General features: G+C 45.2%; 3 protein-coding genes across 3 annotated transcripts; 2 read left to right on the top strand and 1 right to left on the bottom strand.

Annotated features, from left to right (window-relative positions):
* The first annotated feature begins 14,937 nt into the window (after positions 1-14,937).
* On the top strand, positions 14,938-16,953 carry LOC112918105 (C-C motif chemokine 8). Its single transcript, XM_025996264.2, has 3 exons — positions 14,938-15,068; positions 15,863-15,980; positions 16,400-16,953. The coding sequence occupies exons 1-3, from the start codon at positions 14,993-14,995 to the stop codon at positions 16,503-16,505; spliced, it is 300 nt and encodes a 99-aa protein (XP_025852049.1). The 5' UTR covers positions 14,938-14,992; the 3' UTR covers positions 16,506-16,953.
* An 8,229-nt stretch (positions 16,954-25,182) lies between these two features.
* Positions 25,183-26,988, top strand: LOC112918104 (C-C motif chemokine 13). Its single transcript, XM_025996263.2, has 3 exons — positions 25,183-25,296; positions 25,851-25,965; positions 26,404-26,988. Exons 1-3 carry the CDS (start codon positions 25,221-25,223, stop codon positions 26,507-26,509), a joined length of 297 nt encoding a protein of 98 aa, XP_025852048.1. The 5' UTR covers positions 25,183-25,220; the 3' UTR covers positions 26,510-26,988.
* Positions 26,989-28,097: 1,109 nt separating this feature from the next.
* CCL1 (C-C motif chemokine ligand 1) lies at positions 28,098-30,908 on the bottom strand. Its single transcript, XM_025996262.2, has 3 exons — positions 30,774-30,908; positions 29,452-29,563; positions 28,098-28,334 (listed from the first exon to the last, which is right to left on the bottom strand). Exons 1-3 carry the CDS (start codon positions 30,847-30,849, stop codon positions 28,238-28,240), a joined length of 285 nt encoding a protein of 94 aa, XP_025852047.1. The 5' UTR covers positions 30,850-30,908; the 3' UTR covers positions 28,098-28,237.
* Positions 30,909-69,323: the final 38,415 nt, after the last annotated feature.

Raw genomic sequence — 69,323 nt, 5'->3', positions numbered from 1 at the left:
AAATGCTTTATTACATATACGTTGCACACACACACACACACACACATATGACCAGTATGAAGTCTTTAAAATTTCCTTTTTTGTATAGTTTTTAATTGCAGTTCGATTTGCCAACATATAGTATAACAACCAGTGCTCATACCCGTCAAGTGCCCCCCTCAGTGCTCATCACCCAGTCACCCCATCCCCCAGCCCACCTCCCCTTCCACCACCCCCTCTTTGTTTCCCTATATCACAAGGTATGAAATGCCAAGTTAGGAGTCTCTCCTGTTCTGTCACCCTCACTGATATTTCCCACTCATTTTCTCTCCTTTCCCCTTTATATTCCCTTTCACTATTTTTTATATTCCCCAAATGAATGAAACCATATAATATTTGTCTTTCTCCGATTGACTCACTTCACTCAGCATAATACCCTCCAGTTCCATCCACGTTGAAGTAAATGGTGGGTATTTGTTGTTTCTAATTGCTGAGTAATATTCCATTGTATACATAAACCACATCTTCTTTATCCATTCATCTTTCGATGGACACCGAGGCTCCTTCCACAGTTTGGCTATTGTGGACATTGCTGCTAGAAACATTGGGGTGCAGGTGTCCTGCCATTTCACTGCATCTGTATCTTTGGGGTAAGTCCCCAGCAGTGCAATTGCTGGGTCGTAGGGCAGGTCTATTTTTAACTCTTTGAGGAACCTCCACACAGTTTTCCAGAGTGGCTGCACCAGTTCACATTCCCACCAACAGTACAAGAGGGTTCCCCCTTCTCCACATCCTCTCCAACATTTGTTGTTTCCTGTCTTGTTAATTTTCCCCATTCTCACTGGTGTGAGGTGGTATCTCATTGTGGTTTTGATTTGTATTTCCCTGATGGCAAGTGATGCAGAGCATTTTCTCATGTGCTTGTTGGCCATGTCTATGTCTTCTTTGGTGAAATTTCTGTTCATGTTTTTTGCCCATTTCATGATTGGATTGTTTGTTTCTTTGCTGTTGAGTTTAACAAGTTCTTTATAGATCTTGGATACTAGCCCTTTATCTGATAGGTCATTTGCAAATATCTTCTTCCATTCTGTATATTGTCTTTTAGTTTTGTTGACTGTTTCTTTTGCTGTGCAGAAGCTTCTTATCTTGATGAAGTTCCAATAGTTCAATTTTGCTTTTGTTTCTCTTGCCTTCATATATGTATCTTGCAAGAAGTTGCCATGACCAAGTTCAAAAAGGGTGTTGCCTGTGTTCTCCTCTAGGATTTTGAAGGAGTCTTGTCTCACATTTAGATCTTTCATCCATTTTGAGTTTATCTTTTGTCTGGTGTAAGAGAGTGGTCCAGTTTCATTCTTCTTCATGTGGCTGTCCAATTTTCCCAGCACCATTTATTGAAGAGACTGTCCTTTTTCCAATGGATAGTCTTTCCCGCTTTGTCAAATATTAGTTGACCATACAGTAGAGGGCCCATTTCTGGGTTCTCTATTCTGTTCCATTGATCTATGTGTCTGTTTTTATGCCAGTACCACACTGTCTTGATGACCACAGCTTTGTAGTACAACTTGAAATCTGGCATTGTGATGCCCCCAGCTCTGTTTTTCTTTTTTAATATTTCCCTGACTATTCGGGGTCTTTTCTGATTCCACACAAATCTTAAGATGATTTGTTCCATCTCTCTGAAGAAAGTCCATAGTATTTTGATAGGGATTGCATTAAATGTGTAAATTGCCCTGGGTAGCATAGACATTTTCACAGTAAATTCTTCCAATCCATGAGCATGGAATATTTTTCCATCTCTTTGTGTCTTCCTCGATTTCTTTCAGAAGTGTTCTGTAGTTTTTAGGGTATAGATCCTTTACCTCTTTGGTTAGGTTTATTCCTAGGTATCTTATGCTTTTGGGTGCAACTGTAAATGGGATTGATTCCTTAATTTCTCTTTCTTCAGTTTCATTGTTAGTGTATAGAAATGCCACTGATTTCTGGACATTGATTTTGTATCCGGCCACACTACCGAATTGCTGTATGAGTTCTAGCAATCTTGGGGTGGAGTCTTTTGGGTTTTCTATGTAAAGTATCGTGTCATCTGCAAAGAGGGAGAGTTTGACTTCTTCTCTGCCAATTTGAATGCCTTTTATTTCTTTTCATTCTGATTGCTGAGACTAGGACTACTAGTACTATGTTGAATAGCACTGGTGAGAGTGGACATCCCTGTTGTGTTCCTGATCTTAGGGGAAAGGCTCCCAGTGCCTCCCCATGATATTGGCTGTGGGATTTTCATAGATGGCTTTTAAGATGCTGAGGAATGTTCTCTCTATCCCTATATTCTGAAGAGTTTTGATCAGGAATGGATGCTGTGTTTTGTCAAATGCTTTCTCCGCATCTATTGAGAGGACCCTATGGTTCTTGTTTTTTCTCTTGTTGATATGATCTATCACATTGATTGCTTTACGAATGTTGAACCAGCCTTGCATCCCAGGGATATATCCCACTTGGTCATGGTGAATAATCTTCTTAATGTACTGTTGGATCCTATTGGCTAGTATCTTGTTGAGAATTTTTGCATCTGTGTTCATCAGGGATATTGGCCTATAATTTTCCTTTTTGGTGGGGTCTTTGTCTGGTTTTGGAATTAAGGTGATGCTGGCCTCATAAAATGAGTATGGAAGTATTCCATCCCTTTCTATCTTTTGGAACAGCTTTAGTAGAATAGGTATTGTTTCTTCTTTAAACGTTTGATAGAATTCCCCTGGGAAGCCATCTGACTCTGGACTTTTGTGTCTATGAAGGTTTTTGATGACTGCTTCAATTTTCTCCCTTGTTACTGTCCTGTTTGGCTTTCTATTTCTTCCTGTTCCAGTTTTGGTAGTTTGTGGTTTTCCAGAAATGCATCCATTTCTTCTAGACTGCCTAATTTATTGGCGTATAGCTGCCCATAATATGTTTTTAAAATCGTTTGTATTTCCTTGGTATTGGTTGTGATCTCTCTCCTTTTTCATTCATAATTTTATTAATTTGAGTCTTTTCTCTTTTGTTTTTAATAAGTCTGGCTAATGGTTTATCTATCTTATTAATTCTTTCACAAAGAACCAACTCCTGGTTTTGTTGATCTGTTCTACAGTTCTTCTGGTCTCTATTTCATTGAGTTCTGGTCAAATCTTTGTTAACTCTCTTCTGCTTGGTGTAGGTTTTATTTGCTGTTCTTTCTCCAGTTCCTTTAGGTGCAAGGTTAGCTTGTGTATTTGAGTTTTTCCCAATTTTTTGAGGGATGCTTGTATTGCGATGTATTTCACTCTTAGGACTGCTTTTGCTGGATCCCAAAGATTTCAAATGGTTGTATCTTCATTTTCATTAGTCTCCATGAATTTTAAAAATTCTTCTCTAATTTCCTGGTTGACCCTTTCATCTTTTAGCAGGATGCTCTTTAACCTCCACGTGTTTGAGTTTCTTCCAAATTTCTTCTTGTGATTGAGTTCAACTTTCAAAATATTATGGTATCGGTTAAGACCTGATTTGTGGCGCAGTAGGTGGTCTATTCTGGAGAACGTTCTATGTGCACTTGAGAATGTGTATTCAGTTGCGTTTAGATGTAAAGTTCTGTAAATATCTGTGAAATCCATCTGGTCCAGTGTATCACTTAAAGCTCTTATTTCTTTGGAGATGTTGTGCTTAGAATATCTGTCATTTGCAGAAAGTGCCATGTTGAAGTCTCCCAGGATTAGTCTATTATTATCTAAGTATGTCTTTACTTTGGTTATTAATTGATTGATATAATTGGCAGCTCCCACATTACGGGCATAAATATTCATGATTGTTAGGTCCTCTTGTTGGATAGACACTTTAAGTATGATATAGTGTCCCTCTTCATCTCTTACTACAGTCTTTGGAATAAACTTTAACTAATCTGATATGAGGATTGCTACCCTAGCTTTCTTTTGAGGACCATTTGAGTGGTAAATGGTTCTCCAACCTTTCATTTTCAGGCTGTAGGTGTCATTAGGTCTAAAATGAGTCTCTTGTAGACAGCAAATAGATGGGTCTTGCGTTTTTATCCAATCTGAAACCCTGTGTCTTTTGATGAGATCATTAAACCCAATCACGTTCAGAGGTACTATTGAAAGATATGAATTTAGTGTCATCATGATACCTATTCAGTCCCTGTTTTTGTGGATTATTTATTTGGGCTTCCTCTTTCTTTTACAGAGTCCCTCTTAATATTTCTTGCAGAGCTGGTTTGGTGATCACATATTCTTTCAGTTTCTGCCTATCTTGGAAACTCTTTATCTCTCCTATTCTGAATGAGAGCCCTGCTGGATAAAGTATTCTTGGCTGCATGTTCTTCTCATTTAGGACCCTGAATATATCCTGCCAGCCCTTTCTGGCCTGCCAGGTCTCTGTGGAGAGGTCTGCTGTTAATCTAATGTTTTTTCCCATATAAGTTAGGGATCTCTTGTCTCTTGCTGCTTTAAGGATTTTCTCTTTATCTTTGGAATTTGCAAGTTTCACTATTAAATGTCGAGGTATTGAGCGGTTTTTATTGATTTTAGGGGGGAATCTCTCTATCTCCTGGATCTGAATGCCTGTTTCCCTCTCCAAATTAGGGAAGTTCTCAGCTATGATTTGTTCAAATATGCTTTCTGGTTCTCTGGCTCTTTCGGCACCCTCTGGAACCCCAATTACATGTAGATTTTTCCTTCTGAGGCTGTCATTTATTTCCCTTAACCTTTCCTCCTGGTCTTTTGTTTTTTTCTTTTTTCCTCAGCTTCCTTCCTTGCCATCAACTTGTCTTCTATGCCACTCACTATTTCTCCTACCTCATTAACCCTTGTTGTTAGGCCCTCCAGTTTGGATTGCATCTCATTTAATTCATTTTTATTTATTTTATTTTATTTTTTTAATTAATTTTTATTGGTGTTCAATTTACCAACTTACAGAAAAACACCCAGTGCTCATCCCGTCAAGTGTCCACCTCAGTGCCCGTCACCCATTCCCCTCCAACACCCGCCCTCCTCCCCTTCCACCACCCCTAGTTCGTTTCCCCGAGTTAGGAGTCTTTATGTTCTGTCTCCCTTCCTGATATTTCCCAACATTTCTTTTCCCTTCCTTTATATTCCCTTTCACTATTATTCATATTCCCCAAATGAATGAGAACATACACTGTTTGTCCTTCTCCGATTGACTTATTTCACTCAGCATAATACCCTCCAGTTCCATCCACGTTGAAGCAAATGGTGGGTATTTGTCGTTTCTAATTGCTGGGTAATTGACCTGATTAGATCTAAATTCTGCAGTCATGAAGTCTCTTGAATCCTTTATGCTTTTTTCCAGAGCCACTAGTAGCTTTATATTTGTGATTCTGAATTGGCTTTCTGACATTGTAATACAAATTCTGTAACTCTGTGGCAGAGAGTATTGTTTCTGATTCTTTCTTTTGTTGTGAGTTCTTCTTTCTAGATATTTTGCACAGTGCAGAGTGGCTGTATGAGTGGGCTGCATCAAGAATATCAACCATGACCTAAGTAAATTTCACCCTAAATGATTCTGCTGAGGTCAGAGACCAGAAATTGAAAACAAAGATCAGAATGAAATAAAGCAAAAAGACCATTAAAGTGAAAAACAAATTTTAAAACAAAGTAGTAAAAAATAAAAGGCCAGGAATCCTAAAGAAGAAGTGGGGGGGGGAGAGAAAAGAAAAAAAAGGGGGAGGAGGACTGAGAGATGGTGATTGTGAAGAAGTTGTAGTGGAGGGAGAATGTAGTCTACCTGAGGGGTTCTAGAGGGAGATCCTCTTGTTTCTGAGTATATTAAGTTCTGTATATCAGAAGATGCTCAGTCCCAAATTTATATAAACCAGAAATACTTGTAGAGGGCTCCAACATTGACCACCAAAACATAAATGAGATAAAAGAAGGGGGCAGAATGGGAATGAGGAATCTCACAGAATGAACCAGCATGGTATATCACTTGGTTCTGGGTGCATGCTGGTCATGTTTTAGAAGGTATTAACTTCCGCCATTGTAGAACAAAATGAGGCAGAGAAAACAAAAAACACAAAACAAAAAAACATATCTTGTATATCTCCCAAAATAGTTGAGTATGTTGAAAGGAATCTAGAAGTGAAAAATATATCTGGGACCTGGGATTGGAGAAATATGAAAGTCAAAAAGGAAGAATCTTAAAAATGAAGAGGTGGTAAAATTCTGTAGTTAAGGTGGGAAAAGAGAAAAAAATGGAAATTTACAGTCTGATATAAAAACGAGTTGTACTGTAAAAAGGAAGAAAAAAAAAAGGAAGAGTACCCTCTGGTTCTATATACTGTAAATCCCTGGACTTCCCCTGGGCCTTTCCAGCGCTGCTCCATCAAGAACTTGCTCTTCCCCTGTCCTTCTAGCTGGTCTTCCGGGGGAGGAGCCTGCTGTGCTGATTCTCAGGTGTGTGCACCTGGGGGAGCTGCCCCACCCCCTGCCTGGTGCATGGCTCAGTGGGAACTGTTTGCCCCCTGAGGCCTCTGTCCCCGGGACGCCCGCCTCTCCCAGACACAGGGTGACACAAGGAGGAACAACACTGGTGGCGGCCAGCTGTCCAGCTCTGGAGTCAGCTCCCCTAGTAACTACTGCAGTCTCCCAGTCTGTAGTGGCCTGGATGCTCCCAGGGGTGCATGGTGCTGATCTGCATCCAGAGCCCCGCCTGACCCACCGGCTTCTCCCGAGGCCCTGCCGGGTGCGCGCTCCATCCTTTTACTGAGATCCGCCCACAGCCTGTGGCGTTCTCTCCCCCGGGTGCACCTGCTCTGTTAGTGACCCCGGGAGACGGGAGGCTCCACTGCTCCTCCTGGGATCCTGCTCGAGTTCCCTGTTAAGCGCCTTTCCGTCCGGGAAAAATCCGGGGCGGATTTTTAAAGTTCCTGCTTCTCTGGGACTGGGCTTTCCTGTCCCGGGAGGCTTTTGCCACCCGGCCTTAGCCAGGCTCCTCTGGGGGGGCCCCTTCCCCACTTGATTCTTTTTTATTTTTTTCCACCTTCCTACCCTGTTAGAAGCAAAAACTCTTCTCTCTGCAGCATTCCAGCTGCTTTCTCTTTAAATCTCAGGTTGAATTTGTAGCTTTTCAGGATGACTTGAAAGTTATCTAGGTAAGTTGGTGGGGACAGGTGACTTAGGGACCCTACTCCTTCGCCATCTTGCCCCCCCCCCAAAGTTTTAAAATTTAAGCAAGTGTAGGATATCTAGTGTCTTAGAAGAGTAGATGACCAATTTTAAGTGAAAAATAGTTGTGAATATCATATGTGCATTATGCCTGTATATGTGTGCATGGGTATATGGATATATAGGTGTGTGTAAACAAACAAAAACACATGTACATACATTTACATATGTATATGCACACACAGTAAAATGTAGAGAGAAGAAAGGAATAAACAAAAGTATCAGTCCAATCTTAGTATTTTTAAAACACAAATGGGGGGCACCTGGGTGGCTCAATTGGTTAAGTGTCTGACTCTCTGTTTTGGTTCAGGTCATGATCTCAGGGTGGTGAGATCAAGCCTGGCATTGGGTTCCGTGCTCAGCTGGGAGTGTGCTTGAGATTGTCTCTCCCTCTGCCTCTTCCCCACGTGGATATGCTCTCTCTCTCTCTCTCTCTCTCTCTCTCTCAAATAAATAAATAAGTCTTTAAAAAATACATGCACACAAATAGGGTAACCAACTGTGCCTCCTGAGACGACACTGAAGGATTTCCAAGAACACTGGATATGTAGTGCTAAAAACAAGAAATTGAAAACCAAACCAGGACAAGCTGGTCACCCTAAATGCAGATACATTCTGTTCTCTCTTTTAGGCACTTCTGTTTATTTTTTGTTTCCTACAAAGAGTGTGAAATTATTAAAAACCATTAAAAGCCCTTTGGTGTCTTACTCTGAGTTGAGGAGAATGTCAGAGTCTGGGCCTACGAAACATTCCAGAAGACGTTCTTATAAGTGTTACAAGTCCTAGCAAGGTTGGAGATGAGGGGGAAAAATGTGCTACAATCCACAAATGACAGACCTGACTTGCAAGGGCAGCTTCTGGAAGAAGCACCATACTCCCATGGATTGTGGCAGGACCAAGAAAAAGTCAGAGTTACATCAGAACCTTGCAATTCTGGATGGTGAGTGCAACCTCAGAGATGGGGATGGGAAAAACAATTAGATTAAAAATCACAAAGCTAAGCTTGAAAACCTGGGACCTCTAAATTGCAAGAAAAATTTCTTACTGGCGATCCCTAGTGTGGAGGGAGGCCAGTACCCTATCCCAGGCAGGCATCTGCTGGTGTGCTTCCAGGATGAGGCTAACACCACCACCGCCCACTGCCAAGCACTGGTGTTGGCAGATGCCTTGAGAGGGATGGTTTACATTTGCAATTCTTTCATGCGGTGGAATACATCAGTGTGTATCACAAGACCGCAAGTTCCTACAATTGACTTAATGTTCTGCATTCTCATCTTTAAAAAATAAAGACCAGTTGTTATGTTTGACATATAGATCATAAAACATGTGTGGTCCAGAACGTGTGGATATAATATATATTATTAAATCAGGTAGACTATGGAGTCCACTTAAAAAAAATACTAATATAAACAAAACGGTGACTATTTTGTATGTGTTGTGGAACATGTTATGGCACAATGCCTCCTTCATGGTGCTTAATAGTTACTAAATGTAAAAGTTCTTAGGCTTCATAAGTTTAATTGTGACCTCATAAATAATGAAATAAAAATATTGCCCTAAGGACCAGTTGACACCTGTATCCATTAAGGACTCTGTAATAATTCCCCACTTTATGGAGTTGATGTGGATAACTTGGTGTGGTATCATTTGTACAGTTCCCTGATATTTAGATAAAAGTCAGTGTTGGGGGAGGGACTAAAATAATACATCATATTAATTTGGAATGCTATGACGTTCACTAAAAATGATGAAACTAGACTCACCAATCTGACTCAAGTTAAAATTTCTTAAAAAAATTTATTTTAAGAGTGGACTGTTTTTTGGGATGCCTTGGTGACTCAGTGGTTGAGTGTCTGCCTTTCCCAGTGTCCTGGGATTGAATCCTGCATCAGTCTCCCTGCAGGGAGCCTGCTTCTCCCTCTGCCTATGTCTCTGCCCTCTCTTTGTGTCTCTCATGAATAAATAAACAAAATCTTCAAAAAAAAGAGTGGTCTATTTTGAGTGTGAAGTAATAGAAATTGTTTGGTCGAGGAATATCACACAGAACAATCACTTCTTTATGAAGTTTCGCAGTTAATAAACGGATGTGGATACAATGGAGCATGTGGTGGTGACTAGATATAGCCCCTAAAATTTTCAGTTCTTGTTCTTGTGTCCCATGGTAGGATTAAAATTCCATGCCATCTCAAAAACAGGCAAGCTGGATGATCCACTTTGATCAGTAAAATGTAAGTAAAAGTGATATGTGTACTCCAGGCAGAGGCCTTTAAGAGCTTCTCTAAGAATCTTCACGTCTCTGACCTGCCACAGTGACCAGGGTATTCTTGGTGACAAAGACTTCAACAGCCGAGTGAGGAAAGACTAGAGCAGTACCACAGGCCTCCCCTCATTTACTTGTGAAGAGGGTACTGGAAACTGGGTAAGCAGCACCCCATGTGATGCTGTGCTGTGCTGGATCACACTGTTCCATGACCACCAGTGGAGGAGACAGAGTAGGGGTGAGGCAGTACCTAGAATCCATACTATCAAGCCCACTGAGAACCCTGGATCACAGCAAATGCCCCCGCCCCCCACATAACTGGCAGAGCAGGCCCAGAGACTTCTATCCACATCCCAGTGGCTCCCTGCAAAGACCCAGGAGCTACTGAACACCTCATTACTTTTAAGACAATGTTCTAGTTCCCATAATAGCACAGTCTTGCCCTCATAGTAAGCTCAACAACCCTGCTTACCTCTCCTCCTCACACCCACCCCTTATCCTAAACACCGTTCAGGAGTTTTTTTTTTTTTTTAAATAAATTTATTTTTTATTGGTGTTCAATTTACCAACATACAGAATAACACCCAGTGCTCATCCCGTCAAGTGCCCCCCTCAGTGCCCGTCACCCATTCACCCCCACCCCTTGCCCTCCTCCCCTTCCACCACCCCTAGTTCGTTTCCCAGAGTTAGGAGTCTTTATGTTCTGTCTCCCTTTCTGATATTTCCCACACATTTCTTCTCCCTTCCCTTATATTCCCTTTCACTATTATTTATATTCCCCAAATGAATGAGAACATACAATGTTTGTCCTTCTCCGACTGACTTACTTCACTCAGCATAATACCCTCCAGTTCCATCCACCTTGAAGCAAATGGTGGGTATTTGTCCTAAAATTCCAGTCAATTCCAAGGAGTTTATTGAGTCTCAGAAGATCCTCTATGCCAAGCAAATCTTAGGCATCCAGTGGAAATGAAAATGTCAAGGGTGGGATGTGCTACATATACTCAAGCCCAAACAGAATCTGTTCATGCTGCTCTTGTTAAGACCTATCAAGTAATCCTCCCTGAAATCGTTGACATCCCAGATGAATTCATAGTTGCTGATCCCAGCAAAATGAACTAACAGACACAAAACATTGGAGATCCTGGGGCCTCTGCTAAAATAAAACCCTGCCTGTCCCAGGGACCAAACAAAGAGGTTCAGTGCATAATGAGGCATGGTGACTGCATCTCTGAGTTCTGGTATTGGTTCTTTACTAAATTGTCCAAGTGACTCTTGGCAAATCATTTGCCCACCCTATGCCTCAGTTTGTACATCTGTAAATGAGACATTTGAGCTAGGTTAATGGTGCCCAAACTATGGCTAGAAATCACTTAGAGCACTTCGAAAACAGAATTCTAGACCTCCTCTCCCAAGGTTCTGAGCCATTATATTGAAGTGGTTATTTTATTAACAATTGCCCAGAACATCCTGATATTACAGGCAGATTGGGGGACCAGGATATGAGATGGTCCCTGGGGTCTCTGGGCTCCTCATTGCAATTTTCTGCCTTGTCCTTGTCTTCTAACTTTGAATTGCATAACAGCTTTTGTTCAGACATGCTTACTCACAGGTCTTGGTGTGTCATGTTGTAGCCATACAACCCATGACAAATCATTTCACTTCTATAATTCTTTCTCTTATTGTAAAGGAGAAAAGTGAACTAAATTCCATGTGAATGGCTCTTCCAATGCCTTCTATAATTTTGTGACCACTGGAGACACTTCAGACAGAACTGAAAAATGGAGACAGCAATTCTGACTCCCAGGATGCTCTCCCTTCTTATCACATCCCTTGAGAACTGCCTAAGAATTCAGATCTCTCTCCATAGCAAGGTACTCATTTCCTGCCTGCTATTTGCAGGTAGAGGTTTCTTGATTCCAGGTTCCCCTTCACAGCCACTGAGCAGTAGGTGGGTTGTCAAAAAATGCTTTTTAAGAATATGCTCACTGTGAAAGCACCATGGAGAAAAAGAAAGAAAAAAAGCAGAATGTCCATTTCCTTGAACAACACAGCCAAGTTGCTGGATAGAACAGTTGCTGAGTTTGCATGGCCTAAAGTTTCGTTTTAACTTTTTTTGTTGGAATTACTTGAATTCAATTTAAAAACAAAACAAGAAAGGGAAATTGCATAATCAAAGTGACTTACTGGTTAAGATCTCTGAAATCCCTGTAGAATTAAGACCTTGGTGACTTTTGGCATGTCAACACTGGGATCTGACCTCCATCTCCTCTAAGACCCACAACATTCTTTTCTTCTGGTTCATAATAGGACCCTAAAACCTCACTTCTGTTTTATTTTCAAGACACTCCTTTCTTTCTTCATCTACAGCATACACATTCCCAGAAGCCTGTCCCTACCACATATCTTTGTTTGGAAGCAATTTTAGGGAGAACTTGTGCAAGAGACCAAGAACTACACTCTGAGTCCCTTCCTAGCTTGTTCTAGACATGACACCCATTTTATTTGATTGTTGCTAACAGCTAGCTTATTGAACTCTTATCATATGCCACTCACTCTGCAAAGTAAGTTTTTGGTGTCAGTTGATTTAATAGCAGCAGTAAACGCCATTTCCACATAAGAAAAACAAAGAATAGGTGAGGAATTTAAACTATAAAGAAATTACATTACTTGTGTCTTCTCTGACACAGTTATTACCTAGCAATCCTAGCATACAAATCCAGATTTTAACTACCTTGCTATTCTGCTTTTCCCAAGGCTGACAGTTGGAAATACTTCTCTGCTAGTTCCTGTCATCCTAGCCTCCCTGGTCTCTGATTGGATCCTTTGCAGATAATCATAGACAAATTAAGTTACAGAAGAGCTTAAATATTTTTTAACCCAGGAATAGAAATTATGTTGCATATGAAGTGCCACTTCTAGTTTCTGTACCCATGGCAGACATCAATAATCAATCAGGGCTTTACATTCAATAGCTCAAATTAATGCCTCAGGGTTTGTTGGTTAGTTGGTTTTTCCAACAAAGCTTTCTGGTCTTCCACCAATAAATTTACATCATATTTACTGATGTTGAAACAATGAAATGATGTTGTTAATCATGAAAAAAATGCTTTTCCCCTGAGACTGGGAATAAGGCAAGGATGTTCCCTCTAGCCACCATTATTCAACATCATACTGGAAGTCCTAGCTAATGGACTAAGACAAGACAAGGAAATAAAAAGATATACAGACTGAGAAGAAACAAATAAAATTGTCTTTGCAGAAAACATAATTATCCACGTAGAAAAAGAATCATACACACACATTCACACACACATACACACAACCCTCTTACAACTAAAAAGCAATTATAGTAAGGTACCAGGCTACAAAGTTAATGTATAAAACTTGATTATTTCTCTATATACCAAAAATGAACAATAGCAATTTGAAATTAATAACTCAATAATATTTATATTAGCACAAAAAGAAAGTATTTAGGAATGAATCTAAGAAAAATATGTACAAAATCAACTTGTGGAAGACCACAAAACTCTAATGAAAGATTAAAGAAGTAAATAAATGGAGAGATACCCCATGTTCATGGATAAAAAGATCAATATTGAATCAGTCAAGGTAATTCAATAGAAAAGGAAGTCTTCAACAAATGGTTCTGGACATCTACATTAAAAAAAACAGAATCTAGATATTTTACACTTTTCATAAAAATTAACTCAAAATGGATCATAGGCCAATGTAAAATTCAAATCTATGGACCTTCTAGAAGATAACAGAAAAAGATTGAGATGACTTTGGGTTTGGTGATGACTTCATAGATATAACATGAAAAACCTGACCCATAAAATTAATAATTCATAAGTTGGACTTTGTTACAATAAAAAACTTCTGTTTTTCACACAATTAAGAGAGTGAGAAGACAGGCTACAGACTGGAAGAAAACCTTTGTGAAACACATATCCACAAAGGACTTGTGTCCAAAATATACAAAGAACTCTTAAAACTCAATAATTAAACTCAATCCTGATTTTAAAAATAGATGATAGATTTCACCAAATCACACGTCACCGAAAGAAGATATGCAAATGGAAAATTGCATACAAAAATATGTTCAACATGTCACTAGGGAATTGCAAATTAAAACACTAAGATACCATTATCCACCCAGTTGAATGGCTAAGGTCCAAAATACTCACAATAGCAAATGCCGGCAAAGATGTGAAACAACAGGAACTCTCATTCACGTCCACTTTGGAAGACCCTTTGGCAGCTTCTTATGAAGCTAGACATAATCTTACCATGTGATCTAGCAATCAGACTCCACATGAGTTGAAAATTTATGTCCACAAAGAAGTCTGCACAAAAACATTTATAGCAGCTTTATTCATAATTACCCCAAACTGGAAGCAACAAAGATATCAATAGATGAAAAGATAAACTGATGCATATATACAATGGAATATTATTCAGCAATAAAAAGAAATGAGCTACCAAACCATGAAAAGACACAAAGGAATCTTAAATGCATATTTCTAAGTGAAAGCAGTCACTTTGAAAAGGCAACTTACCATGTGATTCCAACTACATGACATTTTAAAAAAGCAAACATACAGAGACAGTAAAAAGATTGGTGGTAGCCAGAGATTTGAGGGGAGGAACACAGGGGATTTTGAGGGCAATGGCATTTCCACATGATACCGTAATGGCAGACACATGAATGAAGAAGAATATAAGAGGTCGGTGGTTTGCAAAGTTAGCTCCTTTCCTTCACTCCCACCCCTGCCCCCACTGTGTGTAAACAAAGAGAACTGAGCCTTTCTCAAACAGACCCATTCTACCTAAATCCTTATGAAATCTCAGGCTTCTCTCTATGATTTTCACTTGGAAAGAGACTTTAGTGTCTAAATAAAATATTTGAAACCCCCACCCTCCAAGATCAGTATGTGTTGTCCAGTTCTCACACTCCATAACACAAGAATCTGGGGCATTATAACTCGAATATTTTCCTGGATTTCACCATTCTTCCAGGGTTCCATCAGGCCACCTCTGGGGTGTTCTAAAAGAGCCCAATGAGTTTAGGGTGCCAGGGACCTGAGTCTGATAGAAGTACAGGTAAAGACTTAAGGCCCCATCCTAGGCCTCCTGCACCTCAGAGAGGGCCAGGCCTTTTATTGTCTTTATTCCATTCTGACCTCAGCTTCCGTTCTTCCTTTCCAAAAGATCATTTTCCATTTCAAAGAAATCATAGCCCTTAATAGTCCAGTGAGGTCACTTCCTACACTTTGTTAGGCACAACCACATTCTCTTCCACCTCTGTTCCACATAGTCTAAGCAACAATTGAAACTGTTCACCTTCCTTTTTCCAGTGTTAGGAAATCACCCCAAGGATCTGGTGCCTACTCAGCACATTCCAAGTCTTATTTCAGGGCCCTGCCCATGCTCACTGCTCTCCATAAAAATCAGGCAGGGTGACCAGAGGAGCCAGAGGAGCAGAGAGGCTGAGACCAACACAGAAGCTTCCAGCGCTCACACCTAAGCTCCCGTGCTCACCTCCACTATGAAGTTCTCCACAGCGCTTCTATGCCTTCTGCTCACAGCTGCCAGCTTCAGCACCCTTGTCCTTGCTCAGCCAGGTAAGGGCCTCTCTTCCTAAGGCTTACCATTTCAACTATTATAGGTACTTATCGTCCCAGCCTGAGTTATCCTATGCTTGCTACATTAGCCTACATTACAAAGATGGAGAAAGTGAAACCAACAAGGGCATAAGAAGAACGGTCATGGCACAGTTAGCCAGAGCCAGAACCAGTTACCCAGGTCCATGAGTCCAGTTCCCATGGTCCTTCCTGACACGAGCTTGGGGAAGAGACACTAAATGAAACCAATACCTCAATGACCCTCACACTGTTTGAGGATGTGGCAAGGAAGGAAGGATCGTCTCTCATTGTGGATGTGAAGGACATTTCAGGCAGTAGTGGAGAGGGAAATAAAACTATTGCTTGGGGTTCAAATTTTGGATTATAGCCAGTTTGCCAGTGGCCATGTAAGGAGGAAAAGGACCCAGAGGCATGTCAGCATGTGACACAGGTTGGCTTTAGAGCCCATGGGGACAGAAAGCTGGGGAGCAAGGCATTAGAACTTATCTATTTGATGTCAGAGGTTTTGGGTTAATAGAACCTCCTAATGACAAAACAAGATGAGTGTCTTTTCCCCATTCCCAGTTGACAGTGAGGAGCCCCATAGTTCCATAAAGGAAATAGACTTCCAGTCACCATTTTATCTGTGGAATGTGCACTAAGGCACTGAGCTTGGGAGTATTCATTCCTAGGTAGAACTTGTGTTTGTTTTGTCTTTCCCTACCTTCATCTGCCCTTTCAAAATTATGCTTATGATGCATTATAACTCTCATTCTTTGCAAAATGTTTTTTAGATTCAGTTTCCATCCCAATTACCTGCTGCTTCAGCATGGTCAAAAGGAAGATCCCCATGCAGAAGCTGGAGAGCTACATGAGGATCACCAACAGCCAGTGTCCCCAGGAAGCTGTGATGTAAGAGAACCATGCCCTGGCACCCTCTGACGAAAGTTCTACTGGAGTTCTATACAAGGGAAAGAGATCAGGATCCATGCCCAAATAAGGCAGATAAATATGCCATGTAATCTGAGGGGACCTTTACCCCACAGAGAAATTGAGCCCTCAGGAAGGAATCCATATTCCCCCCAGGCTCCCCTTCTAGGATCTTGGTCAGATCACCCAAGTTCCTTTGGTCAGGAGACTGAGGGCTTTCCCTGGGATAGCATAAGCAGTTTTCATTTGAGGGCTCTTCCTCCAGTCCTTCCCCTTCCACGTAACTCCATCCAGCCTCCTCATCCAGAGAGCAAGAGGTCCTTAGGTGTAGGGGCCAATAGGCCACGTGTCTGGAAAAAATCCTCAGGTGCTCCATCTAACTGCCCTCTCTCCCCACACAGCTTCAAGACCAAAGCATCCAGGGAGATCTGTGCTGACCCCAAGCAGAAGTGGGCCCAGGATTACATGAATCACCTGGACCAAAAGTCCCAAGCCCAGAAGCCTTGAACCTTCATGTATGGACTGAGAGACAGACCCTGAGGAAAATCTTATTTATTTTTCCCCAACCTTCCCCAAGTACAGAGTGATATTATTTTATTACAATGCCCAACAAGAGGCACTTTATACAATAATTTAAAGCACATTTCTTAAATAATATTTAATTTTATTTAAGTTATTAACATTTTTACTTTATCTGCTATAAATCCTAATGAATATAAAGTACAAAATCCAGTGGCACATTTTCTTTTCTGTGAGCTCAGTCAAGTTTGTAGCAGGATATCATTTGTCTCCCTCCAATGTGTCTGTAGTATTGTGAGGTCCTTCCATGGATCATCAGAGTGAAAGATATCTGTATTCTTATGAAGTTGGTGCTCCTGTAAGTCAAATGTCTGCTGTGTAACGTGGTTGAAATTCATGTTATTCAATGACTATGGAATTTTCAAAGAAAAAAATATATGACTTTAAACTACTTGGTCTTATTTTTCATGGGGTAGCATTTAGCTGGGAGGCAGAAAATGGCAACAATGACTGGCAGCTTGGGGTCTAGGGGGCCATTTTCTAAGAAGTATTTTAGACTCCACTGAGGTTCATAGTGTTCCAGCCTCTCAACGCCAGTCCCTAACATCACCTGCCCATTTCTTTTCTTGTCACACCCCCTTCTCCTGTTCTCTCTCTTGCCTCAAGCTTTTCTCCATAAAGCCAACTATTATCCATCTAATTAATCCTCAAACCCCGACTATTATCTTAAAAAGAGTAAAACTAGAGGAAACTAGATGTCTACAACTTAGAAGCCCTTCTAAGGCTTTTCCTTGAAGAATCTTCAACAGGACTGGTCTTGAAAGATGGATGGTATGCAATGAGAAATGGAAAGGTTTTTCAGAGCCAGTACAGGATGGGGAGCAAGAGCATGGAGTTTCCATACCTTCAAATATCTGGCTGGACTCTGGAAAAACAATATGCACTAAAAGTTTCTAAAAAGAAGAGAAAAAAAGTGTCATGCAAGGTGTGCATGGGGAAGAGTAACCTGGTATCTGAGGCTAGGGTAGAGTGTGAGAGGGAGGGTCTGAAGGCAGGCCACTGTAATGGTGTAGGAGAGGCGAATGAACCAGGCTGGTAGTAGGGGTGATGTTAGATAGAATGGGCAAGATGGAGTGGAATGTCAAATGTTGGAGAGGGAAAGCATTTGACCCAGGATTTAGACTTTCTCTTACAATATCACAAAGCAACTATTTAGAGAACTGGTACCCTTGAGACACAGAATGAAGTTAACTCCAGCCCTAATCCCCCAAATTTGCAAGCTTCTGTATGAAGGTATGGGAACTCCTTTCCTTTATAGCCTCTTAAGGTCAAGATTCCCTTGTACTATGTAAGCACAACTGGCTCCATTTTCAGGTATGAGGCCCACCATAGTAAGTCACAAAGACCAGACCCCTTATTGAAGGAAAGAGGACTATTTTCTTGATGACCCAGCTCTGCAGGGTCTGTCATTCACTGATGGTCATGTGGAAAGATGCCACAATCTCAGTATACCTAGAAGCATGGCACTTGGGTTCTGGTCCCAGAACTGACCCTGACTCTGTGTCACTTAGGGCAAGTCAATGTCAATCTCTCTCTCTCTCTGGCATTAAGATGCCCCATACAAAAGTAAAGGTCATATTGTGCCACAGGGAGGAAGTGAGAGAACATGGCAGATGACCTCACAAGCCCCTTCCAGTTCTAGGAGCCACGTCTCTTGGAAACTTGGTCAAGCTTATTGGCTAGAGTAGAATGGTAAAGTAAATCCCATTCTAGATTAAAATCACTGAACCAGTCAGGAGCCCTGCCTATTGGCAAACTGCAAGTCAGATATATCACCTATCTGAAGACAAACTTTCCACTAAAGTCCAGGGTAGCACATCCAAGCCCCAGGAGCAAAAAGACATCTGGATGTCAGCTGAGTAAAGGGAGTACTTTCTGCCACAAAGGCTCCATCCAGTTCCAAACTCTCTTCGACAGCCTCAAGGACAAGCTGACTAATGAGGTCTGGGACTAGAGTTTTATGAAATAGCTTAACCAAAATTCAAAATTTCAAAGGCAAAAAAACTCCACCTAAACTGACACCCAGGCCACAGTTAAGACATAATCCATTTATTTTCCTCAAGCTTTGCCCAGCTAGCTGTGCTCCAGGATTGTGTCATTATATTTAACTCACAATGAACTTTGTTAACACCATTAAATATAATTATCTTAAGTAATGTGTCATCTCATTTAAGTTACTGATGTTTTACATGGCCTAACTTGAATATTAGTGCTTTCAAAATCCACATCCTTATATTGAGTGATTAATATTTGTGAACCCATTTATTCCCTTGTCAACCAGGGGTGAAGACTTGGAAAGTCACTTGAAGCTGACATGCATCCTCTTCAGCACACCTCCGATTTCACCCTGGGCTCACAATTTGCTGCAAGCTGTGATTCACTTCACTTTCTCAACATCTGCCTCCAATGTCCTCCTCAATTTTTGCTTCCTGCCCACAGGCTCCTCCTTGGGTGCCTTTTCAGGTCAAGAGTTGGTTCAGCCTACACATTTGCCTAAGGCTCAGAAGTGTGGGGGAAGGAACACTCTGGGTGACAACCTTCTGCCAACAAAGGATGGAGGCAGATGTTTCAAACACTTCTGCCACCATTCTCTCCAGAGGTTGATTCTGGAGCCATTCCATAGGCTTCTCAGGTAATCCCAGGAGACTCAGACCCCATTGCCCATGACGCTGATCTGAATTATGCATACTTGTGTTGACTTCTCCTCCTTCTCCATCTTTGCTGCTTACTCAGTCCTATACCTGGGATCACTTCCAAATGAACTATCTAATGAGAACACAGGTCCTCATCTCAGGCCCTGCTTTATTGAGTCATGGTTTCATACAGTCAATATTTGTTCTCCTTCCCTTTGGCCTTGTTTGGATCTCAACAGACAAGTTCACTGCATCAGGGCCGGAGAATGAGCTGGGCATTTGGTTGGTGTGCTCACCAGGGCTGAGGCTAGGAGCGGAATCGGGGACTTGCTCAGTGTGTTCTTTGGGACAAATGCAGGGGCAAGACCATGGACTCAACTAGCAGATTGGGCAGGACTGGGTCCAAGAGGGTGGCCCCCAAGTCAAAGCCAACAAGATTGGGACTAAGTTAGCCATATAACTAGGAGAATGTTGACAGAGAGAGGGATTTAGCAAAAAAGTAAGTGTATTGATGACCATGGAAGTAAAGTCACTTACTATTGGAGAAGTTTCCATAGACAAAATATAAGAATATCAGAAGACTAGAAAAAAAACAAAACAAAAAAGTGTTGTATTGACCTGAAATTGGAGATATTGGTGCAAACTCAAGGATTTACAGGTAGATAATAGAGAGATGATGATGAGATAGATAGATAGATAGATAGATAGATATGTAAATGATAGGTGATTGACAGAAATACACACATAGATCATAGGATATGTATATATTAAACATATGTTCAACCACCAAACCCTTTTCTAAATACTGCTAAGTATTTTTCCAACCTATCATGTCAATTTATATCCACTCCCACCAGCAATGTATGAGGGCTAGATTTGTTCCACATTTGGCATTGCAACACTTCTTTCTGTCAATTCTTTTTAAGTTAGCCACTCTGCTTATAATTCCTCATAATCCACATGGTTGTGGTTTAAATTTTCATCTTACTTGTGACTAATGAGGTTGAGCATCTATTCAAATGTTTGCTGGATATCTTCTTTCATGAAGTTCCAGGCCATGTCTTTTGTCTATTTTTTAGATTGCTTAGATTTAAATTTTGTCCATTTGTAGATTGTCTTTTCATTATGAATTAGTAGAGGTGTGTTTTCTGTATCCTGAACAGGAATCCTTTGCCAGATGTGCAAATCTAAATATCTTCTCATAACTGTGATTTTCCTTTCGACTCCCTGAAAGATGCCTTCCATGAAAACAGCTTCCTAAGTTTAAGATGGTCCGTTTATCAGTGTGTTCCTTTATACTTTGTCCTTCTGTTTTCTGTTTAAGAAAACTTTTTTAAACCTTCTATTTCAGAGAAAGTTTTGGTCCCCTGTGAAATCTGTGTGGGCTGGAAGCCTTCACAGACCAGACACAATTTAATCCAGGCCTCAAATGATTCCTGTTGGAGCCAGATGGAAAGAAGAATGCTGCAGGTGGGTGGGAGATTATAAGTGAATACAGAGATAGGAGAGAAGGAGGTGTGAAGAAAGGAGTAAGGAAGCAGTCGTACACTGTTTTTGGGAGTGGTGGAGGGACTTCCCTTCTCCAGTGCCACAAGGGTGATATTCTCTTCGTTTCCAGGCTTACCTTCTCTGGAGAGAGCCAGCCTGGGGGGCAGAGAGTGCCAGTTAGTGCTGGCTCACTCCCTTTTCTTTAGCTATGCCAACAACAGTCAGAGATCTGTTCTGTAGAGTGGAAAGGTTGTATTACCTCAATATTTCTTAGAGCTTTAACGAGTGAAATGAGATGGACAGGGAGAAGGCTAAGTACAGGGTGCCTCAGCTCTGCTTCTCTGGGCAGTTTTAGTTTTAAGCTTTAATAGATGACGGCTTTCCAATAAGTTATTTCAGAGAACAGACTTCGGTGGGTAAACAAGCATCTTAAAACCACAACATTGTGTAATGAAGCCAACTTTCGTATGTTCTGATCTAAGAGGGCAGGACGCTAAGACAGCCCAGAGCTATTGCAGGCAGCTTGCATGCCTGGATGTTAAGATGCTACAGCAACAAAATAATTTTAAAATTACCGACTGTATAGTTCTGGGAGACTTATATTGTATAAAGATCAATGAGCTGGAAAAGAGCTAGCTGAACATCTGCTCTAAACATAATTGAGTAGCTGGCGGAGGATCTCCATAAGTTCCCACTCTGACCAGTGGGTCTGAGTGGATTTTCAGTTCTCCAGAGAATAGCATCCATTTGGAGCCAGCATCAAATAATCCTGGAAGGTCTCAGTATTTATTTCCCCAGTGCAGTCACCCTGGTTATATGGCAGCCAGCTCCTCTGGGGAAAGCTTAGTGGAGATTTATAGTATAGACCTATAGTGGAGATTTAGCAAAAATATTGCCAAGGGCAAAGTTATGTGATAAAATTACTCATTGTTTATCTGAAACTCAAATAACCAACAATCCTGTATTTCACCTGGCAATCTGGCAGTGCAGGACCTTTCCTAGTTTTCCTGGTGTGGGGATTCTAGGCCTATGAACCAGCTTAGATGTGATAACTGGGCAAGAGGCCATGAACCTCTCCTACAAGGACTTATATTGGATTTCTGGCCATTAAACCTAGAATTTTCCGCCCAAAGTCAAGCAGCATCTTAGTAAGTTTTCATGTCTAAGGATCCCATAATCGCTACCACAGATCCCTGTTGGCCAAAACACTGATTGCCACTCCAGGCTGGGGCTCCTTGGCATATCTGTACCTGACTTGTCTCTACTGCTCAATAAGCAGCACTGTCTAGCCTCTGCCATCCTGGATCCCACTCCTCCCACCAAGATCCAAACTCCGATTAATTACAGCATGGCTGCCCCAACATGGACCCCAGACCAGAGGCACAAGCATCACCTGGTTACCAGTTAAAATTGGGGGTTATTGGCACAATGCTGAGCACATTCCATGTATTATCTTATTCAACTCTGACATCAAAACGAGATAATAATTAACCATCAGTTTCCCCTTAGAGGTTCAGAGAGGTAAGCAATTTGCTCTAGATCATATAACTAGTAAATGATGGATCTAGGACTTGAAGCCATTTCTGGTTGGCTCCAGATCCCAGGCTCCTAAACACACTCTTCTATGAGATCTCAGGTTCTAAAGCAAAAGAAAGGACAGACAGGAATCCTTATAGCCAGGTGGGTTTGGATGTCCCTTCACCCAATCAGTTTGGAGGAAAGTTCAGGGTGCACTTGTAGGAGTGGCTACTAGTGGGAATGACACCCAAGGCTCAATCAATCCAATTCATTGATATAGGCGTACTTGTTGAAAAATTGGGATTTATTGAGTTGGCACAAGTACCTGGAAGTGATGTTAATGCTCAGGTGGATTGGCTGATTGGAGTCGAGGCTTAAAAAGAAGCCTGCAGTTAATGAGGTTGTAATGCTGGGACTTCCCAGGAATGTTAGGAAGGAGTCCAAAGGCTCAGGGAAATGGACCTGTTGAAATGGATCTATATGCTCAAGCTGCTCAGCCATTCCCTAACTGCACTCCCAGGGAGGGCCCAGAGACACTTCCTTCGTCAGGGCTCTCTGGTGGCTTTACTATAGACCAGAGATGGCCATGTGATATGCTTATAACTCCATGGTTCTCAAACTTGAGTGAACACCAGAACCACCTGCTGGCTTGTTAGAACACAATTGGCCACACAACTTCCTGTGATGATTCAAGTAATCATGATGCCAGCAGATGCTTTCATGGTGTTTCTTCTTCTTCTTCTTTTTTTTTAATTTATTCGTGAGAGAATAGAGAGAGAGAGAGAGAGAGAGAGAGAGGCAGAGGGAGAAGCAGGCTCCATGCAGGAAGCCTGACACGGGACTCAATCCCGGATCTCCAGGATCACACCCTGGGCTGGAGGCGGCGCTAAACCGCTGAGCCACCCGGGCTGCCTTCGTGGTGCTTCTAAAATAAATGAGCACCCCAATCCCAGAATCCTGTATGGACAGACCATTTCCAGGAGCCAGTCCGGGTCCTGGATCCATACCTATGGCAGTCAGGGTCCTAGTAAGGAATAGATTACACTTAAATTTGAATGACCTGGGAACGCATTAATAAAGAGGCTATTTAGCAAGATGTGGGCTGAGTGTGAAGAAACAATAAGGGTGCTTTAGCACTCTGAGGCTCGCAACAGTGTAGGGACTCCCCCTAGACACAAGGATGAAAGGACAGGTTATGCTTTCCCCACCTCACCCCAGGAGAGAAATGAAAGCCATTGGTTGAGGACTGCATCTGGGCTGAGACCCAGGAGAGGCAGCAAAGAGAGCAGCACCTCACTTTACTCTTCTCCCTCTCCTGCACCCCAAGGAGCTCCCTAGTGTGCAAGCCCAACCCAGAGTCAGAAAACCTACAGTCCCACTGATGTCATCACACAGGTTGGCTTCCCAGGACAAAGAAGAAGATGGACAAGAATGGAATGTGTTTCTGGAGGGACAAGCTACCCTTCTCATGTCGTTCTTAACAAGTGTTTGTGTCAAACTTACGTAAAACTCAAAACATGAGCTGGAGTGTACACTCTTCTGATATTCCCCGGAACAAATTGTGTAAGATTGGAATTATTCGTTCTCGGAATGTTTGAAGGGACTAGTGGTTAAAGCCCTTGTAGCGGGAGGGTGTTTTGTGGAAGGATTTTCAATGATTGATTCCATTTTCAAGTAGTTTTAGAATTACTCTTTTTTTCATTTTTCTTTAGCAGTCTGGGTAAGTTATATTTTTTTAGGAACTCATCCATTTCATTGAAGTTAAATTTGTTGGCATAAGGGTCCAATTTCCTTCTGGCATCTACAGATTCCATGATGACACCCTCTTCCTTAACTCCTGCTGTGGCAGTCTGCGCCTTTTTGCTTTTTCCATGATCAGTCTCAGGACAGCATTATAGGCTTGTCAAAGAACTGACTTTGAGCTTCATCAGTCCCTTCTAGTACATATGATTTTTATTTCACTAATCTTAGCTTTTTATTTCTGTGTTTTTAACCTCACTGGACTTGTTTTGCAAGAGTGGAAAGACCTGCTGACATAGAAAGCCGAGGGGATAGTATTCCAGGCAGGTGCAAAAAGTAAGCAAAGTCTGGGAGCCAGGAGGGAGCACAGAGAATGGATCAGAGCAAGCCAAGTGCCTTGTCAGGGGGTCTCCTGCAGCCCAAGGCTGTTCCCCCTCCCACCAGGCCCCCGGGGACACCTACCCCAAGTTCCAACTCAACCACACGCTCCTGCAAGAGGGGAGCCAGACACAAAAGCAAAGAGCCTGCTTTGCTCTATTCTGCAACTCCCTTCCTGCAACCACTCTAGAAATTCCATAGTCCTTCCTGGACAAATCAGTGGACTTCCAACCATATCCTTCTGGGCCTGAGGGGCAGAAAGGGACACTAACGTGTGACAAGAGGAGCCCTTGTCATTGGCAGCTGACTTTGATTCGTCTTAGTTATGAGACTTCCACCTAAAACTTCTCGGAGAAAGTCTTCTGCACTAGAGACACCGTGAAAGGCTGGGGTGATCCTGCGTAAAGACCAGCTTTGTCTCCCAGCGTCACTACTCACTCTCCACAAGGCTTTGGGCCTTCACATCTTCATCCGTGAGTGGCCATGATGATAGTATACACCTTGTCAGGGCAAAACATGTCACACGTGTAGAGCCCTCACACGGCACTCTCTCTCTGGTTTTGGAGCAAGCAAGGCCACGGAACAGCTCCTCAGATCACTCCTATGGTGAATGGTGGCACATGTGTGCTCCTGCTTCCTCTGTGGCCTGGGCAGCTGGAAGGAAATAGTGCCTGCCCTTCTGCAGCCCACAGCTTCCTTCTTGAAATTCCTGGAAAACTCTGGTAGCCAACCTCCAGCTCAGCAGATTCAGGAGTGCTCTGCATCTCAACTTGACCATGACTCTGCCCAGGCAAACAGCTCTCTGGGAACTCCTATTCTCTCTGGTTCCTATAAAAGGCAGGCAGGGCCACCGGCATTGCAGAGAGGCCGAGACCAGGCCGGAAACATGAAGGTCTCTGCAGCGCTCCTGTGCCTGCTGCTCACAGCCGCCATCCTCACCACCCCGGTGCCCGCTCAGCCAGGTAAATCCCCCTCTCCTTCTTTCCTGTCCTCTCTCCTTTATATTTTCCTGTCTTTATAGAAAGCCCTAAGCTGCAATGCCCCACTTCTGAGCCCATCAGAGCACTGGGAATCCTCGGAGCTTCCCATGAACGTCTAATTTTAAAAACAGAAAGCTGAAGGCCACGTTGGGGACAGGCGGGGTCCCAGCCACCCACCTCCAGGCGTTGCAGAGCCAGGGTAAAACCGTAGCTGCTCACTCCAGATCCAGGGTCTTTTCTTTGACCCTGGCTGATCTTCCCAAACTCTGCACACGGAGGACCGTAGCCAGGACCTGTCACACTGGCCTGTCCTGATCATCAGTGATGCAGCCCCACCACGAGGCTGAGAGAATCCTGAACCACATGTTCCAGGTCTCCCCCATCTCAGGTCTCCAGACAGCAGCACTGGACCTGAGGTGGATGAGATGCACTTCTACCTCTTTCCTTCCTTCCCTTACAGCTGCTTCCTGATCTATCCAAGCTGATAAAAACCTAGTACCTCCTAAAAGGCTTTTCCTTTGTGACCTTATTTCTAGATGCACTCGGTGCCCTATTCACTTGCTGCTTCACATTTAACAATAAGAAGATCCCCTTGCAGAGACTGGAGAGCTATCGAATCACCAGCAGCCACTGTCCCCGGAAAGCTGTCATGTAGGTGGAAAAACCCTGCTCACCCCTGACCTGACCACACCCTACCCCATTCTCACATCCCCTGATCCAAACTCCCACCCCAGAGCACAGGCATTAGGCCAATTTGGGATCTTATACTCAGGGGGTAAGTTTTTGCCAGACTGGGATTACATCATAAACAGGCCCAGAGAGGGCCAGCTCCCACCCTGGCTCCCTGAATGGGTGCTAGCTCACAGTTTCAAGGTTGCTCTGGCTGAGGCCTGGCCAGCCTCTCTGGGGCCTCCAAGAAGAGTGACTACCTCTAGAGTCCTGTCCTTTCCATACCCCTACTTTCTCCGGTCCCAGGGGGGGATCCCTCTCCTGCCACAGGTGGACCAAGCAGGTTTGAGAGGCTGGTGAGGCATCTCTTGGGTAAAACCCCCACCCCCACCTAACTGTGCAGCCCTCTTTCATCCATAGCTTCAGTACGAAACTGGCCAAGGCTGTCTGTGCCGACCCAAAGGAGAAATGGGTCCAGGATTATGTGAAACACCTGGATCAAAGAACTCAAACGCCAAAGACTTGAACTCTTCCGGCCATGCTAAGACCCGAGCAAAGCATGAGAAAGGAACCCCTGTTTATTCTCCTTCCTCCGCTCCAGCTATACCCTGGACTAGTTTGACTATAGTTTCAAATAGGGTGTTTTCTGTGTTGTGAGGCAAGAAGGTACTATGTCTTAAGTAATATTTAACGTTATTTGAACTGTTGTGGGTTTGGGGCTTTATTTCGAATATTGGTGACCTTTTTTCTAAAGCAAGGCCTTGAGCCAGTTGCTTCCTACCATAAGCCCCAGGTCTGACCCTTGTAAGCTGCAGGCAGCAGGTCTGTCTCCTGCCTAACTCCCCAGCTGATGCTCGTGCCTACAAATCCTGGCGATGAAGGGCTACTGCCATCTGGGGAGGGGCGGTGGATGTGAGGTGCAGCTAAGTATGTTATTACAGAAAGGAGAATGCTATTCGTAAGATTGTTGACTTTTTGCAGAAAATACATCTTGCTTGAAATCTCTCGTGGTGGTGTTTTCTTGGGGGAGGATAACTTAACCAGTAGGGGGCGCTCGGAGGGGCAGAGGGCGCTGGAGGACCACAGCAGTGGGGAGGGACCACTGCACCTCACAGTGGTTGGGGGCTGACCTGGGCTTGTCTGACTGTCGCAGAGGGCCTGACTCAGCTGCCCAGCTTCTCACTGGTCTCTGCCTCCCCGTTCCAAGCAGTCCTTGGAGGCATACAGACACTACTCGCACCTGACCTCCAGGGGAAACCAGATGACATGGTTCTCATCAGCATCCACCCTGGAGGATGCCAGAGCATACTCATAGCAAGGATTCTTCTAGAGGAGGCACAGGATGGAAAGGGAAAGGGCCGGGAGAGACTATCCCTGTATGGTCAGAGTTTGGGTTCTGGAACAGAAAAGGTAGTCGTTTAGGAAGGAAGGTGGAGGGAGGTGGTGGTGATAGAGGAATTGGAATATCAACGTGCACAATTTGGAGTCAGTTCCGAAGGCAGGAGGGAGGGACTGTCGGAGGGTGGAGGGCGGCGGCATGCCAGGCAGAGTGGCTTCTGGCCGTGGGCAGGATGGAGCTGGCAAGGGAGAGCTGGGAGCAGTGAGCTGCCCTCCAAAGGCCCCAGCAAGAGGGAAGAGTAGGAAGCAGGGCAGTCGTTGGGGCAGAATGGAGGAGGCAGTTTCAGAAGAATGGACCAGATCTGTGACCTGTGCAATGCTGGGGAAATGGGAGAAGCCTGTCTTACTTAGCATAGGACATGAGAACTTTTCCCCTAAAGCCACTGAGCTGGCCTTCAAAAAGGTGCCAATCCTGAGACCCGGAAGCCACTTCCCTCCCTTGCTGTTCTCTCTGAGTGCCCAGGTACACAAGTCTGAGCTTGCGATTACCCCTTTCATGGGGATGGGACCTCCACTTCCCAGACATTGGCTTTTCCCGAGACTGCCTCCCACCTCCAGGTGAGCTGTGCTGGCATCTCTGTAAGACCTAAGATCTACTCAGGCCTGGACACCCCCAGCCACCCCCCCAGAGGAAGTCCTGCTAACCAAGAAACCCAGGGAGGCAGGGATGGAAGATTATCGCATTTAAATATATAAAGTGCAACAACATAGCTTATCAGGACTAAGCAGACCTTCCGTGACCTGGCAAAGCTGGGTGGAAGGACGGGCATGGGCTGAGGGTGGGGGGCTTGCGGAGGGGGGCAAGGTGAAGCCACACCATCTTCAGAGTCCAGGGTGGAAAGAAATCCTCTTGCATTCACTTCAGCAGGCATGGTTTCATAGTTTTAAAATAATCCTTAATCCATTGGGCTGTCTGTGAGACGCATGTCTCTCTACCTTTCTTCATCTTGAGTCTGTGGACAAAGAACAAAGTAGGAGCTGAGTCATGTGATTTGTCCCCCTGGGTACCACACACAAGTCCCATCTCCCCCGCCTCGCTGCTGGATAGCCCCCTAACTGCTCACTCTGGGCCTGGAAAGTGACTTTGTTGCAGAAGACCTGCAGCTGGCACGCTGGAAGGAACACCCAAGCTTCAAGAAGAGCTTGGTGAATTGAGTTTCTCCCTTTTCTGGAGAGTGTGACTCATTGTATTAGGGTAGGGTAAAGCCTGCAGACACTCCAAGGATTAACTAGTATGGAAATTCCCCCCAGAATATCTCTGTGGGGGCTTGACCTATCTTTTCATGTGTCTGTGTCCATCTGGAACCCTCCGTCATTGCTTTAGATTCATTGTCAGTGTGTGTGTGTGTGTGTATTTATTTTCTGAACTCCTCACCTCTTTAACTTGGCTTCTGTCCAACCAAACTATAAACCAATTCTAACTCAGACAAATCTGTCTACTTCCCTGAACTTCAGTGTTCATGATAATGAAAATGTGTGCCCCAGGAGGGTTAGCCAAGATAATATACGCGAATGCTTTGTAGATACTGAGTCGTGATGGTAAACCACCTCGGTCTAATTTTGTAATGCCCCCGTGATGCAGCCATCATCTTCACTCCACTCCACGGATAAGGATTGCAGAGGAGTGCTCAGATAACCAGGTGCAAAAGAATTACATGCCCGAGGTCACCCAAGACTATAGGTTGGCACATCCGGAAGCAGGAACTAATTGTGAGCCCCCTTATTCTTCCCACTACACAGTAATTCCTAGATCTTTTAAGCAATTCCTTCTGGGCACAAAATATTAGGATATAATACTTGGCGCCAAGTATTATATAAGAAACACAGGTCACTGCAGGAGCATGGGGGGGGGGGGGGGGCACCCTTCCGGCACCTGCTAAGCAGCGCTGCGCTCGCCCCAGAGTCCATGCTGGGCTCTGCACCAGGATTTTGGCGGCCTCTGCGCGGGTTTAGAAACCTGAACCTGGGGGAGCATCGCCATCTAGCGTCTGCCGTTGTAACTCCAGGAGGGCTGGCTCCTGCGCTCTGGAGGGAGGGGGCTCAGGAATTGCCCAGGGTAGGGACACTCACATTAGACCCCTACGGGAGCAGGTGGAACTGGTGTGTTTGTAACACCGGATTCTCTGCGGGGCGATCCTCTTCTCTGAAAAGTTGAAGCAACAGTTGGAGGACGACACGTGCACTGGAAGAGAAACACAGAAATGGTTTGCATCTGTTTCTTAACCTGGACTTCGTTCCTCTCATCCAACTGGCTTTAAAAAGAAAAAAGAAAAAAAAAAAAAAACCCTCTATGGGACAGTCTCCGGGGCGTGGAGACCACATCCAGCCCAGTCACCTAGTTCTGTATGTGGGCGGAGGGTTGGAATTCTGGGGCTCAGCTCCCCACAAACCAGCCGTGTGGCCTTGATCAAGGTGAGCCCTCACCTGGGCCCCAGACCTCCCATCTGTCAAACAGGACCTTTTATTTCTAAAGGGGCTTCCAGTTCTGACATCCCACCACGAGTGCACGGTTTTGGTCCAATATTTGGGTTCAAGGGCTCTGGACCCCACACTCTGGGGGCCCAGTGAGTCTGGTGTGTGCAGGACAATGGTGGTCTGTGGCTTTGGGGCAGGATTAGGAACTAATCCTTGAAGTAATTGGAACTAATCAAGGAGTTCCAATTGATGGAATGACAGGGAAAGAGCCTCCAGAACTCAAAGGCTTCCCACCTTCTGTCTAGAATGCCCTCTACCCAGGCCCACAGCTCTGTCTGGGTTCCGATGCCCTCCCTGCCGGTTTGCACACTCTCTCCTACAACCCACCCCCAAGTGATTCGAATGCCAATCCTGGTTCCTTCCTCCTAGTTTTGTTTTTTTCCTTCCTCCTAGTTTTACTGTTGACACAACATTTTTCACGTGCCTGGAATTAGGTCAGTCTTCTCTCGAAAGCCCTGAGGTCAGGCACTATCCACCCCATTTTATCGACAGAGAATGCAGTTTGAGAGCTAAAGTGTCTTGTCCAAGTCACTGGCCCAACACTTGCCCCACAGTGACTAGCCCAGTCCTGACTTCAGACTCTACCTCTTATCTGTTACCAGGAGGAGACAGTACCCAGCCCCCTCCTCTGCACCTCAGGTCTCCCAGTTTGGCTTCAAGAGCTTCAGAGCTCCCTGGATGAGGCAGGGCCTCCATTTGCTGCAGCTAGCAGCTCAGCCACTGTGCTTGCCCAGACACCTTCTCCCCCGTCCCCACCCCAGCCAAGTTGTCCATTCACCCTCCTTAGGAGGACTTCTTCCCGGAGGAGGCGAGACACAGGCATTGAGTTCAGGGCGAGCCCTGCCCACAAGCCCAGAGTGCCTGCCTGGGTTTCTGCCCTCCCCACAGAGGAGCAAGGTGACTCCAACCACACTCACTGCTCCTGCCGTCCACATCATGCAGCCATATTCCAGCCAGCAGCAGGCACGCCAGGGCCACGGTGATAAGCTTCATTCTGTGCAGTCTGGCTCAGACCTCCTTGCCGTGGTCTCAATGTGTCTGGTGAAGCGAAGAGCTCGTCCCTGCCCCATCTTGAAGTGCCCGGAGCTTTTATTAGAAGTTGAGTGGGGTTTCCCAGACCCTGGTGCAGAGGTGGGGGAGTCACAGGGAGGAGAGATAATTACTCACGCCCAATGACCACATGGAACACTCCTTCCCCCATCTTTCCTGGGTGGTGTGAGAGGGATGAGGAAACTTCCCCGAGTGCAGTAGCAGATAAAAATCTTGAGAGAATGAGTAGGAGTTGTCCTGGCTGAGTGGGAAGAGGAGAGAGGTGAGGGAAAGAAAGTTGCCTGTGGCTTCTCTGACCCCACCTATTTCCATCCTAGGCTGGAGCTGCTGGCCCTGAACACGATGGAGAGGAGGACCAGGGCTGAGGCACACCTGCGCTCTATCCCAGGTCTGCAGATCAGCGGTTGCACAAACTCACGTAGCCCCAGTCACATAGACTGCAAGACGGAAATAGTGACGCGTGTCCCAAAGAGACACCACGATGGAAGTTAAATGAGAGCCACTAGGTCAATTGCCCAGCCCAGATCATTGCTCTTGCTATTTTTTCAATCACTCTACTTCTCAACAGCTTGCTCTGCTCTGGATCCTCAGGGAGCCCCAGGAAAGACAGCTGCCATTACGAGGCAGTGCCCAATCTCGAGCCGCTGCCCTTCAATTCACAGGTTAACGAGTAAAAGCTGCACAGTGTAAGGTCAGCTGTGGATGTGCCATCTGGAGGGGACTGGGGAGGACCAGGAGCTGCCCAGGACCATCTGAGAGGTCTCCTGGGGGAATGCTCTTCAAGCAGAGCCTTCTGCAGAAGGGCTGAGGTGGGAAGGACATGACACCAGAGTTAGGGGCTTGTATATGGGCAGGGAGGCATGGAAGGAGCATGCTCATTCAGAGATGCCAGAGGAGTAAAGAAAGTGAATTGGGTGGGGAAATGGTGGGAAAGAGGATGTGGCTGTACAGCTACGGAGTGGCCATGTCATGAGGACGTTGTGAGTAGTGCTTGGCATGGAGAACATCGTAGTAGGTGCTCCAGCAAAGGTAGCTGGGCCGAACCTGTGTATTAGAATCGTGAGGCATTACAAACCATAGAGGTTGACAAGACTGATCTACTTTGGTCATGCACTCTCCAGCTCAAAGGTCTGCATGGCTCCCCGTTGTCAACTGGATGAAGCACAGGGTGCGCACCTGGACTTTCACGGCTCCTCGTGCTAGGTCTCCACATTTGAATATCTGCAATTCCCTGAACATGCCACAAGCTTTCCTACCATTAGGAAATGGTAGGAAATGTTCCCCCTGTGACCTCCACCTGCAAGGTCCTCCTTACTGTCTCCCTCTGTGGGATTTCTATCCTTTTCAAATACCACCGTCCCCCCTTAGAGACTTCTGCTGTCCCCAGCAGATGAGCACTCAGACTCTTTCGAAGTCCCCTGTGACCTAGATGTCCCACCAGAAAATCTTATATCCCTGCTGCCTCCCCCAGCCCAGCCCAGTGTATTCTCCAAACTAACACCTGGGCAGGAGAGAGTCCCAGCATATCAGAGTTGAACGGGTCCTCAAAGACCATAAGCAGCGCAGGCTTTTAAAGCTTCCTGGGAGAGCCTTTGAAAAAATGCTAATGCCTTAGCCCCATTTCAGAATCAGAATCAAAGCTTATGTGCCTATACATGTTGAGGGGAAAAAAAAAAACTCCAGGAAATTCAGGCACCAGAAGAATCACGTGTCCAGTATGGTCTCTACATGTTACAGATGGGAAAAGAGGAGTCTCGGGAGGAAGAAACGGACTTACTCAAGGTTGTACTGAGAATTTGTCATGGAGATGGGACGGACAGTGGACTCTGAGACCATCTGATCATCTGAGCTCTGTGCGTAGCCACCTCTGAGAACACACCTCCAGCAAGGACCGCAGCTATCGGCTACTCTGCTTGTGTTCCCATTGATCCCACCAGCTGCTGCCTGCCACCCAAAAAGTACCTGAAGTCCTAGAAATCACTGATCCACTGTTGCTGCTCTGTTAGTCTCTTTGTCCTTGCAGACTGATGCTTCTGTATTCCTTTACTGTCATTTTAACAGGCTGGGGGGAGAAGGGAGGTAACAGTACTGACTGTAACCATGTAGCCCTAGGGGCGCTTGGGTGGCTCAGTGGTTGACTGTCTGCCTGCCTTTGGCTTAGGTCGTGATCCTGAGGTCCTGGGATCGAGTCCCGGGTCGGGCTCCCTGCATGGAGCCTACTTGTCCCTCTGCCTCTCTCTGTGTGTCTCTCATGAATAAATAAATAAAATCTTTTAAAAAATGTAGCCCTAGGGCTTTCAGACTCACTTGGGACGTGGAGAGAAGCAACCTGGCCACTCAGAAAATTCCTCATTCTTGCCTTCTTCCCAGGCATGCTGCCTGGCCCACTCATGAAGGGGTCAGGGTGCTGCCCCTCCAGAAACTTACTTTTCCTCCTCCTTCTCACTGTGTCCACCACAAGCCCAGGATGGGAAAAGAGGAATGGAAAGAGTTAGTCATTCTCTCACCTTCCCCTCAGAACTGGGTGGATCCAACTGGAGGATCTGATGATCTACATGCCTGGAACTCCACATGGGCATCACCCATATTCCAACTTGACATCTTCTGCTGTAGGCCTGCATGAAGGCGAGTGCCAAGTAATAACTCGATAAAACATGTTGGCACTTGGGACACCTGGGTGGCTCAGTAGTTGAGCATCTACCTTCAGCTCAGGGCATGGTCCCAGAGTCCTGGGATCCAGTCCTGCATCGGGCTCCCCAGAGGGAGCCTGCTTCTCCCTCTGCCTATGTCTCTGCCTCTCTCTCTGTGTCTCTCATGAATAAATAAATAAAATTTTAAAACAAAAAATAAACACCATTAAAAAAAAAACATGCTGCCACTTACCTAAGATGGGGCATGTTGGCATGGGATGGACTGATAGATGAGATATACTCAGCACAAACACTGAACCTATTATTCATAGCCAGGTATAACCCTTTTCTTAGTTAGAGGTTTGAAAACCAAGAAGTGCCTATAGGAGGGTTTTCTTACTAGTTAACTTTTACTAAGTAGTAAAAGATACTGACAGGATGGTTCCAGACTGGAAAGAGCTCTGCCGGTGTAGATCCATCTCAAGGTCATTTCCTCTGGTGGTGGGGGGCGGGGGTGTGTGCAAGAGTGGACTTGCACAGACTGGAGCCTGCTTGCTCTCCAGTTATATTTCAGCCTGATCCTTACTGACCAGGACACAGAAACCCATGGAGGAGGAGTCCTTTGCCCAGTATCACAGCTACAGAAATTCTGGCCAAGCTTAGTCCATCTTGGGGACCAAGTTTTCCCAGTTCCCTCACTTACAGAGGAAGTATGTTATGTCTTCTAAGATAACCGGGTCAGATCGCAGCCCTACCTCTTGTTAGCTGTGTGACCTTGGGCAAGTAACTTAACGCTCCTGAATTTTAGTTCTATCATTATGAAATCCGCGGCCAGCTGGACTGGTGCAGGACTGTCCTCATTATTTTGAAGATGAGCTCCCAACACTTTAACCCAACTTTGTACTATTTGCAGGATTCCATGAGATTTCTCACCTGGTCTTAGAACAAGGAAGGAAGAAAGGAAGCGGGGGAGAGAAAGAAGGAAGAGGAAAGGAGACAGGGGAGAGGAAAAGAAAAGAAATTTGTATCATTCAAAATCATTGTGAGGCACCTGCTATACACTAGCTCCTGGGGATACGGTGGGCACAAGGTAGGCACCGGCCCTGCCCTCGTGGGGCTTACAGCATCCCTCAGGGAGGCAGGTTCTGAGAACCATCCTAAACTGTAAGTGCTCCAAAGGAGACAGAGCGTCCTGTGAGCTGCAGAGCACATGGAAGTACTTCCCCCGGGGCCTGACACATAGTGAAAGATGCTCACTGAAACTGCTCTCCTCTCCCCTTCGCCCCTCGATCCCGGAGCAGCTGAGGCTTCGTCACGTGACCTGGGGGCTGCCACCACCTCCCCACCCAGAGCTGGGACCACCCCACCTGATCCCTTTCCCTTCTACCCAGTGCTGCCCAGGCACCGAAGTACCTTGGAGTTCCAAGCCTTGTCTGGTATTTTCCTGCACTTCTCTCCCTCTGCCAAGACCCCATTGTCCTCTATTTCTAACATCCAACACTTTTGTTCTTTTCAGGGGGCTGCTCTTACTCGTTATCAGTGACAACATGAAGGAGACATCAGACTTCTCTCATAGCAGCAGGCAAACCTGGGTGCCCACACAATGCCACGGCAGGGACAGTCCCTGGCTTTTCAACATGCATCCACAGCATTGAGCTATGGCGCTGACAATAGCGAGCTCCGCTGTGCTGGGGTGAGGTACAGATGTCTTGGCTTGGCTTACAAAGTCCTGCATGATGTGGCTGACAGGACACTGTCACTGTTCTGCACACGTGCCAGGACTCTACGCCCTTTTGCTTGGGCCATCTGTTCCATCCTGAGCAGGGTAACTGCCACGGCTGTCCCGGCCGAGCTCCCTGGGTGAACCAAGCTCGCTTCTCTTGAAGGCCACTCGCACTATTGTCACTGCCTGGTGACCCCCTTGCCCTGCCTTGTCTGGAAGCTCCCAGGGGTCAGGAGTCCCTCTGCTGTGGTCTGCATTTCATGCCCAAACACAGGGTGGGTGTCCAGGGACTGTTTGCTGAAGGAGGAAGGAAAGGTCTTATCACTATCATCGTCCCCATGTCAGAGATGAGAAATAGAAGCCCTGGACTTATAGGAGTCATGTCGGTAACACGTGACAGAATGAGGGTGGGGAGCTCTGGCCCAAATCCTGTGCTTGTCTGTACTGCCCTGTACCGTCTCTCCTGCCTCACACACATGGATGGACATCAGGCTGCTTGCGATGTCTAAGTGTGTTGATGGGCACCGTTCCGGGTGCTGGGTCTGAGTTCCTTATGTGCTCATTCATTCATTCGTTCTTTCATTTACTCATTCACTTGCCAGACATCTTCAGAGGGTCCACTGTCAGCTCCTGTGCAGGCAATCGGGTTTGAGAGCCCACCTGACTGCGAGAGCTGGAACTTAGGGAAACAGACACAAAAACCAGTAAGTGGCACAGACAAGCCAGGACTGTCATCATGTGCAGCCTGGAGGCTGTGCACGCCCCATCCGGTTGGGGCACAGGGTGGCACCTCCACCCGGGGAAGGGAGGGTGAAAGGGTATTTTGCTGGGCGGGATGGGCTGAGTGGCTTGAGCTCTGGAGAGACGCCCAGCTTCCAGCTTCCCCAGCTCTACTAGGCATTCCTAGAATGATTGACTTCTACTTGTTGCTCAACCTTGAGCCTCACGTCTAAATCGGGATAATAATAATAATACCTTTAACAGGCTTGTGTGAAAATAAACATGACATACTATTTAAGGAAAAATGAAGAGTTGCTTCACAGCATGTTGGTAGTCAGTGTATAGGCTGGTGTCTCTAGAGCTCAGGGCAAGCATCTGGGCTACCGGGAGTGGCTGGAAGCGAGGCTGGGAGAACTATGGGACAGGTTTCTCAAGATCCTGTTTATAAGACTCAGGTCTTGGGACTCGACCCTACTGGCAGGAGACTGCCTTGTTTGTTTGCTTGTTTGTTTGTTTAAGATTTTTATTTATTTATTCACGAGAGACACGAAGAGACATAGACAGAGGGAGAAGCAGACTCCCTGCAGAGAGCCTGATGCGGGACTTGATCCCAGGACCCCGGGATCATGCCCTGAGCCAAAGGCAGATGCTCAACCACTGAGCCACCCAGGGCCCTGGCAGGAGACTGTCTTAAGCAATCTTTTGCTCGGTACAGGGGTGTGCAGCCAGATTTGTGATTTGGACTGAGAGCTTTTATTAGAGCCTGAAGGACAACTGTTTGAATTAGTCCAGAAGGGGTGACAGGTGAGGAGGTGGGGTTCAGTGTGAAAATCAGGATATGAGGTCTCTAGGCTCTCCTGCTCATTTTCTGTGGAACCTTGGGCAGGTTACTTCCTCTCTCTGGGCCTCAATTTATTCACCTAAAAAGTGAGAATGTTGGCCTAAATCAGGGATTCTTTCCCCGGAAATGGAATTTGTAATGAATTATTTGGGAAGCTTTCATCAAAAGACACATGCTAGAACCCCATCATGGGGGGTTGGGGAGAGTCCAGGGCAGTTGGAGGATCCCCAGATAACTCAATCCCACCACTTCACTCCGTCCAAAGCCCCTGGGCTGGATGCCCACTGACTCCCTTTCTAGCTTGGCTTTTAATGACTCTCTGAGTCTCCAAGTTTGGGCAGACTCCTGCCCATGCCCTAAACATCCCCCACATCCATCCCCAGTGGAACTGGCCCTTGGATCAGACCTATTCCACTGAGGGGGACTGCTGGGAGGTCACCCTTCCCCTCCTGGTGAGAATCAAGGGCAGCAGAGCCTCATAGGGCTGATGCTAGCCTCTGAAAGCCACGTCAGTCCCTCCCCCCGACCCTAGGAGCCTTGGACCACATTTGAGATGCTTCATTTGGAACTTAGAAAGCACCCAGAAGTCAGAAGCTCAAAGAAACCTCCTAGGTTTCTAAGACATAGGCTTGGATTGAGAATGTGTCGTAGACTCAGTTTTGTGGTTCCTGAGCTGTTTGGCCCTGAATATGAAATATCTACCTTGCAGAGTCCCGGTAAGTATTCAAGGAGTTGGCAGGGATCCAGTGTGCACCACAGACAGTGGGCACCCAGCAGAACACCAGCCCTTTCGTCCTTTTCTCTGTGGGCCCCAACCCCCACAGAGCAGGAAGATCCCCTAGGAAGCTTTGGGGTGGGTCATCTCACATGACAGATGAGGATCTGGGGTCCCAAAAGGCAAGGTGAGTTGCCACATGGGGACCCAGGGACAGAGCCCTGAAGACAGCCCCACCTCTTAACTCCCAGGTCAAGGTCTTCCTCTGTCATGTTCTGGCTTTGTGATCTTGTTCAAAGAGGTGTGCTGTGGCCAGAGAGAGAAAATGGGCATGATCAGGGCCCCTAAGATGCTGGAAAGCCCGCGGCCCACCTGGAGGCCAGGGCACGGTGCCAAATTTGCAGGGAGTGGTGGAAAAAAATGCCCCAGCATTTCCACCCTGCAGAGCAAAGATGCAGGGGCAGGAAGTGGCAGCAATTCAACCCTACTATATGCCCACCAAAATCAGCAAGGCCACTGGTGATTCAGGTGACACATCCACTAATTGCTGGGAAAGCCCCCTGGGGAGCCCTTCCTTTCTTATAATGGCAAGTGGACAGTCTGGGCCCCTCCACAGCCCACAGCCCAATTCCCAGTGCACCCTGTGCCCAAAGGCCTATGAGCCCAGGTTGGCCTGGGCAAAAATGTCCTTTTGCCTGTGTTCCTCCAGTCTGGCACCAGGGCTCAGCTCAGACCTGGCCATCCCCCAAGGATGCTTCCATCACCGGATCTGGCCCCATAAGCTCCCAAGTGCCCTAAACTGACTACAGATTGTTCACTGAGCTCAGACTCCTCATCTCTCAAAATGGAAGCCTTAGATGTGTTAGCCAGCAGAGCTCCACATCAATCTTCTCCTGTCGTGGAAAGAGCACTGGACATGGGGTCCAGACCCCTGAATTTTATCCAGGTTTCCATTTACTAGCATGTGGTCAATTCTAATCATCTCCTTGAAGCTCTAAGTCATCATCTGTGAAACTGGGTTCATGGTGTTCTGTCTTAGGCAGTTAATGTGGACCTGTGTGCAAAGACCTCCAGCACAAAACCCCGCTCATCTATCGTGGTTTTTGAGAGTGCTCTGTATTTCCTCCCTCCCTGCCTGCTTTGTCTCAGGCACCTTCACAGCTGCTCTAAAGAGGTGATTCTAAACTGGCCAAGTCCTATTTCTCAACCACCGCAGGCTCACCGAGCTTTATCAGAGGTGGGTGAATTTCAGGAGCCAAGTTCACATGGGGAGCTTCCAAAGTCAGGACTGCTGCCTGCCAGAGCCATCCAGGGTCCACAGTCTGTGTGTCCCATCACCTGCACCAATGGCCACACTAGATCACATAATTTGCAGGATCCAGTGCAAAATAAGAGATCCTTATTTAAAAACTGAGCATGTCAAGATGGCCAGCACAGAGACTGCACAGGAAGTATGAACGAAAGCTGCCCTGCCCCTGGCAGCCCTCTGGGCATGCTTCTGTTTCATGTTGGATGAGCATCTGTTGATTTACTCTCTGGAAATTCCTCTAGCCCACTCTGGGTCTCCTCTACTCTGGTTTGGAAGGTGACTTTCCAAAATCACATCTTTATGCTTTTATTGTTCCAAAGTTCTCAACATAAAGACATTTCCCAAACGAGCCAGAAGCATGCATTTCACTTCCCACCAGCATGCTCCAAGTGACACATGACCATCAAGTCATGCCTCCCAACTCCTCTGCAGCAGAGTCAAAGACCAGAGCTGCTGCCAGCCCAGCAGATCCAACATGGCAGGGGTTGTGGAGAAGAAGCAGATAGGAGAAACAGACAGTGTTCCTTCTGCTGATCGGAGGTCCCCGCTGCCTACCCTTTCCTGCTAGAGCTGGAAATCTCAACAAAGACTTCTCCTATCCTGATATGATGTGATTCAGTCAGATGGAGCATGTTGGGCACCCAGCATATGTTAAGCGCTCATTATAGAAACCTGTCAGCATCTTCCTCTGTCACCTTCAGTGGATCGGTCCTTGGAGATCCAGGTGTGATAAAGCAAGTAGATGACACTAAGCACCCCGTGCCTTCTTGCCCACTTTCTTCTTGCACACAATCTCACCAGCGTCTTGAAAAGGAAGAGGAAATGGGTAGCCCAGCTTTGGTTTCAGCTCTGTCACTCTTGATCTCTGCCTACATAAGTGTCTTTATTTAGAATTTATGGATCCTAATCTTCCCCCTGCGTAGCTGACCAGAGGTCATGAACCTCACGGGAGATAATGGTGGAGTAGAATGGGTGTTTGGCAATACGAATAGCTACCAACCCTCCCATCCCTCTACCACTGTTGCTTCTTGCTTACATCCCTCTCCAGCCAAACAGCTGAAATGTTTCACTCCACTGGCTCCAGTTCCTCCCCACTCACCTTTTCTCTGGACTCTGACCCAATGACATCACCAAAACTGCAGTGGGTAAAGACACCAGTAACCTGCTAGATGCTAAGTCCAATGCAATTTGGCTTTGCCTTGCCTGACCTCTTGGTACCCTTGACCCTGTTGACCCTTCTGGAAGCTTCCTCTTGCCCTGGCTTCTAAGGTAGATGGCCTTCCTGGTTTTCTTCCAAACTCTATGGCTGTTACTTCAGAGACTTGGTTAGAGGCTCCTTGCTCTCTGTTCATCCCGTAATCTTGGTGTCCCCTAGCCCTCCAAGGAATGACAGTAGTTAATAGCTATCTTTACTGTGTGCCAGGCACTACTCTAAGCACTCCATACATGTCAGGCTGTTTAATGTTCATCAACGCCGTGGAAGTAAGGGGGTAATACCCCCATTTCACAGATAAGGAAACTGAGGTACAGAGAATCTGCCCAGGATTACTCACCTAATCATCAGGCAGGTGGGATACAAACACAGCAGTGTGGCTTCAGTTCTGAACCAGTGCTTTGTACTGCTCGTGGCAGAGACTCACTGCTGGGTGCTGCCCAAACAGCTTAGCTTATCCTGAGACATCCCTCCTAATCTGGCCATGACCGATACCACCTAGAGTCCCATATATACACTCTATGCCCCTCAACTGGATTCTGCACCCTGGTCTTTGCACATGCGCCTCTCTCTAAGGGAGTAGCCTTCGCCTGTTTCACCCCCTGGTCAGTGTCCACTCCTGTTCAAAAACGCCTGCTCTGCGAGGCCTTCTGTCTTCCTCCCAAGCCCTCCACTGCTCTGGATCTCTGGCACCATATGTTCCTCCCTGTACTTCCATGTACTGCTTTATAACTTGAGTCTTGTCATTCGGGTCCATGGTGCCATCATACGCATACGAACACACACACACGCAAGCTCACTCCCCGGCTCGGAGTCCTCCCTGCAGCCCTAGCTTCCTCAAGCCGTTGTCCTGCTTCTGCGTGGCCTTCCGGGCATCTGAAAATCTTGCCTTTCCCAAAGTGCCTCAACCCAACCCTGAGACACTTGAGTTTTGCATTTTCTTCCATATTCCAGTCATTTCACAGGGTCCAACAGTTGCAGCCGGATCACTGAGACATGTCTCACGTACAGGGGACTGTCTCTAAGCAGGAAGCAGTGGCTACCAGTCACAACCATTGTCTTTATATGTTCACAGTGATTTGTGGCTTCCTTGGTCCGTTACACCATGTATGACTTTGAGCCTCACAATAAGCCTCACAACAATATGGAATCATTATTATAAACCTATTTTACAAATGAGGAAATAAAGGCACATAGAGATTAATAACACGCACGTGCTCGCCTCAGCAAAGAGCAGGAGTCCTGGGAGGCCTGTGTCAAAGCAGCTTCGTGCCAGGTGAACATGGGATTTCACAGCACACAAGAAGATGAGTTTTCTCCCAAGGGCTTCACACAGAGCATTCTTTGTGCCCCCATCCCCCTGCCTCTGTGTATCCTGGGGCCAGCCCTGCTAACATCTGAACCGTGTCGTGAAGCAAGCAAGTAAGTTTAGCACAGCTTTGCGAACTTAGGTACGTCATGAGAAAGGCAAGTTGAATTTAAGACTTATTAAATAAATGTGGTGGGGTTTTTTTGTTGTTGATTTTTTTTACTTTCAACCGTACATAATTCCTTCTAACAGTATTATTGAGCTGAGGTACTTGGAAGATATGCTTTAATGGAGAGTTTATCGGGATTTGTAATTAGCAGAGCAATTGTGAGCACTTTATAGTAGTTGGAAGCAGATTAAGCCCACAAAAGAGAATCAACCACTCAAACACACAATCAAAATATTCATTTACACACCAGCAATTGCTGTGTCAATTATAAATGCAGATACTCAAATAGCTACTGTAAATCTGACGCCTGGTGCAGTATTTGACATACAGTCGCAACAAAAAGCACTCATTAACCAAGTCAACAAATCTTTAAAGGATGCCTACTATGTGCCAGATGTCCTATGTCCTGGAAACCAGGATACACAACTAGAATACACAAGGCACTTGCCCTTGTAGCACTAACACCCAGCTGCAGAGACATTATTTTCAAGGCTTATTATATAAACAAGATAACTTCAAAAGAATAAATCACTTTAATAAAGGTCTTATATAATTGTTAAAAAAAAATAAATCACTAAAGAAACATAAGAGGGCACCTGGATGGCTCAGTGGTTGAGCATCTGCCTTCAGCTCAGGTCGTGATCCCGGGGTCCTGGGATCGAGTCCTGCATTGGGCTTCCCCCAGGGAGCTTGCTTCTCCCTCTGCCTCTCTCTCTCTCTCTCTCTCTCTCTCTGACTGTGTCTCTCATGAATAAATAAATAAAATCTTTAAAAAAAAAAAAAGAAGAAGCATAACAAAGGCACATGACTAGAAAGGGATCAGGGCTTGGCATTTTGCCTGAGACCCGAAGAAGAAAAGAAGATGGAGGAGTAGAAGGTTCTAGGCAGGGAGCACAGTGTGCCAAGGCCCAGTTCAGTGTCTTAGCTTACACTGGCCTCTGAATAAGACCAGAGACAAAGATTTAAGTGACAATAATTTATTTGGGAGGTGCAGGAAAGATGAGAAAGGGAGTGGGGGTACAAAACAAAGATGAGGAAACACTAAATAAAGAATATCAGGTAGCTCCATTGTGGGTGACTAGAACTCAGCCTGCAGGCTGAGGTGGGAGACAGTGCAAAGCAAGCTCCTGGGTTATCCCGCAGGGAGCCAGAGAACAGGGGCAATGTACTCCAGCTCCCATCAGCCACTGGTGAAGGCTGCTCTCAGACACTTCAGTCCAGCCTGGCTCATGGGCAGAGTGGGCTTCCATGGCTGAAGTCAGCTGATGGGCACTGGCATGGAAGGCCTAGTTGAGGGATGTGGGCAGGGTACTGGTCCTTTGTGCTACATGCAGAGACCAGCCTGGAGTGTTCCAGAAAGAAAGTCAGTGAGGGTGGTATATGAAACCTGTGGGGTGGGGGTGGCAATGTAGGAAATGAAGTCAGAGGCAGGCAGGGAAACTGGTAGGCCATGAGGAGTCTGAATTATAATCAAAGTACATTGGGAAGGCAGCTGAGAAATTTAGTCAAGGAGAAGAACTAACTTTAAAAAAATAATAACGGGCAGTCGGGTGACTCAGCGGTTTTAGCGCTGCCTTCAGTCCAGGGCGTGATCCTGGAGACCCAGGATCGAGTCCCACATCGGGCTCCCTGCATGGAGCCTGCTTCTCCCTCTGCCTGTGTCTCTGCCTCTCTCTTTCTCTCTCCCTCATGAATAAATAAATAAAATCTTTTAAAAAATAATATTTTTCTTCGTTGTGTGGAAAACAGATTTTTTCAGAGAGCAAGAGAGAATGTGGGAGGACCAGTCAGGAGGCAATGGCAGAAGTCCAGGTAAGAGGCGCTGGCAGCTTCCGAGGATGGGGGGTGGATGCTGAGTGGATGGGCCCAGGTGTGTGTAGCAGAGTGATGGAGAGCTTCCCATCTGGAGAGTCCAGAAGGAGGGAGCCTAGGCCAGGGCATGTGACACAGAGGATTACAGGGCGAGCAGGCTGGGCCAACCCACTCAGTAATTGGATGACTTGGGTCGCTCACTCCCCCACTCCGGCCTCTGTTTTCTCATCTAGAAAATAAAGAAGTAGAATGAACCAGTTTCTAAGGATGCTTTTAACTCTAATAGTCTATGATTCTAAGAAAACAATCAGAATAATCTTTTCAAAAGTTTCACGTCTTTTTTTTCCCCCTGGGATGCAAATTCTTCAAATGGTTTCATTTTCTTCACATTTAGATCCTGATTAATGGACTTTATGAGCTCTGCGTGTTCCTCCTTGACCACGCCTCTCACCTATCCCCAAAAGTAACCATTATTCTGATTTTTAATTACACCATTCTCCTGATTTTCTTTATTGGTTTTACAACTTAAGTATCTTTAAACGCTATATATATATTTTTTTCAGTTTTGCACTTTATATAAATGGAATCACACAGTGTGTTCTCTTATATGATTTGCTTCCCTTTTTCTCAACAAGACATTTTTGAGACTCATGCATATTATATATGTAGTAGTTCATTAATTTTCTCTGAAGTTTAGTTTTCTGCTTATGATAGCACAATTTGTGCATTCTACTGTTGATGGACTTTTGTCTATTTCCAGTTTTCACTCTTTTTTAAAAATTTTATTTTAATTCCAGTTACATACAGTTAACATACAGTGTTAATTTTGGGTGTACAATATAGTGACCCAACGTTTCCATACAATACTCAGGGCTCATTGTGATAACTGTACTCTTAACTCCCCATCACCTTTTCCCCCACCCCCTCACCCAGGCCTCCCCTCTGGTAACCATCATTGTGTTCTCTGTAGTCAAGGGTCGGTTTTTAACACTTCTTTTTAATAATGCCATAAACCCAGGTAAACCACCACACAAAACAAAAGCTAGCACCTTATCAAAAACCTCCTTTCGACTCTGTCTTCCTTCTACTCTAAGTCCTCCAACCCACAGCAACCAACACCTGAATTTCCTTGCCTTCCCTTTTCTATAGTTTTAATCTTTATAGGTTTTTAAGATGCATCTATTTTTACTTAGGTTAATTGTACTTTACTACAAAGGTATCATACTACTAATAATTGTAGGGACTTACTTTTTGCCATGCCCTATTTTGCCAGGATGCATTCCTATTGTGGAGTATCATGGCGGTTCCTTTATTTGAACCACTGTATGATATTGTATTGGTTAAGTGTAGTCCTATTTACTCACCCACCTCCTCTTGATGGGCATTTGAGTTTTTCCAGATTTTTGCCACTGTAAAGAGTGTAGCTCTGAACATTTTTGTATATGCAAGGCTTCTATGAAGTGTATATATAAAAAGAGAATCACTGATCTAGAAAATTTACTGTTACAAGATTGTTCCAATCATTTTCCAAAGTAGCTGCATGAAAATACTAGCAAAGTGGATTATGTAGATCCACTTTCTCTCCACCACCTGGTACCATCTGAATTCTCAATTTTTGCTAACCAATTATTTTTGAGATACCTTTCTGTCTGGATTGCATTTCCTTGACCAACAGTGAGGTTAAACATTTATTTATCAGCCATAAGTGTTTCCTCTTCTGTGAAATGTGTGTTCCTGTTTTTTGACATTTTTCTTCTGAGTGTTTTTCATATCGATACCATCAGCCTGCTTCCTGCCTATAGAATGGGGCTCAAGATCATTTTATTGTTCTGAAAAGTCAGTTTTATTTAGTCTAGACCAGCAGCACTTTTGGCAATATAATTCTCAAAAACTTTATTAGAGTGTCAATGCCAACCCCACAGTTCACTCTGAGCCATGCCTTTCTTTTTCTCTCTAGCTGTCATGTCAACTTCTTCGACACTATCAGGCTTTATAAGATCTAGTTTCTTTTCCATAAGTCTTGCCCTTGTTTTGGTGTTGACCTCAAGGCTGAGTGTTCATAACTATTCCTTTGTTTTCATTGTTGCTCCCAAAGCAACATTGTGAGAATATTTGACAACTGAAGACATTGGAAATGAGAGATAATTGCACCTTCCAACTCTAGAAGCCCCAGAATTTCTGGACTTTCTGTGTTTCCTTTTAGTTCTGCTTGCAAATATGCCACTTGTTCTCTGCCATCTTCTCTTTCGGGAACCTTGTAAGATGCAGCTAGTAATGACTAACTCCCGCAAACAACATTCTATCTCAAAACCTCATCCAAAGCCATAACTTCAGTCGGTACATTTCCTGCCTTCCAAATGATCACATGTGATGCTTTACCAAATATTTTACTACCAACTCATGTAGGTTACCATTTTTCCAGTTCCCTGTAAGAATTCCTTTGTTGCTCGCCACTGAGTCCCAAAGCCAAAGCCACACATTTTATTCTTTGATGAGTGTAGTAACCCACTTCTAGGTACTAGTTTCTGTAATGATCAGCTTTCGCTGCAGTAACAAACAACTCCAGAACATCGGTGGCTTATAACAAGAAACATTTCTTTTTTGCTCTCAAGTCCACAGGTCAGCTGAATCTCTGCTCTGAGCTATAGAACAATCCTTGTTCTATGCCTTCTCACTCCCAGGCCCATGCTGAAGGAACAACTCTTGCTTAGGACACGTCATTTTTCTGGTAGAATGTTCAGGAAGTGGATCAGCAAAAACTTGCAACGCTCTTAATGCTTCTGGTAGGATATGGCACATGTCATACCTCTTCACGTTCTACTGGCTCAGAGAAGTTACATGGCCAAGCCCAAACAAAGCCAGTGATGTAAGGAATATATTCCAAATCATCTTAAACAAGAGAGACATAAAGGACACAGACATAAAGGAGCTCTGGATACATTCTTGTACCAATCCAATCCTTCATCAGTATGTATATTGCAACATATTCTCCAATCTGTAGCTTTCAAGTTGTCTTTTTAAGAAAAAAACACAGGGTGCCTGTGTGGCACAGGTAAGCCACCAACACTTGGCTTTGGCTCAGGTTGTGATCGCAGGGTCCTGAGATTGAGCCGAGTCAGGCTCTGTGCTGAGCATGAAGTCTGGCTAAAACTCTCTCCCTCTGCCACTCCTCCCACCGCTCTCTCAAATGAATGTCTTTTAAAAAAAGAAAACAGCTCATAATATTCACACAGAAACATTTATTCATCTTTTATTTTATAGTCAATGTTTTTGTGTCTTATTGAAGAAGTCTTTCCTTTCCCCAAAGTTTAAAAAATACCTTTATTAAGTTTTCTGTTAAGAATTTTTAAAACTTTTTTAACATTTAAGCATCTGGATTTTATCTTTGTCTATGACGTAATGTAAGGATACAACTTCATCTTTCTTCCACACGGATTGCTCTTTTTCCAGGCCTAATTTTGAACAGTCTCTCTTTTCCCCCTTGACATAATGAACAAAATAGATCACATACCATGGCGTCATACATATGTGGTTCTGCTTCTAGGCTCTCTCGTTTCATTTCTTTGGTCAACTGCATTGACTTGTAACTCATAGTAAGTCATGATATCTGGTAAAGTTAAGTCCCCTTCTGTCTTTTTGCTGGTTGTTAGCTTTTTATTTTTCAGCCAGAAGTATGCTGGCTATTTTTACCCTTTTACTCTTCCATATATATACAACTCACCAAGTTCTAGGAAGAATTCTGTCAGGTACCAGGCTATGTTCTTACAGGTGCTAGCTCACAAGAACCCTCAGCGTTCTTTTCCCCAGGCTACAGAGGAGGAAATGGAGCTGCACAGAGATGCTGGCCCAAGGTTATGAAGCAGCAGCTCTGAATTCAAACCCAGGCCTGTCTGACTCCAGAGTCCTGCTAGTCCCCACATCACAGAGTTTGAGGTGGATGTTCTCAGCTAGGAGATGCTGAATCAAGCCTGCCCTCTGGTTCCCACAAGAAAGGGGAGGTTGCCAAGGCCTCAGCAAACACTTGGCATTTCCTCTTGTTTGTCTGCATGCTTCCAGCACTCGGCTCACCCAGGCAGCACAGGGGACCTAGCGCTAAGCCTGAAGCCACAAAGCCTGGTGCATCTGCAGTTTGCTGAGCACCCCTGGTGACCACAAGAGCCATGCAGGTAGGCTGCATCTGAATTGCCTCATTCTCCCTAACTAAAGGAAAGGGCAGGGGGCCAACCCCTGGAGACCATTCATATTTGAAGAAGACAGGCAGGCAGTCTCCACAATAGAGGAATGAGTGTGTGTGTTGGAGGGTGGGAGGTGTGTGCATGTATGTGTGTGTGTGGTGTGTGTGGGAGGGGAGGTGTAAGTACGTGTGGGTGTGTGTGTGGAGGGGGGGATGTGCTGGTAATGTATCAAAGCAAATTTGTCCAGTATCTGGATCGGCTATTTTATACCCATTCTGTCCCTTAGTCCTTGAAAGAGAAGGAGATAATCTGATGACTTTGTCTTAGATGCAATGAAACAAAGCCTGCTAAGTGATTTGCCAAGACATTCCTGTTCTCCACCCCCTTAGTTAGCAAGCGGGGATAATTAAGGTAAGGTTATTTTGAGCGATGAGATTATAGCTGTAGAGCAGTGCTCTCAATTGAGATGCTTTCAATACTGGCCACAGCATGGGCATCACCTGAGAAGGTGTTAGAAATACAGATTCTGGGCCCCCACCCCAGACCAACTGGAAATTATGCTATTCTAGGGGTAAGGCCCAACAATCTCTGTACTAACACTTCCCTAGGCTGGTGCTCCTAGAATCTGAGAAATGCTGGTAAGGAGAATCCACCACAGTATGCAACAGGGTATATTCTCAATGAATATTGAGAACTGTGGCTGAAGGTTACAGAGCTAGGTCCTGGAGAATCAAGGACTTGGTCTCTGGCCCTACTGATTCTAGACAACTTTTTCCACCAAGTGCAGAGATCTACATATCTGGGAAGATTAGTGTAAGGTCAGACACAGGTGTTAAATAGAGATTAAATACTCAAGTTTAAGGCTTAGAAGAAAAACAGAACCATGGATACATCATAGTTTGTCATTTAAGACAAAGTCAAGTGTACACGGCATTCTTATATATTCATTATGTCTGTATATACAGCTCCTTACACATAGGAGCTGCTAAGTCTCTGTTATCCACAGATGGGTTAAATTTCTATTGCAGTTATCAGGCTGGCTTGAATTGGATTTCTTTCATACTATAGATAGCTTCTAGAATTGAAATCATTTTATAACAGCATTAAAGTAACCACAAAAAACAAATCAATAATGGTCCTATCGCCCACAAAGAACTGGTCCTTTCTCACTTTGCATTCCTTAGCTCTTCAAAGACAAACCTTCTTATCCCAATCACTGCAAATATCCAATCTTGTACTATCCCTTTTCACTGGCTTTATCAGAAATATTTTCTGTGATGCCCCCTCATCTCCATAATTACCATTGTGATGATTGAAAAATATTCCCCAACATGATTTAATTGCAGACATTTGTCTGGCTACCATTCTCACCCAAATAACAATATTGTGGCTACGTGTCTATAAGTCACATTTTCACCTTGTGATGTTTTTCTTTAGATTTACTTCTTTGAAGTGGAATTATAGGAACAGGAGGTATGAATCTGACTACTGGAACATATAGGAAAAATGTTTCCAAGAGAAATGTAACAGCTTACTCTGTTAGCAGCGATGCATAAATATATCTTTTTTACGAAAAGTCTGTTCTCAGCATTGGATGTATTATTCCAGTCTCCACACTCCCCTTGCTTTGCCAATTTAGTGAGAATGCACTTGTATCCTCTTACTGGTATAATTTTCCTTTTTGTAAATCTCAGTTCTCTTTTTCCCAAAGACAGAGCTGGTCAGATTAGCTTCGAAAAAAATTCATTCCGATTAGTGTATACGTGTGTGCATGCATATCCTGTGCTTACATGTATCTAGATACATATATGTGTCTGAGTATACGACTATCTCCGTGTGGGTACCTGCTTCCAGGTTTATGACTCAAAGAACACAAGTGTTGTGGGATGTCCATATCTGAGGGTGTTTTACAGATACCATATTTCTAAGCATGCTTTCTTTTGGAATATGTTTATGTAGATCTGAGAATACATTGTGTTGTGGGGTTGTGGATGCAATATAATAAGCATCCATAGGGAAAAGATAATCCAAAGGTCCTCATGGGGTGGGGGGAGTTGGAAATCCCCGGAACAAATCTGTAGATTCCAAACTTTTTAGAAACCAACAGAATTTCTCTCCTCCCTACACTTTCATCCATACATGCTTGGAGGGAATCCCAAACAAACTGTAAAGGGGGGTGGGAGATACAGGCTTCCAATTACGGAATGAGTAAGTCATGGGGATTAAAGGCACAGCATAGGGAACATAGGCAATGGTGCCATAATAGTGCTGTATGGTGACAGATGGGAGCCACAGACATGGTGGGCACAACGTAACGTATAGAGATATGGGGTCACTGTTGTACACCTGAAATTAATGTAACATTGTATGTCAACTATACTCTGATTTAAAAAGGTAACCCCAAACTATGAAACAGAAAGGGGAGTAGAAGTGGAGGAGGGGCGGGCTGCCCTCCCTGGACCCTGAACGAGGCGTTCCTAGAGCACTTTCACACACCCTGGAGCTTCCCAGGTGAAAACCACGCATCTAGATGGCCCCCTGCGGGTCCCCATCCACCCTGCCATCCTGGAGGGTTAAGTCACTTTCCAAGCAGCAATAACTGAACCGGCTACATTTATCAAGAACTTTCTACATGCCAGGTTGTATGCTCAGCTCCTTGCTACATTATCTCATTTTATCTCCACGTATTCCCCAGGAGGAAGATCCTGGCAGTGCTATATAAAAACACCATTCCAGGGGCATCTGGGTAGCTCAGTTGGTTAAGCATCTGACTCTTGATTTCAGCTCAGGTTATGATCTCGGGCTTATGAGACTGAGGCCCACATCAGGCTTCACACTCAGCAGCAAGTCTGCTTGAAAGTCTCTCTCTCCTCCTCTCCCTCTGCCCCACCTCTCTAGAATAAATTCTATAATAAGTAAATAAACTTTAGAATAAATTCTAGAATAAGTAAGTAAATCTTAAAAAAAAAAAAAAAAGAAAGTAAAAAACACTATTCCACAGTCAAGGAATGTGAGGTCCAATACAAGACTATTGGAATTATAAAAACTGTGTCCAAGTTCATTCATCTTGTAAGTTATGGAGCCAAGAAGCAAACCAGAGAGTCTGGGTTAACAGTAAGAACTCTTAACCTGGGCAGCCCCGGTGGTGCAGCGGTTTAGTGCTGCCTGCAGCCCGGGGCATGATCCTGGAGACCTGGGATCGAGTGCCCATGGAGCCTGCTTCTCCCTCTGCCTGTGTCTCTGCCTCTCTCTTTCTGTGTCTCTATGAATAAATAAAATAAAAAATCTTAAAAAAAAAAAAAAAGAACTCTTAACCTTTCTCTGTAAAGCCTCCCTTTTGGAGTTAAATGGCATCTTTTAGTTTTTAAATTCCCAATTCCCCATCAATAGATCTTGTGACAACCATTTTTTTTTATTGTTTTTCTTTGTTTTTAAGTGGAGGTATGGGAGTGGCCCCAAATATCCTCCATCTTTTACCTAAAACCCTCTGTGACTAGAACAAAAGGATGCAGCCCAGAGATACTGCCTAACCTAAGTGAGTATCCAGCCATTGACTTTGACAACACCCATGGCTCCTGGTGAAGATGGTTCCTGCACTTTTATCTCTCTGATGATGGGCAAGGTGGGGATGGAGGCAGGGAGTAACACCTGATACATCTCAGTGTTTTACAATACCATCTTTTTTTTTTTTTTTTGCAACACAACCTTATTTATTTATTTATTTTTAAAGTATTTATTTATTTATTTATTTATTTATTTATTTATTTATTTGAGACACACACACACAACAGAGGCAGAGACACAGGCAGAAGGAGAAGCAGGCTCCATGCATGGAGCCTGATGTGGGACTCGATCCCAGGACCCCAGGATCACACCTTGAGCCGAAGTCAGTCTCTCAACCACTGAGACATCCAGGTGTCCCAACACCACCTTATTTAATAGCCACAAAACTCCAGTGAAATAGATTTGATTATTTTTAGTTCACAGATGGCAAAACTAGGCTCAGAGAAAATTTGCTGGAGATCCCCTAACTCAGACATAGCAGATTTGAACCCAGCAGCCTCTGACCTGCCAACATACTGCTGTAGATTTGGTGGCTTTTGGGGACAGGAGACACTTAACCTTCTTTGGAGCTTTCCCTGAAGCTACCAGAGTCCCTTCTTTGCCTGCTTCCATCATATACCTTGTTTCCCAGCTCTGCCAATGTAGGTGGCCAAGTCTGTCTCTTCTACTAGCTGGGGATCCTTGATAGCAAAGTGCAGGTACACAGAGGGCTCTCGGTGAAGGTTTGCTAGGGAATGGGAAGCCTAGTCCAAGCCATTGACCTCCAAGTCATTGAGAAACCCTCTCCAGCACCTCTGGACTCCAGGCTTTGATGCCCTTAGTTCTGAGAACCCCTCAGGCCCCCTGATAATTCACACTTCCTCCCTCCCACACACAGACAGTGGCCCTCATAACTCTCTGGGAAATTCCAGGGCTACTTTGGGCTCAAAGTGTGTGTAAAGGAGCCAAATTTTCCCTGAAAGTTGAATGAGCAAAAGGGCATTCAAACTCTCTCAGCTTTAAGGACTCTTGACTGTACTTCCTTCTGCTTCAGGACCAAATATTACAGGGGCGGTGTTTTTCAGAGCCTGGGAATCTGTAGATGTGGGTCGAGTCCTACCTCTACCACTTGCTGGTTCTGTGATTTGGGGGCAGATTCCCTAACTTGCCCAAACCTCTAAGTGGAAACAATTACTAACTGATCACGACTGCACAGTGATGTTGTAAGCCTAAGATAGTGTGTGGAAACTGCTTAGCATAGCACCTGGCTCAGAGCAGATACTCAGAGAGAGTGGGGGCTTGGAGTTCATGCCTGCCCTCTCTCAGAGGCTGTGAGCAGCAGGCAAAGGAGGACAAAGGTGGTCAGACTAGACAGAGGGGAACTCACCTTGGTGGGGAATGGGGACAGGAGGGAGACAAAGAGAAGCCCATTGCTGAGTCAATGGGGAGCTAAGAAGGGGACAGTGACTCAGACAGGTGTTCCCACTCAGAGAATCTGCCCAAATATTAACCACAGGAAGTAGATAAGAGTTTAGACAGAAAGGCTTTTCCATGGTGGAAACGTATGGGCAGTATGCTGGAGAGGGAGGAGGGGAGAGAAGCGCCAGGGTGGACAGGTAGAGGAAGGAGATTAAATTCAGGCTGGAAAGCAGAGGAGAAGCCGTGAGTCACAGTTTCTCCCACTGTCCCACAGTGCAAGGTGAAGGAAGCTAAAAAGGCCCAGAAAGGAGACTGCTTCCACTCCGGCAAGATGTCCCTTTGTCTTAAGCCAAAGTCTGTTTACCCTAGGGTCTGAGGCTGCAGGGCCCTTGCTGAAGCCAAGGAAGAGAAGAAAGGGAGGCAGTTAAATGAGCCCCTACTCTGTGCCCAAGGCCAAACTATAACAAGCTTTATCTCTGAATGCATCTTTTGCCTCAACACAACCCAACACTTTCCACGTCCGGAGCCCCTCGTGGGAGCCTCCACCAGTTGGACAGAGGCAGAGAGGGGATTCGAACCCACACCCACAGCATTCTCAGACCCATGCTTTTCCTTCGCAGGTAGCCCCATTGTTAGGCAGGGGGGTTGTCTGTCCCAAGGTCAGTTCATCCTTTTGTCAACTATGAGATGTGTAACTCTGGACAAACCCCTCATCTCTCTGAACCTCATTTTCCCTGGTTAGAAACCAATGACGGTATCTACTGCTCTGGGTGGCATGATGATTAAGGGAGCTAGAGCCACATCTGACACAGAGTCAGTGCTCAGTTTATGTCAACTGTGGTATTTGTGTTCTTAAGAAAGGCAGCTCATCAGGAGAATGGAAAAAAGCATGGCTGACCCCATCCCATGTAGGCTGCAGCAGGGAGAGCACTGGGCTTGAGTCTGGAGCTGAGCTCTACAGTGTACCAGGGTTGTGGCCTTCAACAGATCTGGAAATCTCTCTGAACTATAGTGTCCTCATCTCTGGAATAAAGATAATAATCCTACCACCTGCACGGGGTATGGTGGGATGTTGCATATATGACGCAAAGTGGTGCCACTCAGAGCAGAGCAGAGACCAGGAGGCAGCCAATGGAATTTCCCTAAGGTGGAGGGCGCCGATCTGTGCACGGTGTGAGGGAGAGGGGAAGGGGTGTGGAGGGAGGTTCAGACACCCGGGAAGATCCAAATTCCTCCTGCAAAACCAAGGTGGGCATTTCCCCAGCCACAAAGAGAGATTCTGATATGCACGGAGCAAAGATGAACGGGAACCACATGGGGCTGGGGTCTTTACCTTCTGCTCAGGATGGCTGCCACAGAGCTGACTGCCTCCAGAGACCCCCTGGGTACAACCCAGGGGAAGTTGCTCACCCACTCTGTTCCTTCACTTTTTGGTGTCCACACTGGGAGAAAGTGATGGTCACAAAGCTCCCAGGTGGGAGGAGTGACATGAGGAGGATAAAAGTACTCGAAAGGAAAGAGGTAGAAGGCCTGGGTAAAGCCCCACCCCATGCCTATCAGGGATCTCTCCTTGCCTTTGATGCGGCTAGGGGGGGCGGGGGTGGGAGGACTTCACAGGAAGATGTAACTGAGGAGGACCAAGCCACAGAGACCAAAATTAGCAACAAGGTCAGACAGGGAAACCCTTTGTGGGTGCAGCTCTGTCTCCACCTAAGAGCACAGAGAGAGGCACAGCTGCTCTGGGGGAGGTGGGTGTGAACCGCAGCTCTGGGCCCCCTCCCCACTCTCCACAGGTCAAAGTGGAAGCAGCAAGGCTGGGGGAGGGAGGGCATGAACATCTGGGATGAGATTCCAGTGGGGTCCTTTTCCAGCCTATGGCTGTAGCACAAACTTAACCTTCCTGAGCCTTCATTTTCTCATCTCTGAAATGGAGTGGTTGTACCTACCTGTTAAGTACTTAACAGAAGAAAATACAGCTCTAAGAATAGTACCTACTGGTACATGCCAGGGTGCATGCTCTCTCACTAATCACAATGACCCTCTCATGGGGATGCTTGTATCCTCATTTCTAGAGGAAACACTTTAGAGAGGTTAAGGGATATGTTCAAGTCACACAGCTGGTATATAGCAGGCCGGATGTCAGGCCTCAGGTCTGTGGGCCTCTTTAGTCACACTTTAGACTCTAGCATGTGGTGATTCAGTCCCCCCTCCCAAAGTTCCTCCTTTGGTCACTGCCCCATCCCCAGACTTGGCCCCGCTGCTGGGCTCACTCCTCGGCCTTGGTCTGGGATCTGGGATTCCTGGTGCTGACCCCCATTCCAGAGGCCTACTTACTCTTGACCCCACCTGCTCCCAGCTAGTGGCATCTCAGCCTTGTCCTGCACATGCCCGGGGACAGATACTCATGAAGGTCATCTAACAGGAGGAAGTAGAGGACCCGAAAAGACTTCATGGCTGTGATCTTGAGCTCAGGTCCCCTTAAATGCAGCTTCTTCTGTCCGCTGGTATGGTGACGTGTGTGATCACAGTGCAAGAATGAACTCAGAAAGGATAGGACTGAAGGTACTCAATCCAAGGCACATCGAGAGAGTTCATTTAGGGACCACCCATGCTTTCTTCCCTGGAGGAAGAGAGCAGCCACTGCTGTTTGCCCTCCCCCAACAGGATGTGGCAAGGACAGTTTAGGGTGCAGGATGGAAGGGAATGGACTTTCCCCAAGCCACCCCTCTACATGCTGCAGGCTGCAGTAAGAGCTGACATAAGTACCTTCATCTAGTCAGGCAACCTGAAGATCAGCCATAGTATTGCCCCAGGAAAAAAAAAGAACAAAGGCTCAAAGAAATTGGTCAAAGTGCCAAAGGCCACCAGCTGGTGAGGGACAAAGTGGTCTGTCTGCCTTCAATGCCAACACTCTCCCCTTTCCACAAGGACCCCAGTGAGTCCACTCTGATGCCAGAGAAGGCCACTGATGTCACACTAGTCACACAAGGGTAAGCAGAACCCCACATGGTGACTTTCTTCGTCGTCAGGACTTTCTCCACCCCTCGGTCTCCATTCTGCCTTGAGCCACAAGATCATCTGTTTGACAAATGTGTCGTGAACACTCATTACATTATTCTTATTCTTATAGGTTCTATAAGAATAAGAATTCTATATAGGTTCTTATTCTTATTCTTATTCTAGAACCTAGACAAGAGTGTCCATGAAGAAGATCAAGAGCCTGACCTCTGAGAACTTAGTAGAGAAAACACACACAAGGCCACCTGTGACCACAGACAGTCCCATGGGAGGCACCAGTGAAATGCTGTGGGGAGTTATGGGTGCAAGGTTGGGAAGGGAAGGGGATCCAGGTCATGTGTTCAACCCAGAGCTATGATCATCACAGTCAGAAGGGGTCTGAGTGGTTTTCTGACAAAACTTCTCATTTTCCAGATGAGAAAAGTGGGAGCCCAGAAAAGGGAGTTCTTTGCATAAAGCTGCCCCAGGGCCAGCTGAGGACTCATGGCTGACAGCTTCCCTGACTCATCAGGCTCAACCATGGTAGGATTAAGGTTTCATGGATGCTGTTGACCACGATGACAGGTTATCTAGCATATGGAGCCCAGGAAGCCCCTCACAATCCAGTCATGGGCATAAGAACCCAGGGTGCTCAACATGCTGGCCTTTTGCATCAGCTAAAACTCAACTTAGCTGTGCAAAGAAACCCAGAACATTCCTACCTTAAGCACAAGTTTTTAATCTCTCAAGTAAAAGTCTGGCGTCATGAGGTCCAGGTTGCTAAGAGAGCTCCACTCCACAAAGTTGTCGGGGACTCAGGTTTCTTCCAGTGCCCCCTCTACCATCCCAAAGACTTGGCGTTCATCCTACAACTCAAAATGAGGGCACCTGCCTTCCAGGAAACAAGGCAAGATGAGGAAGAAGAGGGGCAGTGGGTGCATACCCTACAGCAACCCTACGTGTTTTTACAGCAACACGTGTTGCTGTTAAAAGCTATCATGGACATGCCCTTTAGAGTCTGGGAGTCTGAGCCTAGTTAAGTGGGAAGCTAGAAAATGTTATTTTTGCAGATAACCATGAGCCCAGCTATAAAGTTCTATTACAGTGGAAGAAGGGAAGAGTGGATGCCTACCTTTTGTTTTCACTCCTAAATTTACTCTCTGGACCCTGCATCTTCTTCCCTAGATCCTAGACACTCCCATTGAGCCTGTCTCTTGGTACCCTACTTATCAACCATTTGGGGTATGACCACCCTCCCACACCCAGTCCCACTCCTGCTCCTTCCCAGAGAGGCCACAGGGAGGTGGGCAGGGTCCATGCTGGACTAGGAGACCAGGCATCTGAGTTCTCATTCTGACTTAGCTAGCTCATCACTCACTCTATGACCTGCACCTAATTACACCCTCTCTCCTGGCCAGGAGAGAGAGCATACACAGATCCACAGAAGGAGAAGATGGAAATTATGGGGAAAATATCCCCAGATTTACCCTGTGCAGAGGCCCAAAGATGTTTGTATCATCTTTTGAATACTCAAGAAACTTTAGTAATAGCCAGTATCAGAAATACCTAAACATCCATTAACTGGGGACTGGAAAGCACATACCACCCCCTGCGATAGAATGCTGTGCAACTGTTAAGAAGAATGAGACTACTCACGTGTGCGTACGCGTGCTTATACAGAACAGCATCCAAAACATATCAAGTATTAAGGCTAAGGGACATAACGGGGAGTGTAGCATGAAACCGCTGGTGTGAAATCACGGGCACTCAGATCTATACATTCACTGGTCTGTGTGTGAAACTATTCTGGAAGGAAGAGTTCCTATGCAGGAAACTTTTCCCAAAGAGAGGAACTAGTCAGTGACTGGGGGAACAAAGAGAGACTTTCTATCGCTACGGGTTTTTCACATTTTATACTTGGAAGCACCTGCAGGAAGAGATAAAAAAGGAAAAGGGAGAATTTTGTGATAATTCTTGGATCATTTTTTCATCTTGGACCCAGGGAGTTTTCTTCTCCAGACCTGATCACCTCATAGAAAAGGTAAGACACCCGGTAGAGAGCCTGCGGTGGACACCTGAGGCCCCACTTGGGTTAGCTGCGCCCATAATCCTTCTCAGCGCTGCCCGCAGATCCTAATCCTGGCTTTCCCCATAGAAGCCCCTGGCCCTCACGAGAGAGACCCCAGACGTGGAGGAGGAGGGAAGAGCCTGAGGAGGAGGCTCTAGATCTTGCCAAGTTGGGCTTCCCCTCCTCGGACTCACCTCTGCCATCCAGCACTCTGTTCCTCTTATGGAGGAGGAGGGAGGACTGGTCAGTATTTCTGCCAGGGTCAGAAAAGCCCCAAACTGTGCTCCCTTAAACTGCTGACCTAGTTGATAGGCTCACATAACCAGGGGAAGAGTTGGTTTGTGGGGGACATTGGATCAGAGGCCTCCCCCACTGTCAGAATGCTATCCAGCCCATCTTCTTCTCATATATGTGCTTGATTCTTTCCTCCAATAGACAGGACCTTCAGCACCAGAAGCTCCAGGCTCACTGTCAAAAGCCTAGCTACCTGGAAGAAAAGGATTGCTTTAGCCCACACTGTTGAAAGACACCCAGGCATGGTGACCTGGCGAGAATCACTAGCTCTAACAGGAGTCACATGCCCACTTCTGCACCAATCAGTGTCCTCAAAGGAGGACACTCCTCCTCATCAATTCCAGGACCCCCTCATCAATTCCAGCTCAACTGTCACCTCCTCCAAGAAGCCTTCCCAGATCCTCCTGATTAAACTCTAATTGCACTGAGGATCTCTCCCTCACACCACTCTTCTGAGCTCCACTTGTGCATATATTTGTCCAATTATTTGATTAGCATTTGTCTCCTCCACTAAATAGAAACTCCACGAGGGAGAAGTACCATGATGGTATCTATGACACTTGGTGCACAGACTGGCACATAGTGGCAGAGAGTAGAAATAGTGGGTTCAGAGCATAACGACAAGTATAATGGTGTGGCTGCTTCCAGGCCTAGCTACATTTCCTTGTTGACTTGAGAAAATAAGACAGTTATCTGAAAGGTTTTTTGACAATATTCCCCCTCCAACAGATAGCTTGATCCTGGTACTAGTCACTTATCCAACAAAAATGGACTGAATGCCACTACATCCCGATACTGTTCTGGGTGCTGGGATACATGGAGAGAAACTTCCTATGTGGTGGGGGAGACTGACGAAAGATAAAATTAATATGGGAAAGTTAGGAGAAAGGCTGCACTTTTGAAATGGATGGTCAGAGAAGGCCTCATGAAAAAGTGACATTTAAGCAAAGCCTGGAAGGAGATGAGGGAAAGAACCATATAGCTATCAGGGGAGAAGAATTCTGGGTAGAAAAAACTAGTCAGTGCAAAGGCCCTAGGGCAGAAGCACATCTAGAGGAACAACAAGGAGCTAAGGCACCTGAAGTGGGTGAGAGTGAGAAGTCCAGGGTTGAGTCCAGGAAGGAAACAGTGGCGAGATCTCTGCAGAGACTGGGAGGCCGTTGTAAGAACTCTGGCTTTTACTCTGAGCAAGTCAAGGTTTCTGAGCAAAGGACTGACATAATCTAAATTGTATTTTCATAGGAGGCCCCAGGGTTCTTTAGAGGGGTAAAGACAGAAGCAAGGATATTAGGTAGGAAGTTACTGCATAAGCCAAACGAAGCATATGGGTCAACCAACATGTGGTGGAGACAGTCAATGTTGTCAGGGTTGGATATATTTTGAAGTTAGAGTCAAAAAAGATTTTCATTGGAATGGATGTTGGTTGTTAGAGACATGGAGGACTCAAGAACAACTCTAAGGATTTTTAATGGAAGAATTCAAAAAAGAAAAAAAAACAGAGTTGGCATTAACTAAAATAAGCAAGAATGCAGGAGGGGCAGGTTTGGTGAGGGATGGGGCGGTGGCAGGGGATTATCAAAAATTTGGTTTGGGTCAAGCCATGCTTGTAATATCTCTTTGACATCCAAGAGAAAAGATGAAGCCCAATATACAGATAAGTGAAGACATCTGGAGTTCATGGACAATAACATTTGGGAATCATCGGATTTGATCCTATGAAATTGCAGGTATTCAGCCACTTTGCCATTTTGACCTACAAAATGGTAATTTTTTTTGTTTCTGCCTAGAGATGGTTATTAAAATTGTAGCATTCGGTCAGATCACCAAGGATCGGATATACGCAAAGAAAGGAACATTGGATTTAGCTTTGGTCACTGGGGACCCTGACAAGAGTTATAAGGATGGATTTAAGAGAGAATGGAAGAAAAGAATTGGAGACCACTGTTTACAGAGTTTACCTTTTTCTTAATATCCTAAAGGGCTTCCATATTTGAAGACAGGCAAAGGACTGAGAGCAGAACACTTGTAATCATACTACATAGAATAAAATTCAGATAATTGACTTCCAATTCCTTCTCACCACCAATTAGCTAAGAAAATTATTCCCATGTGTATAGCCCATCCAGATTCTTCTTCTCTTCACTTGGAACCCACTAAAATCTGACCCAAGCTGGTCTGATCCCACTCCAGTCTGGGCTGAGAAGGTCACTTCCATATATCAAAATGTCAATATTAATTACATACTTTTATCAGTCTCTCAGTGCGCTTGTTCAAAGTTCTGATTTTAACCAAAGTTCTTTCCACCTATATTTATTTTTATATATCAAGAGGGCTACTCTCTGATAGGCTTACAAAACATTTATTATCCGGAAAGACTGCTCTGTCTGGCCCTATAACTCCCTCTGGGAGCTTATTAATGACACCAAGACACAGACTCAGGCCTTCAGACATCAAGTACCATGCTCTTTACACTATGAAGCCCTGGCTTTTGAGTCATTCTTTGAGATCTTTAGGGAGGTCGCATGTGCAATGTAATTGATATGTTTTCCCATAGATTACTTTGTGCTCCGACCCTGCCTCTCCCCAGAGCCTTCAGATAAATCATGACAGCTAGAAGGTTGAACTGGAATTTTTACAACCACGAGAAATGATAAGTATTTAGACCATCTCATCTTGAAAGAACCAGATATTCAATCACCCCAGACAGATGTGGTCCTCAAGAATCTGTTAGATCCCAAGATCTGCTGCCCCCAACACTGACCATTTGGGCTGATAAAGTTCTTCCTGTCAATGGTAGAACATCCAGGCTGATAAAGAACACGTCATCAGTATCAGAGCTGTTTGTTTGCTTCAGTTTTTTTAAAGGTCATTGTTTAAAGGGTAGCCCCCTATGGGAAAAGAATGCAAGAGAATTCTGTTGAATTTTTTAAACCTGTGACATTTAGGCATTAAATGATATTTGAAAGCTCTCTCTTTCTACGTCTGTCTGTATTTTGGCCCCTTTCTCTCTCTCTCTCTCTCTATCCCCCCCCCCCCCAGATACTTTATAGAGGGAAACAGAGTATTTAAATAATATATGAATTTTTTATTATATAAGATATTAAACTTTTAAATTATACAATAACACTGAGATTTTTGCCTTTGTAGCTTTCCTTGAAGGGCTTGTGGTCAAGGCAGAGGGACAGTTCTAACTCACAGCTCAGTTACAAAGATTCAGTGGTTTGCCTCCCCCCTAAGATTTGCTAGAGATTTCCCTCTGTGTTTAAGCTCTGTTCCACTCCTAGTAGGGACTTTCTTCCCCTAGTCTCATCCCCAGTGGCAAGCTACGATCAAGGAAGACAGGAAGACAGCTTTCCCCAGTTGCTGAGATTTTTGATAACAACTGCATGGCAGTTAGGACCCACTGTGGCTTCCAGAATGAATCCAAGGCAGGCTGGGAGTCTCTGTTGTTTGTTGAAAGATCAGTGACCCCTGGTAAAGATGTTGCTATTATAGTGAGACTCTTAGTGAGATTTTGAGTGGGATCTCTTCCTTACCTAGAGAACATCACAGGAATTCTGTTGCACCAGGCTTCCGAACTCCTTGCACTCAGTCCATGCTCTTTTGCAAAGCCACCAGGATGCTCTGCAGGGTGTAGTCACATACCTGGCTGGCACTCCCTAGGGGTCCTCAGGGTGGATGGTAGCAAAGGCAACTTTACCTGGATAACATGAAGGTACCCACCACTGACCATTCACCCACCCCACTGCACACACCAATATCATCCCCTTCACAGCCATAAATTTTAGCCACTAGGAAACTCAGCAGGTTAATTTGTTGAATAGAATTGCTTAGTATTAACCACCTGGGGGCCCATAGTGCATCTGCCAACTATGAACAACTTTGCACTAGTCTCCATCATCATCATCATCATTATCATCACCATCACATCATCAACAGTACTCACTGAACACTTACTCTATGCCAGGCACGTAGAGCTCATTGCTCACATGCGTTATCTCAATGAAGCTTCATGACCAACACAAGTGCTAGTTATAACCGTAATTATCCTCATTTTACAGAGAAGGACACTGAGGCTCACAAAGTAAATTAATCAAGGTCATCTACCCAGAAGGGACAAAGTGAGGATTTGAGCCCCCAAAGCCCATTTTTGTAATTACTATATTGTATTTCCTTAAAAGTCAGGAATATCACCAAATTTCTCAATCTTACCCAGGGGGCTGGTAGTGTGTACCTCCTGGTCTTAGCAGATTGTAGACAAGTTTTGACAATTATCTCCCTGGGGCGAAGTGAAGTGAAAAGAGCTCAGACAAGAGTATGTTTCCTAGCTCGTCTATTACTGGCGAAGGTCTCTCAGTTTAGGTTCACCGGAACTCCCTTGTCCCCGACATTCACACCTGTGAAATAAACATAATACCCAAGTGTCTCTGGTTTGGGTCATGAGTGACGGAAACAGAAACCAAGTCAATTCTTATTCAGCACAGTGCTTGGCAAATAGTTATTGTTTCATAAATATGTGTTAAATGCATGAATGCATATCTTGGGTACAGAGGAAGGGTGTAAGGAGCAACTGGGGCATCTTGAAGCATCACAGAGAAACCCAGACATCAAAGCCTCCGGAAGATCAGGAGTCTTGGGCAACCCTGGTGATCTCATAAGGGAGAGTTCCTGGCAGAGAAAGGGCAAAGACTGGATATACCAGTCTTTGGGTCTGGGTCTGGGTCTTTCCTACCATACCTCTCCTACAACCCTGGCAGTGCACAGGCATATGAGTGCACGTGTGCATGCTTGCATGTGTGCGTGTGTGTGTGTGTGTATGTGTGCATTTGAAGGGTGAAGTCTGCAGGGAATGGGTTGCATGAGACACTAAAACAAGTGGAAAATAGAGATTTCTTTTCAAGGATCCATTCCAATCAAAGTTTAGAATAAGCATGGCTACTAACCCTCTTCCTGAGGTTATCTTCAAAGGGACTCAAAGGAATTAAAGGAATATTAAAGATCATGAGAAATGTCTGGGGGTGGGGTGCTATTTTGATCAGGAGGGAAGAGTGGAAGGTGATGGGGGTTCTGACCTGGGCAGAAGGAAGATCAGCACAGCGGTGGAAATATAAGAAAGAAAGGGAATGTTAGAAATCCTGTTCTAACTTCCCCCAGTCGCAGCTTGGGGACAAACCAGTGGGAACTCAAACTTTGGTCCAGCTCCTCAGGAGTGAAATCAGAGCATCGCAGCAGTCCTGTGCTTAGGAGAGGTGGACAGAGTAACTGACCTCAGGCCGATGCTTTGCCTGAACCTCCAGGCCTGTGAAATCACAGCATAAGGAGGGTGTCTTCCTGCCTCTCCCTGGGCAGCAAAGGGTTAAGACCTGACCAGCGAGTTGTTTTTTAGGATGCTGTCTGATGCCTCTCGTCTCATGTCCTGGACACACTGCCACATAAGTCATCTTATTAATGCTTACCTCCATCCTCTCCAATAGGACTTGTCACGACCACTTTGCAAGTGGAAGCTGAGGCTCAGTGTGGTCAAACGGCTTGTTGAGGACACCCATTTACAAATAGCACCCCTGGGATTTTAACTGAGATCTGAGCTCTTGGTCATCCAGGTTCAATTCACTTCCTGATTATATGAACTTGACCTCATCAGGTAAGCTCTCTGACTTCCAACTCCCTCTTCTGCCAAATTGTTAACTAACTCATCAGGTTGTTGTGGGGGCGCAACCAGCTTAGAAGAACCCCTGACATTTACACAGTCCTCCGTCCAGGGCGGTGGCTATTTTCATCGCTTTCAGATGTATGCTCCTTTGAGCATTCTGTCCTTTTGGTAAAATGTATTAAACCTCCTCTTTTCTTGTTTAAGTAACAACCAGTTGAGATTGTTACTTCTGCTTCTCAAATAGAAAAAGTCTACCCACATGGTCTAGAGTGGAAGAAACAGCCTGAGTTCTGAAATCAAACCCTAGTCCTTTAGCAGGGGTCTCAAAATGAGAGAGTGAGCCCTCACTTAGGAAAAGAGATCTCTCCACGTGCCCAGCAAGATGCAGCCATTATCACAGGAAGGGTCTTATCCCTAGACCTTATCTTATTCACAAAAGATCACAGTAAAGACTGAAATGTTCAGCACTGAGGAGTGCTTTCTTAACTAATTGAATATCAATGCAATGGAATATCAGGAAATCCTCAAATCTTCTCTATACAAAAGCATTAAAAGTCTCTCTCTCTCTCTGTCTCTCTCTCTCTCTCTCTCTCTCTCTCACACACACACACACACACACACACACACACACAGGCATTTGTGAAATGGTTAAAATGCAAAAAGAACAGTAACCAGACAATGGTGCCACCATGAAAAACTCTGACTGTCCCTGAGGACGTGTAGAAAAGAGAGAAAGATACAGGGACATGTGTTCATGTCTGAGGGAATATGGATAATTTTTAGAAAGCTTTTTTGAAAGTTCTTTTTCTGAAATGTAAAATATTGAGGAATATAATGTTGTACATTTATCCAAAAAAAAAAAAAACCCACACCAATGCAAATCTAATTCCTTTTTCTTTCACAGAAAATCATGCTAAAACATATGTATAGTCTTATATAGATTTATCATGCCCACATAAAAATACAAAAAGTCACTACATACACACCCACAGTAACTTACAGAAGCCCAGGTGCTTATGAGCATCACTGAAATGGGAAACTGTTGCTAATCAAGAACCCCTAAGTGACTGAGAGAAAGAGAGGGTCTACTACATACTAAGCATTTTGCACTAGTTTCCTGTGAAATCCCCATATTATCCTACAGAGCAGGTATCATATTTACACATGGGAAAATGAGGCTCAGAGAGGTAAAGTGACCTGCCCACATCACACAGCTTGTGGGTATGGCTTCCTCCTTGCCACACCAGGATAGGCATGCCCTGCAGCACAACTGGATACAAGCTCAGTGGGTTTGCAGATTTCCTTCATCAGCCTCAACTCATCATAACCCTCTCTCTGCACAGCAGCCCACTCCTTCCCCGTGTCAGAGCTGTGGCTCCCTCCCCTCCCCAGCCTGAAAGCCCCAGAAGTGCAGGCACCTCACCTTTCTCCTCTCTGGCACTGGGCTTGGCAAGAGGAAAAGATGGGCAAAAAGACAAGAATTTCCCAGTCTTCCCTGACTTCTCCCCCATGACGCAGAAACCCTGAGTTAGCACGAAGTTCCCTGCCACACAATGGCAGTCAGCCATCTGTGGCTTTGAGTGGTGGAAATGTCATTCTAGCCACAGACTGTCATCCGTGATCGATAACTGATGATTGATGTGAGTGGAAATTTTGAAAGATGGAGCAAGATACCGGAGAAGGTATCAGAAATAAATATGGCGAGATGGGGATCTGTTCTTCGAGAGTAGGCTTTGTAGCCTGAAGTGATGCTGGGCCTCCTGGTCCATGCATGACCAGGGCCTGGCCCACAACATTGTCAATTAAGCACTGAATAAATATTTGTTGAATGGATGGAGGAATTATGATTATTTCCTGAATCCACACAAATTTGGCTTGGCGATCTCACAGGCATATCAAAATCAGTATATCCCAAACTTAATTTATTATCTCTCTCTCCCTCTGAGAACCGTCTCCGCATCTTTATTCCCTCTTATCGATGAAGGAGGTTGGGTCCATTAGTTACTCAGAACCTAGATGTCACCTCCTCTCCCTCGCCCGCCCCATCTCACCAGCCATTGAATCCTGGGGATTTTCTCTCTTAGGTGCCATCAAACCCCTCTTCTCCATGTTGGAGGCCACTGTTTTGGTGAAGAGACAGATCAGTGACTGAGATCATAGGCTCAGAAGCCAGACTGGCCCACCATATGCCAGTTTTGTGCCCTTTGGTAAATTACTCAACCTCTGGAGTCCTCAGCCACCTGTAAAATGGAGGAAATAATGGTATCAACCTAAGAGGATAACTATGAGAATGCAGTAGGGTGAGGTCATTGCCCACCTGACTTAATACAAGATCCTACTGATTAAACTTCCTGCTTCATGTCCCCATCCCTTCTTCCCAGAGCAGGGAAAACCTCGTTTGAAATGTAAGTTGTTTGTCACTCATGGTATCTAGGAGGAAGAGCCTGCTATTTAGAGACATACAAACCTAGATTCAGATTCATGTGTGCCCATGAAAACCAGCTACTTAAACTCTCTCACCCTTGATTTCCTTATCCCAAAACACCATTAGATATTGATGTACTTTGAGGATTAAATGGGATAATGTGAGTTGGGGCCCTTTGCCCAGGACCTGGCCTCTACTGGGGACTCAGCCAATCTTAGCTCTTCTTCCTCTGCCTCTTCCCTTATCAGATATGAGGGCAAGGGCAGGGGAATTTAGAATGAAAATGAGGATGGGCAGTGCAGGTGGCCCAGCAGTTTAGCGCCACCTTCAACCTAGCGTGTGACCCTGGAGACTCGAGATCGAGTCCCATGTCAGGCTCCCTGCATAGAGCCTGCTTCTCCCTCTGCTTGTGTCTCTGTCTCTCTGTCTGTCTCTGTCTCTGTCTCTCTGTCTCTCTCTCTACGTCTATCATGAATAAATAAATAAAACCTTTGAAAAAAAAAGTGAGGTCAATCCCAGGGTAGAGGGGTCCCAGTCACTGGAGAAAGTGAAGGTGCCCACTTATGAGGCGGGTCCGCAGGAAGGTTAGCCTACCTTGTTTTGTCGGGGAATCACAAAAGATCTGGCTCCACTGGAGAGTTGTGGTTCTCAGTGCCAGCCATTCATCAGAAGCCCTGACAAAACCCATAAAACTAGAGCTTTCACTGCCCCATCACATACCATTCTTGAAATCCCCATGGATCAGCATGGAAATAAACATTTTAATGTGCATCCTGGATGATCCCAGAGATTAGCTGGCTTTGGAAACTCTACTCAGAATGTTTGGCTTTGGTTAGTAGGTGTCCCAGAAGCCTCCCTACCAAAGCTACTTGCTTGGCTATCTTCTTAGTAGAATCTCAGAAATGGACAATATGGTTTCAAATGGGTAGATTTACATTACTTTCAGGATAAAATTAAAATCTAGAAGTTTTGAAAAGCCACAGGGAGAAGGTAGCCAAGAATCTTAGCTTCGTGCCTCCGACCTCTTGGGTCTCAGTACAGGATTAAGAGACAGGACAGAGAAGGTCAAGACTGGCCTGAGGCTGGAACGGTTCTAGGGTAACTTTGATCAGCAGGGAGCCCTTTCTCTAGTCTGGGACAGTATCTTTTGTCAGCTGTTTGATGCCCTCTTCTATCTTGGTACCCAGTTAAAATGGCATCTGGGGAGAAAATTTGATGCCTGAATTCTAGTAACTAAGCTAGGAAAAATTGTTTTTGGAGAACAGTTCCAGAGACCCCACAGCTATTATTCTTCAGATCATATAGAGCCTGACATAACTACCATAGGTCAGCCCTCACAGTTGTAGAAAGAGTACTAACACTTTCTAGATTCTGACCAGATATCAGACACTGTGCTAGGCTGTGTATGTATGTGAATGTTTGTATGCATACATCTACATATATACACATAAACATATGTTAATATGTATTTTTGCATAAATGTATGTGTATGTGTATGTATTGTGTATACATATTCCTATTTTTATATATTTATGTATATATACATCTGGATATATGTATATACATAGAGGGAGTGTGTGTGTATACCCTCATCATAGCCTCATTATCAGTCCCTTATTTATTTATTTATTTATTTATTTATTTATTTATTTATTTTTATCAGTCCCTTTTAAAGTGGGAAAAGCCAAGGCTCTGAAAGATTAATTACACTGCCAAGGACACAAAGCTGGATTTGACTCTAAACGCTCATGACTCTGAAGTCCATGCTCCTTCCACACTGTTTCCTCTCCTAAAAACAAAATGTAATTAGACACACAGCAGGTCTAGCTCCCTGGGATATTTCTTTTAAATTCTGTGTACATTGTGTGAACAGTATCCTACCATCTTCAGGGCTGGGGAGGGAGGAGGCAACTTGCTCTGCACACACCAGGTAGCCCAGGTGTACCAGGCTAAAAGACCAGAGAACCAGTTGTCAAATGAGTGGCATAATGAGCCAGCCCCCTCCCTCCTAACCCTTTTCTGTGTGCCCTATGTTATAGGGCCAAATCATCTCTAACAGAATGTTTAGACTCCCATACATGGGCTTAGGGAGAAGTGTTTTGGAGTAAAGAGTCTGCAGTCGAAATTTCCTTTCCATTTCCATTGTGACTTCAAATGCTACAAACAGGCTTCTTGTAAACTCTAAATAATGCATGGGTCGCCAATGATTATTAAACAGAAGTGGTTTTGCTACAGCATCTTGTGGTTTATTACTGGTCTGTGACATTTTAATATTCTTAGTCATCATCAGTTTAGTATCTCTGGGCTGCTGGGCGCCCTGGAAGATGGCTCATCTAACTTCATACTCACAGCCCCCAGCAGGTGAGTGCATTTCCCACAGCACAGATGGGGAACCCACATTCTTATGTGGGTGCCTGGGATGGTAGGTGCCACGTAGGGCTGAGTCAGTGTCCCAATGGCTCAGAGGCACACAAGAGGCACTCAGTATTTATTGGGCAAACAGAAGGTGAAAGGTTGGGTGAATGTGGGGAGGTTATTTTGCAAATATCAAAAGCAGAGTCTGAAGGCAGATCTGTGACTTTGAAGTCCATATTCAGGCACTACATTTTGCTTTCTGGCCATTATATTTTGTTTCCTGTGATCATTTTTCTTCAATCACACTTTTCAAAATTTGTGCATGCCATTTTTTGGACTGGTACTATTTATTTAGCTGGGAGAAGATTTGCATTTTCAAAGTTCATGTGCTTGTTTTTAAGTCAAGATTTTTTCCCTGTGTATAATCTCTCTAGGCCTTCACTTTTCATCATTACATTCATAATTTCACATTGTCCAAGGTGCAGCTGGGTGGTTGGCGGTGAGGGGGTCAAGAGTACTGGTCACATGGGCCATGAGATACGGGTGACTGCTGGTGGCTGGTCCCTGGGCTGCCCATCTGAGGGCCCCCAGACCTCCTTATCCTTCACTGGTGTAGAGAGAGGCCCAGCTTTGTCTGCCATCCTCTTACCATACACCCCCAACTTGGGGATGGATGATGACTTAGCTATACCAGTCAGGACAGACCAGGATATGCTGTGCAACCAAGCAACCCAAATCTCAGTGCTTAAAAAGAACAGTAGTCTAGCTGCATGTCTGGCAGGGGGCTTCCAAGGGTTCTGCTCCATCCCTACCCTCAGGCAAGTGGAGCAGTCACCATCTGGAACACTGACAGTTACAAAGAAAGAGGGGAAGAGAACTCTCTATGGGACCCTACCCCAGCAATTAGATACTTGACCCAGAAATAACATATGTCACTTCCATTCATGTCTGGCCAAAGTCATTCATGTGATCCCAACCAAGGACAAGGAGGCCCAGAAATACGGTTCCACCAAGGGCCTAGAGAGGAGAGTCAGAAATAATTGACAAATA

This window comes from Vulpes vulpes, chromosome 2, assembly GCF_048418805.1.
Source record: "Vulpes vulpes isolate BD-2025 chromosome 2, VulVul3, whole genome shotgun sequence".
In the NCBI taxonomy this organism is placed as follows: Eukaryota; Metazoa; Chordata; class Mammalia; order Carnivora; family Canidae; genus Vulpes; species Vulpes vulpes.
This window is presented reverse-complemented; position numbering and strand designations above follow the sequence as displayed.

What these genes read in the sequence shown, in the direction of transcription:
- LOC112918104 (XM_025996263.2), top strand. Translation starts at nt 25,221, where the DNA reads ATGAAGGTCTCTGCAGCGCTCCTGTGCCTGCTGCTCACAGCCGCCATC. An exon ending in CCCGGTGCCCGCTCAGCCAG is followed by an intron (nt 25,297 to 25,850) that starts GTAAATCCCCCT and finishes CCTTATTTCTAG; the next exon opens with ATGCACTCGGTGCCCTATTC. An exon ending in TGTCCCCGGAAAGCTGTCAT is followed by an intron (nt 25,966 to 26,403) that starts GTAGGTGGAAAA and finishes TTTCATCCATAG; the next exon opens with CTTCAGTACGAAACTGGCCA.
- LOC112918105 (XM_025996264.2), top strand. Translation starts at nt 14,993, where the DNA reads ATGAAGTTCTCCACAGCGCTTCTATGCCTTCTGCTCACAGCTGCCAGC. An exon ending in CCTTGTCCTTGCTCAGCCAG is followed by an intron (nt 15,069 to 15,862) that starts GTAAGGGCCTCT and finishes AATGTTTTTTAG; the next exon opens with ATTCAGTTTCCATCCCAATT. An exon ending in TGTCCCCAGGAAGCTGTGAT is followed by an intron (nt 15,981 to 16,399) that starts GTAAGAGAACCA and finishes CTCCCCACACAG; the next exon opens with CTTCAAGACCAAAGCATCCA.
- CCL1 (XM_025996262.2), bottom strand. Translation starts at nt 30,849, where the DNA reads ATGAAGCTTATCACCGTGGCCCTGGCGTGCCTGCTGCTGGCTGGAATA. An exon ending in TGATGTGGACGGCAGGAGCA is followed by an intron (nt 29,564 to 30,773) that starts GTGAGTGTGGTT and finishes TTTCTCTTCCAG; the next exon opens with TGCACGTGTCGTCCTCCAAC. An exon ending in TGCTCCCGTAGGGGTCTAAT is followed by an intron (nt 28,335 to 29,451) that starts GTGAGTGTCCCT and finishes CTTTGTCCACAG; the next exon opens with ACTCAAGATGAAGAAAGGTA.